The 72089-nt window shown below is 30.7% G+C and overlaps 3 protein-coding genes across 4 annotated transcripts; 1 reads left to right on the top strand and 2 right to left on the bottom strand.

Moving 5' to 3' along the window:
* Positions 1–19165: 19165 nt before the first annotated feature.
* On the top strand, positions 19166–23691 carry LOC107421276 (argininosuccinate lyase, chloroplastic). The gene is made up of 6 exons (XM_048476150.2): positions 19166–19648; positions 20214–20594; positions 20692–20840; positions 21454–21745; positions 22061–22225; positions 23094–23691. The coding sequence occupies exons 1-6, from the start codon at positions 19310–19312 to the stop codon at positions 23340–23342; spliced, it is 1575 nt and encodes a 524-aa protein (XP_048332107.1). The 5' UTR covers positions 19166–19309; the 3' UTR covers positions 23343–23691.
* A 510-nt stretch (positions 23692–24201) lies between these two features.
* LOC107421282 (kinesin-like protein KIN-4C) lies at positions 24202–30686 on the bottom strand. Its single transcript, XM_048475066.2, has 12 exons — positions 30352–30686; positions 29270–29383; positions 29079–29195; positions 28918–28998; positions 28516–28587; positions 28296–28389; positions 28166–28197; positions 27658–27731; positions 25901–25963; positions 25641–25785; positions 25016–25468; positions 24202–24743 (listed from the first exon to the last, which is right to left on the bottom strand). Exons 1-12 carry the CDS (start codon positions 30466–30468, stop codon positions 24618–24620), a joined length of 1488 nt encoding a protein of 495 aa, XP_048331023.2. The 5' UTR covers positions 30469–30686; the 3' UTR covers positions 24202–24617.
* Positions 30687–41715: 11029 nt separating this feature from the next.
* LOC107421275 (kinesin-like protein KIN-4C) lies at positions 41716–53314 on the bottom strand. Of its 2 annotated transcripts, none has more exons than XM_048476430.2 (28): positions 53129–53314; positions 52789–52965; positions 52412–52558; positions 52157–52309; positions 51814–52067; positions 51232–51410; positions 50735–50859; positions 50248–50284; positions 50047–50138; positions 49823–49939; positions 49635–49748; positions 49445–49528; positions 49154–49358; positions 48706–48806; positions 48224–48322; positions 48034–48147; positions 47813–47929; positions 47640–47720; positions 46656–46727; positions 46428–46518; positions 46318–46349; positions 45857–45942; positions 44476–44547; positions 44139–44366; positions 43761–43905; positions 43362–43457; positions 42618–43205; positions 41716–42390 (listed from the first exon to the last, which is right to left on the bottom strand). In XM_048476430.2, exons 2-28 carry the CDS (start codon positions 52921–52923, stop codon positions 41977–41979), a joined length of 3978 nt encoding a protein of 1325 aa, XP_048332387.2. In that variant the 5' UTR covers positions 52924–52965; positions 53129–53314; the 3' UTR covers positions 41716–41976. The 2 variants fall into 2 exon arrangements, with proteins under 2 accessions (XP_048332387.2, XP_048332388.2); XM_048476431.2 differs by having other exon boundaries at positions 52789–52938.
* Between the last annotated feature and the right edge of the window lie 18775 nt (positions 53315–72089).

Raw genomic sequence — 72089 nt, 5'->3', positions numbered from 1 at the left:
TGATAGTGTTTGAACAATTTTTGGTGGCAAAGTCAAGTTAGGGACCGAAGAGGCTTAACTTGTGGCATAGTCAAAATAGTAACATGGGCAAAAGGTGAAAGCAAGATTCAATGGACAAACCCATAAGGGAAACAAATCTTTCCACACTATCCTTGTAAATGGATTAGGATTTTCTTCTCTTATACATTTCATTTGGAAAAAAACAAACTGGAGCACAGCAAAAGAATAAACCAAGCAGGAAAAAAAAAAAAAAGAGTAATGATTTTTCAAACGAGATGGCTTCTATCAGGAAAATTGTTGAAGATCTCGATCCCTCGTAAACTACTAGACAATCCATAAACATCAAAACAAGTTCCAACTTTCAGAAAAGTGGCAGTGTTCTTATACCTAGTTGTACGTAGTACAATTGTAAATAATCTTTACAGCCAACAAACGGAACAATATGTCTCATATACACACATAACAGTTATTCAGTCCTCCACTTAAACCCACCCACGCCCACCCCACCCCAAAAACTAGAAAAAAAATATTTGATAATATATTAAAAATATTATTACAGCTTTACAACTATGCAGGATATGTCAATCAAACATTAGACAAAAACTATCTAAAATGACAGAAAATCCAGAAAAAAAAAATACATGAACAAAAAGACAATAGTATGCTTTAGAAACGATGAGAGTGAGATCTATTCGAACCTTTTTTTGACTCAAGAGCAAAAAATGCAGAACGGTAGATCAGGTAAGATCTGTTGCTTAACACGGTAGATCAGCATTTTTTGATACAAATTTTAAGCCAGGAGACAGAGAGGATGAGAACTGAGAGAGGAGGCGCTGAGAGAAGAAGCAAAATCAAGGGCAAGAAGTCAGAGAAGAAGCAAAACATGTGATTTGGGTTTCAACTTACAGAGAAAAGCAAAACACATGATTATTTATTTTATTAAAGCCCATGACAGAGTATAGTAAGTGAGCCCACCAAACAGCCTGTTTCTTTAAGCATAAGGCCACCACACAACGGGTTGTGTTGGATTTATCGGGTTTTTTTAATTTGTAACCCAATACCCAACCCGATGGACTCGGGTTGAAAAAAACCAACTTGCAACCCACCCAGATTATATCAGTTTTCTTTATTAGTGGATTGGGTCGGGTCGGGTTGGTCGAGTTTATCGAGTTACCGGGTTTTTTTGAACAGTCCTAGTATGCAGTGCATATATTAAGGTGGAAAGAAAGACATATCTTTTATTATAAAACCTCATAACTTTAGGTTTGATAAATCTAATTGAAAACATTTTTCAACTAGCATTGTAAAATGGAAATAGAAAAGTTCTTATTTGAAGTGACAACTTAGATTAGGAATGTCATGGAGCAAAGCAGGACTAGTTTTTAAAATCCCGTCCTCGTCCTCGTAAGGAATTTTTCATCCCATCCTAGTGGTTTTCCCTATTTCTTTAGAAGTGGGACGGGGATAGGGATTCCCCAATCGGTGATGGTGCGGGGCAGTTCCCTCCCCCCCCCCCCCCCCCCTTTTTTTTAATAATTGATATAATTTTTTTTATAAGTTTATGTAAAAAAAAATTCTTTTATGAATAAAATGTATACTAATTAGATTGTATACTAAAATGTATACTAATTTTCTTTTATGATAAATTTATACAAAAATTGAAAGACAATTAGACATTACCAAAAGAAAAAAAAAAGAAAAAAAAGAAGAAACACTATTAGATTGTATACTCATTACCATTCTCCAACGTTGGACCAAAAAATACTTCAACATAGAACTTGAAAATCAAAGTGGATGCCAAGTACAGTTAGGAAGTGAGACTGATTGGAGGCACTATATACAACTAAGTTTTTCCCTTAATACTTACTAGCTGGTTAGGTGTGATCAAATAAGTCCTTTTCTTAGGGGTTTATGAATGTGCGGTCTTATTCTTAAAGTTGGAGTAGAAGTTTGACCCTCTCATTTAAATAGGGCAATTATGATGGGTTTGATGCTTCGTACAAATGCCAAGTAGTTAATTAAGAAGCAAAACTACAAAGACGCATTGGAAGTGCTTACCATGGGAGAGGTCAGTAGTGGGGACTCTTTTAAATAGTTATTTTATTTAGAAATAGGGCTGGGGCTAGGCTTGTAAGTTTCAAGCTTCAGTTAATAGTGACAGTGGAAATATAAAAAAAAAAGAAAAAAAAAAAGAAAATTTAAGTAAATATATGTAGGTTGGGTTCAGGCCAGGGTATTTAATCCCTGGGTCCGGCTGGGTCTCTGTTTGAACCTAAAGAGTTAAGCCCGAGCCCGCCTCGCAGCCCCTTTTTTTTGGGAAAAATCGCCCCATTAGGGGTGGTGCACCGCGGTTTTTGGGGTGGACGGGGCAGATTGACATTCCTAAGTTAGATATGTCTCATTATTCCACATGAGAAAGCAGACTAGCCAATTATGTTAAAAACTCTAATAAAGGAAAGAAAGAAAAGAAAAAATTACTTACAAGTGTCTAGGATACGCAAATCCCTAAGAGGGCTCATACCATCTATACCCACAAATACATAGAGATTATCACCAACAGTTATAGCTATAACTACCCTGGGAGTAGGAGATGTATCTTCTATCAAAGGTTGGCTCCATGTTTAAGTTACTGGAATGAGTTATTCAGAATTAGAAAATGAACAATCTTAAAACTATCTTCATATGAAAATGCAACAAAATAAATAATGGGTTTTCTAATGCATTGTGGTGGCTTTGTCTAATGCATCAAAATAAATAACGGGTTTTTTTAATAAAATATGTATATGTATATATATATATATATGAAAAGTGTGTGCGTGTATGCTATTTGTTTACAAGAGAGAAAAATAAATAAATAAATAAAATTTGCTGCAAAGTACTCTTTGTTGGGAGAGACCCAGCCCCACTTTGTTATGTCAAAAAGAATAACATTTTTACTGGTATAAACAACTTCCACAGTGCTATTAAACTATTTTACATAAACCCTTAATTTTAAAGGGCTACATCATGTGCAGAATCTTTCCCTAAAGACTAGACTCTCTATCATATGTATATATATATATATATATGTATATATTTATCCTAACCTCATGCTTAAAAGAAATCAGCTTGGCTCAAATTTTGCACACTAAAGTGTTTGATGATTTTTGTTATATTGTAGTAGCATTGTAGGTGGCTATAACTACAGAAATTGTAAAGTGTGTGCATGTTGTCTACAAGGAACTTGGAACTAAGTATGTGGCAAAACTTGTTGCCTACACAGCAAGTCTATAATATTAAAAACTTTAAGTTTATACCCATGCGGGCCAATCCAAGAACCTAAATGTTCATCTTTCAAAGATGTATATGCATTTATTCAAGTATTATGCGACCAGATCCAGCCCAAAAAAAAAAATATATATATATAGGTCTGTTTATTAACACAATAAATTTCAAAATTTTCAATTTTCCATACAAGCCTAATAGGAATTTGTTAATATCCACTCAAATCACCTTAGGACCATTTACTTTTTACACCATAACAACCAAACATATAATCAGAATAGCTATTAAGCCTATCAACGTTAATGACATCATGATAGTGTTTAATCACAAATATCATTCCTAATTCAGAAAACTAATAATTTGCTTATTAACAATTATACACTACATCAGGGGATATTGGCAGTCAAGTATCCCAAACTATATCAAGGTTAATACATTGCATCCTAAACTTTTTTTTCTATCATTCTATGCCCCAAACTTCCTTTTTTGCTTGCACCACTGGTTCTTCTTTTAAAAATGCATAATGAAATGATCATGTGTCAAGCACGTGCTTATCAAGCAAGGTTAAATTAGGTGATTTTACTGTTTTGAACTTAGAAATTAGGGTTCCATTCGAGGACTTTAAGGAATTTTAGCCCCAATTTTGTGGTATAAGAGAGAAAGAGTGAAATTGTAAAAGAGAGGGAGCAAATGTGAGAAAAGGATAGTAGGGCTCGAGAAAATTGATAAAGAATTTCTTTATCGCAACTCAAGTTGCATAAGAAAGCATGTCGTGGATACATTGTAGCTCAAGTTGTAGGACATCAATAAAGAAAAACTGAAGAACATTAACGAAGAATTGATGTAGCAAATTTTCTGCCATTGTGGAATGCCAGTTGTGGAAAGAACCTCATGGACTATCATGAACCCAGGAAGGAGATTTCATAGGTGTCCAAAATATAAGACATATTATCATTCATGTTTAAGTTTAAGCATTTATTAACAATGGCTAAAAAATCTATAAACATTTTTTTAATATATATAAAAGAAAATAGAGAGAAAAACAGAGATCATATTTTCATCTTTTAAAAATATTACTTCTTTTACATTCTTGAATTTAAATGTCAGTTTTAGATTTTAGCTAAAAATAGAGTTTGGAGAATCTCAATTACAATTTTGAGATCGTTATGCAGTAGCACATTTTGTTTCTTAATTCCATCACCTAAAAACTATTTATGAAGTTTTTTTCCAGTTATGTTTGCAGAAAAATATGAGAAAAGGATGTAGATTCTTTAAGTGGCATGGTCCACTAATGTGACAGCGTTCAACAAGGGTGATACCTAGACTACTAAGAGATATTACAAAGTTGGAGCAAAATAATTATAAACTAAAGAAAATAGTTTGTGTTGGATTTGTTGTATGTGTGTTGTTGCTTACGTATATAATGATGAGAAATGGAGAATGTATTAAGGGATAGTAGATTAGTTGTACTATGTTGTGTTATATGTATTGGAGTTGATCAAGACGATAGCATATGTTAGTACCCTTGTACCAACTTGATATCAAATATATATATAATTACTAGCTTTTTATTAAAATCTTATATTTATTACAACCTTGAAAATATATTTACCAACTTCTTGTTGATATCAAATATCTTTCAACCTTGTATTTAGTATCCTTGTTAATATTTGTAGAGTTTGTCCACTTTGTAAAATATTCAGTCTGGCCAAATAATTAAAACCTATATATGCAAAAAGCAATACAAAACAATATCATAAAAGGCAATATATTTATAAATGCATCTCAAAATATATGTCTAGGTGTATAAATCCATGATAAATTTTAAAATTCCAAAATACATATATATGATATTATTGTGCCCAATCCATGCCACCATGGACATAAACTACCCTAAACAGCACATAAACAACCTTATCGTAATAAAATGTCCTAAATAGTCACAAAAGATCAACTTTACAAAATTTACAAACTACCTTATACAACCATATATACTAGCTAACTTTTATCATACAAACAAACTATAAGTTGTATTAACAAAACAAACAAATAGCCATTGGTTGTCGTAGTTGGTCTTTTAACAAAACAAACAAACATCAGGGTTCTTGTTAGAGACTATGCACTGGTAAACCAAATAACCTTGAGCCACCTTCTCATTCATTAATTTTGCCATCTCAGTAGAAGATTTGAATGCCTTGACAGCTTTCTAGGTTGCCTCGACATTTTTTGTCTCCATAGGTTCTCAAAATTAAAGCACTTTGATTGAAACCAAAGTATGTCTTCTTGAAGATGAACATACTATCTTTATTTAGAGTTAGTTTTTTTTTTGGTAATTTGATAATTGAAGCTTCACATCCTTAAGCTAAATCAATCTATCATGAGAATCAGACAATAATGAATTATAACGAGTTCTGTAGTCCAACATGGTATATGTAACCTAGCATAAGAAAAGAAAATGTGTCATAAAATGTTAAAGAATATGACATCAAAGTTAAGATGAATTATAGAAAACTCATAAATAGTTCAATCCATACCTTGAAGCAATTGATAAGGTTTTCATAGTCATTACCAATACGACCATTCCGAACTTTGACCACATGAGGTTTGATGACCTATATAACCCATGGGTCAAAAGTACCTAGAGGATCGGCTTGAGCATTAGAATGGACAAGCAGTGGCTCCATCAATGGAACACCCTTAAGGTTAATACCTATGCTATCAACCTTCTCAGATTTCTTGAGAGGATCACAAAAACCCTTACCTTTCTTTTTAAGGGACGAATCGAGGATTTTATATGAAATCTCTTCTTCACGCTTTCTTTTTGCTTCATGGATCATATGCTTGATCATTTATTGGGGAGATTCATTATCTTTGGGAATGTTAAGTTACTTTTTGGGAAGTAAATTGGTATTCATGAGAGTCTTTATTAGAAGCTAGCTTAATCTCAAGAGTTGGAACATTCTCAAGTATGAGTTCACCTTAAGAATCACAGGATTCCTTAGAATCACCTCATTTTTAAGAATCATCTCATTCTTGGAGTGATCAACTTATCCCCGAGAGTCATCTCATCTTTAAAGACCATCTCATCCTTGAGGATAACCTTGTCTTCAAAAGCATGATTGTTTCCTGAGACGTCGATAGTTAGTAAAATTGTAGATGACAGTTCAATATACAAAAAAATTAGTCAGGGATATTTGTATCATTAGTAGGCACAAAGACCTTATAGTTTGATATAAGTCAACAAATATCTCACAATACAGTAAGGTTTCACAACTTCTATCATTGGAATCCACTAAATGAATCTTCTCAATTTATGCTTGCATGATTGAAAGGTGATATAAAGTTGTTTAAGCATTTGAAATGGAGAGAGAGAGAGAGAGAGAGAGAGAGAGAGAGTTAACATCAAAACAAAAAAATTGATGTTGACATCAAAAAATTACCTCGGGATTGGAAATTAGTCAAGATACAAAAGTTAAGTTTTCCTTCTAAAGGCCAAGCCTCCCATGCACCAAATACAAAAAATCATTTGTTTCTCTAAGCATGGTTTGTTGAAGGATTAAAAATTATAATTCCCTATCCTTGCTTTAGGAATGGGCTCACAAAATACCATCTTTCAATAGAAGAATGTGATTTCACATTATATAAGTAAAGAAAAACACTTGTATTCAGAGTATAACCAAATCTACGCCATAACATGAGGCAACATGGGATAGCTTTCTTACCATTTGGATTTAACTGGGCTAAAACAATACCCAATCGAGTAAGAACTTCTCTGTAGAAAGGTAGGAATGGTAGACGAAGGTCACATTTTTAAAAAATGGAAAGAAGGGCCACCATGACTTAAGAAGGATCATTAGCTTTCTCACTCAGTTTTGGACGATGCAATCCAATGCTAGGTAGGATGTCATATATTTCTCTCAACTTATTTAAACAAGCTTTAGAAGTCAAATCAATGGTAAATGCATCAATGTCAATGGGGTTCATGGTGATAACATACGAATTACAAAATATAAAAAACATACAAAATATAAAAAAAACATACTTTAGCAAATTCTTAACATGAAAGCATGCCATCAAGAATGCTTTATAAGTTTTTAGTAACTCGATTTATCTCAAGCATTATATTATTGCTTCATGAAAGAAACTATGCAATATGCATATATGGGATGGGTTGCAAAAATTAAAATATATGTGGAAGTGATATAACATGGGTTAGAATATTTATGTACACATGAAGGTAAAGAAAAACCATTGTTTTATACATTTATGTGCACAAAAAATGACTATATACATATGTATATGGTGATGCAGCATCTAGAGGCACAATCAACATTAAAAGTGTAAGTGTGTATGTGTATATATATATATATATGCTATATATATATATGCTATATATATATATATGCATAAGCGTGCATTATGCAACAAAATATATATAAGTATATATATATTTTTTCAATTATCGATGGCCCCACAACTAGCAATATAAAGAAGATTTAATTTCTACTTCTAATTAAAATTTTTATATCTATCCAAGAAAGCAGTTTGGAATATTAGTTAAAAGTTGAGATTGACAAAAGGGACAGTATGTTTTCGTGGCACACTAGACATAAGGTTCCTATAAAGAAGAATCCAAAATATATATATATATATACATATATGAAGTCAAGGATTGGTTCATATGACTATTCGTGAGAGGCTAATAACCATTAGAACATGCTTTAATAAAGAGTTGACAAGCTTACCTCTAGTTTTTCATGAGGGATTTCTATTGTTGGGAAGAAGAAATTCTTTTTGATTGATGTGTTGCATGGAGATTAAGAGGCTTAATGGTTAATTTATAAACAAAAAAAGGAAAGAAAGAAGACCTAATTTAATAGGGAGATGCTTTCACATGGAGCGGTTTTATTTGAAGAAAAATTATTAAGGAAGTAAATGTCTTTTTGGTAAAAGACATATAATTATTCAATTATTGCTAAACCATGTGTCAATAAGGTTCAAATGATAAATATACATACATAGCAAAGAATTCACGTGAGAATTTTTAAGCATCGGAGAGGAGTATATGGAGCTGCAAGAAATAATTAAAGCTACTAATGCCCATTTTTAGATTGTGCAACGAAGTTGGAATGCTTATGTTGTTGGTAAATTTGGCTCATGCTTATATGGTAGTCCTATGTGGCACTATTTGCTTATGTTGCATTATCATCCTATATTGTCATCTTGTTTGACACCATAATCCTATGCAGCATCATCAATCAGATATTGGATTACTATTGAAATGGTCTACTACTACAGATAATGAGATAACATAAGATATAATCTTTGATATCTAATTAAATATGAGAGAATAATCTTAACTAACCTATTTATAGATATATCATGAGGTAAATCTCAAAGATAGGATGATCTTAAGGCTTGATCAACAATTATTCAATAAATATAAAAAAAAAATGATATAATCAAGTCTCATCTATAAGGCTTATTAAGTATCTTAAAGATACTATAAATACAGATGATATCAACACCTCTGGTATGACATTTGAAATGTCTTAACTAATTCTCTACTTTCATTAAAATAACCGACATTGACTTGAGCGTTAGAGTGCTTTGACCTATACCACACTGGTACCCCAAGGTTTTTCAAATGTTTTTTGCATGTTGGAGTCGAGGATCCGGGAGATTTAGTTGAGAAAGATCTTTGTATCAACAACAGGACCACTTTTGGGGCCCTTTCTGGACACCCAAGATGGCCTCATCAAGGAAAACTCCAATAAAATCGATACTAAAAGCTCAGTGGGATCTCCTCATAAATTGGATATAACTTAATTGTATAAAAAAGACAAATAACCATTTTTAATAGAAATTTTGAAATCATTGTCATATCCATCAAGGGTTCCATACATATTAAGTCAATCTACCATACCATACTAAATGAAAGCAAATGAATCCAAAGATAAATAAAACAAAATATATAATAGTCTCACGAGAAAGTAGAGATAATACATCAATCAGAAAAAAGATATCAAATGTAAAGATACGAATAATGACGAAATATACAAAGGTAATGATGATGGAACAATGCCCAGATGTTGTATGCACCAATTGTCGAGGCCTAGAGGGGCAATTTAAAATATATATATATATATATATGAGACAAGCTCAGTGAGTGAATAAAAATAAAATTTGAAAAATAATTACGCTTACTAAAACATTTCTCTCAAGACTTTCCATTCACTCATTATAAAGTCCCTTGTTTTGGAAAATGATTTTATCAAAACCTGAGTAATCTTCCAAAATCATAAAATATTTCTTTGGTTTATTAAACAACCTAAAATAATAAAATCAAACCATAATTAATAAATTAATTAATCAATTATTTCCCAAATATTAAAAACCAAGAGCAACAATACAAATCCCAATAATCATAATCCAAATAATCATTAGTCACCGTGCACCACTTCCATTACCAATACTGTCATAAACCATACTTAATGTCCTAGTATGCCGCAGAGCCATGGGAAGAAGGAAACTGTCTTATAATCCTTAGCATCCTAAGGCACAGCAAGCTAGGACCTCATATCCAATCTCAATGAAACATGTAATCAGTGGAGGATGGTAATATTCATCAAATTCAACAACTAAGGTAAAATATCGTACACAATAATTTGTAAACTCAAAATTCCTTAACCCATATCCCTTTATACAAAATATAAATTTTCTACAACTACCATCATATAATAAATTATATGTACTCATATAATCTCTACTCATAATTTTATAAACAAATATCAAAACATATTTCTACCATAATACTTTCACAATTATTCTAGAAAATAAAATAATAAAATAATAAAATAATAACTTTGTGAGGCTTTTATTGCATAAAGTAAAATAACATAAAATTTGTACTTCTAAAATGAAATTAATAAAATAAAATATATTTATAACCCCAAAACATTTTCAAAAATAAAAATTCACTTATAGATTATAGCTCAAATGAGTTTCTCTGCAATCACCTCTAATATCAATTTTGGTGCCTAAAATAATAATAAAATATTTTTTAGGCTTCAAAAATTAAACCAAAGATATTTTCTATGTATCAATGTTCCAAAATAACTTTGATAATTATAAAATTTCTAAAATTAAACACCAAATAGTCTAATTATATTGTGAGCCCTAAATATTCGATACTCAAAATTGAAGTTTTTCACTTTGAGGCTAATTTCTTAAAATTGAACCTTCTACTAAGTCTCATTAACACCTAATTACACTAATCCAATTTCATTTTTATCCAAGTTATTCAATTGTGTCCAAACACAGTTCAATTTTATTTGATAATAAACTAATTGATCTAAAAATAGAAAAATTATCAAACGATGTCCAAAATTTACAAACTTGATATTGATAGAAAGCCCGAGAGATGAGAAATACAATGCTGCACTTAACTTGGTCTAAAAACTTTGTTGGTGGGTAGAAAACCTGATGAGAATCTACCCATGCCTGCATAACCAATAATCCGCTAGGGTGCTAACCCGATACGGATGAAGATAAGGCTGATCACTAGGGCTCAATCTAAGAGATTTAAAGAAAACCTGGCTGCTTTTATCTAGTGAGTAATTAAATCTCAAAGGGGCTTGTCAATTCCTGAAGAAACAAGATCCGTTTTAAGCATCCAAGTGGTGAAGGTCGATATGGACCCGGATAGCTGTTTTATGCCAATATGGATTTTTGGTAGCAATAAATGGTTCCAATACTTCATGGATTCAATACATATCTCTAAGAGGTCATGGAATCAAGTCAAGGTAGCTTTAAAGGCAAACAAAAAGGGGTTGTGTGCATAAGGGAGAAAGATGGTCGATTTTGCTGTATTGCTTGCTAGCTTTACAGTATTTTGCTGAGTTGACATTTTCTCTTTGATCCAAGCAAGGGAAACGTGTGGGACTCTATAATAATCCTATTTGGCATTCTACAAGGCATATGCAAGTTGATTTGGAGCTTAAATTGGTCACATATTGGTCAAAGATAGCTTCGTAAAAATATAGTATTTAGTTTCCTAATTTGATTTTGACTTTTTTTTTTAGGAAATTAGTCTTTTATTTGGTTATTTGGTTTTTATTTATTTATTTGCTAGAAAAATCAACTTATAAAAGTTATTATTTTATTATTTTCATTGTAAATTAATTAATTTCTAATTCAAAATAAAGAAATTAATTAATCCAAATTAAATTAGGAAAGGAGGTGAATTTCGGCCAAGCTAGGTTTCCTATTCTTTGGTGGCCGGTTTTACCTAGATAATTAGAGTTTTATTTTATTCTTTCCTAGCCTATTTAAGGGTTTATTTCTGATGAAGAACATACCTTCAATAATATTCAGAAAAATTAATTGTGAGATAGAATTCTCTTTGTTCTCTTTGAACACCTAAAACACCATTAGAGAGTAAGTGTTTTAGCTTTGACTTATCAATAGGATATCCATCACCTATTGTGGCGTCTTCATTCTATACCAAGGTTTCTAGTCACAAGTTAATTAGGGATTAAGATTTCAATAAGAATCTGAACTTAATTGAGATCTTGGCTAATATAATACGGGTTTAGGCACGAGTCGACCTAGATTTTTATCAACTATTTGCTTTAATTGAGAGCCAAATTTTATTCAGGTTTGATCTATCTTTATTTGCTTTATTTGTTTTGTGTTAATCTGAAATTTTAGCATTAGGTTAGGATTGCTTCTATCATCATACACGTTCAGCATATATATATATATATATATAAACTCATTCCTAGTTAAATTAGGTTTTCTTAATTTTACCGTATTTCTTGTTTCCTAGTTTGTTGGTTGTTATTCATTATTGTTCTTGGTAATTTAGTTTATTGTTGATTTTTCTTTGTTGTTTTGATCTTAAATATTTGCATTCATATATTCAAAAAAAGGAAAAAAAAAAAAAAGAGAAGTGTGTTTGCGGCAACATATATAGAGTTAAAAAAAAGAAATTGCAAATTTGTATTTTGTTGTTGGAGGTCACGGCTTTGGTGGATTTTTGGTGTGGAATTGTGATTTTTGGTGTTGATCTTTGCTATTGGAGTTATTTTACATTATGTGAGTAAAGAAAAAAAAAGGAAAAAAAAAAAAGGAAGAAGAAAAGCCGAATAAAAAAAAAAAGGTTTGTTGAATTTGGTGTTTGGTGGAAATTTCTTTGAACTGCTGAATTGTTTACTATTTATTCAATATTTGGAGTTGCTTAAGATTTATTTTTGCTGCTGGATATTTGAATTTTGGGTGCTAAAAATATTGGATTAAAATTAGTTAAAGGATTTGATACAAAAACTTGAATTACAAAGGATAACAACCAACAACTATTCCTTATTTTTGTCCAAATTGATTCTTGTTCGTATTTGAATTTCTTTTCTTAAAATTTTTATCCTTGAATTCTTAATTTCTTACCATCTGGTCCAGTTCTTATTGATTTTGAAATTTGCTTTGTTAAATTGCCTTATTTTTGCGTAGAAAAGTCAAGAATTAGGTGTTTAAAATTCACTCAATATTTGATTATTTTAGTTGTTATTTTATTGATAAGTTTAAATTAGGAACACTTGTTATCTAGTTACTATTTAAGTGTGTTTAATTAGAACTTTGAGGTAGTTCTTTTAGTGGAATAAGAAAAGAGCGTGTGAGCTTAAAAGAGGGTAAAAGCCGAAACTAGTGTGCAAACACGAGTGTTGAGACCTTGTTTGAGTGAAACACGTAAAGGAGTGAATTTGGTGAGGTCCTATATTATTTTTGTGTTTTTCATACTAACATGGTAGATTCAAGGGTTAGAAGAGAAAACCCACCATTGAGAATTAATGAAGAAGTGTCTGTAGGATTCAAAGGAGATTCCCGAGCTTCGAGGAGTGGATATAAGCACACGGACACGAGGGCCACCTTAGAGCAATTACAGCGGATGAATGCTCAATTTGATCACATAAATCAAAGGATTGATAGGTTAGAAACATCACAAGGAGGGCCGCATACAAGGTTTGATGCTTATGGAGGCCAAGGTCGAGGTCGAAGAGGCTGAAGGCAACTTAAAGAAGAATTCGGGGAAGGCAATTTTGGAGATGACTTGGAAGAAGGGTATGATGAAATTTTTGAACCTCAAGGAAGGCCAATCGTGGGAGACTAGCAAGGAATGAAGATGATGATCTTGGGAACATTAGAGTCAACATACCACCTTTCATGGGAAAAAGTGACCCGGAGGCTTACTTGGAATGGAAGGAGCATATGGAGACGATCTTTGATTGTCACAACTATTCGGAGGCTAAGAAAGTTAAGTTGGTAGCAATGGAGTTTGGACATTATGCACTCCAATTGTGGACTAAAGAGCAAAATACCCAAATGAGAGTAGGTGATGAATTGATTACTATTTGGCAACAAATGAAAGGAGCCATGAGAAAGTGATTTATACTGACTCATTACTATAAGTTGCTGCATCAAAAGTTACAAATCATTATCACAAGGTAGTAGGTCCGTAGAGGATTATTACAAAGAGATGGAGATGCTTATTATGAGATTAAGCATGAATAAAGATAGAGAAGTAACCATGGCAAGGTTTCTTGGTGGGTTCAATCGAGAGATAGCTAATAAACTAGAATTGTAACAATATGTGGAATTGGAGGAGATGTTACATGTGGCTATTAAACTTGAGCATCAATTCAAGAGGAGGGGTGTAAGTTCACGGTTTGGGGGTATTTCCAACAGCGGAAGTTCAAATCCAAGTGGCTAGAGAAACAATCGTATCTATGAAAACCAGTCAAAGCAGAAAGTTGGGGAAGAAAGTTCAAATCAGCCAAAGAGAGAAGCTAGAACCGAATTTGTCCAAGCACACAAAATTGAAGATAATTCTGATCCTAAACCTTCAAAATATAGAGAAATTATTTGTTTTAAGTGCTAGGGATGAGGACACATGGCTATCCAATGCCCGAATAGAAGAATTATCGTGTTGAAGGATAATGGTGAGCTAGAATCGGAAAGTAAGGAAAATGGAGATGAAACCGAGCAAGAAGAGGAAGACTTTGAGGATGAAGCCGAGACTCTCCATGCACCCAATATCAAATTAAATTTGATTTCTAGGAGAATGCTAGCTGTATACAAGGATGAAGAGTTCAAAAGGAAAGCATCTTCCATACCTAATGTGAAATCCAAGGTAAAATTTGTAGTATGATAATTGATAGTAGAAGTTGTACAAATGTAATTATTAACATTGTGGTTAATAAATTAGGTTTAGTAACAATTAAACATCCTGAACCTTATAGATTATAATGGCTTAATGATAGTGGTGAGATGAAAGTAAATAAACAAACCAAAGTAAAATTTAGCATAGATAAATATGTCAATGTTGTTTTGTGTGATGTTGTGCCTATGCATGCCGGACATATTTTATTAGGTAGACCATGGCAATTTGATAAAGATACTATTCATTATGGTCGAGAAAATTCTATTGTTTTTAAGTTTAAGGGAAAGAAGGTCAAGTTGGAGCCATTAACTCCCAAAGAGGTATATAGAAATCAATTACAAATACAACAAATGACGGAGACCGAAAAGCTCAAAGAGAAAGCTAGTATGGCACCTATGGCTTCACCATCCATCTAAGAAGGTAAGTCCGAGCTTGCTATTCAAGGTAAGCATTCTAAGACTCAAATTGAATGGAAAAACCATGAAAAGGCCAAGAGTGGAGTGAGAGAGGAAGAGAAACCCGACAGTGTGAGTAAGGCTGAAAAAGCCAAGAGTGAGGGCCAAACCAAGAGAAAGAAAGAAAGAAAAAGAAAGAAAAGAAAGGAAAAATAAAAAATTTTATACTAGTCTTGGTGATGTATCATATTGATATGAATCTAGGTCGACTCGGGCTTAAACCCGTATTGTATTAGCCCAGATCTCAATTAAGTTCAGATTCTTATTAAAACCTAAACCCCTAATCAACCTGTGATTAGAAACTTTGGTATAGAATGAAGATGCCACAATAAGTGATGGACATCATATTGATAAGTCAAAACTAAAACACTCACTCTTTAATGGTATTTTAGGTGTTCAAAGAGAACAAATAGAATTCTATCTCACAATTAATTTTTCTGAATATTATTGAAGGTGTGTTCTTCCTTAAAAATAAGCCCTTAAATAGGCTAGGAAAGAACAAAATAAAACCCTAATTATCTAGGTAAAACCGGCCACCAAAGAACAGGAAACCTAGCTTGGCCAAAATTCACCTCATTTCCTAATCTAATTTGAATTAATTAATTTTTTTATTTTGAATTAGAAATTAATTAATTTACAATGAAAATAATAAAATAATAACTTTTATAAGTTGATTTGTCTAGCAGATAAATAAATAAAAACCAAATAACCAAATAAAAGACTAATTTCCTAAAACAAAAAGTCAAAATCAAATTAGGAAACTAAAATATTATATTTTTACTAAGCTATCTTTAACCAATCTTTGACCAATTTAAGCTCCAAATCAGCTTCCATATGCCTTGTAGGATGCCAAATATGATTATCATAGAGTCCCACATGTTTTCCTTGCTTGGATCAAAGAGAAAATGTCAACTCAGCAAAAGTCTGTAAAGCCAACAAGCAATACAGCAAAACCCGTCATCTTTCTCCCTTGCGCACACAACCCCTTTCTGTTTGCCTTTAAAGCTACCTTGACTTGATTCCATGACCTCTTAGAGATATGTATTGAATCCATAAAGTATTGGAACCATTTCTTGCTACCCAAAATCCATATTTGCATAAAACAGCTATCCGGGTCCGTATCGGCTTTCATCACTTGGATACTTAAAACGGGTCTTGTATCTTTGGGAATTGACAAGCCCCTTTGAGAATTAATTACTCCCTGGATAAAAGCAGCCAGGTTGTCCTTAAATCTTTTAGCTTGAGCCTTAGTGATTGGCCCGGTCTGCATCCGTATCGGGTCAGCACCTCAACGGGTTGTCGGTTGTGTGGGCACGAGCAGATTCTCATCAAAACCTCCTCCAAGGTTCGACCAAACTTGATATTTATGTACATCTGAAACTGTAAGAAATTTTGACAAATGGAGGCTGGATTTGAGCTTAGAGGATTCAAAAATGGTGGGCAAAAGGTATAGGGTGGGTTGAAGTAGCTGGACAATGGCCAAACTTCGGTGACTTAGTTGGAATGTCACTGCCTGCTTTGTTGACTCAATTTAGGCATGTTTGATGGAGGTTCCAATCAAAACTTTGAGGTTTTTGTTGTGGTCACTAGGCATTAATAGCTTGCTGGCCCATGTAGGTCACCAAAGCCGAAAAATGGGTCAAACCAACATAGACTTGGTTCAACATTTAAATGGGTCGAGTTGACACGATTCAAGTTCCACGAGTCTGGAGACGGTTTTTGGAACTTTCTGGGTATTTTTCAATATGTTTAATGAGGGCACAACACTTGAAGCATATATAGATTTTGGATCTATTAAAAGACAAAAACCTAAACTGGTTTGGATACATATAAAATACTAATATTTAAAAAATTTTCAAAATCGTAACTTTCTAACTGTAACTCAGAATTATGTGCGCTTCTAGTTTATGAACTTGTATTGACAAACTCTATGCCATGTTGCACAATTCAACTCAAAATTCTTAATTAGTCAATTCCAGTTAAACCAAATAAATTTTAATTCTAATTTTTAATTTTGGTCGACGTAGTTATATTGTTATGCAACATGTGTGACAATGTCTTGAACCAACCAAAGCAGATTTCTCTAGAAGAAAAATTTTATATATATATATATATATATTTACATAATCCTATTATTATAGATGATAAAGCCTCAAATATATATCTCAGGTATGGTGTGAGAAGTGTAAATTATACTTCAATGTTTTGCAATCTCTTGTGAGAAATTGTATCATCCAGGAGAATATTTCTATGCATATACAAAGTTTTTATTTATATTAGGATCATAATTCCCATCTTATATTGAGCATCCAATAACTTACCAAGTGCTATAGGTTATTACTTGCTCAAATAAGATTTTAATAGTAAGGTTTTAATAGTAAATTATTAATTGGTATGTCATCGCCGGCATTTGACACATCACCATATTTTTATCTCATATTGGAAACATGTGTCCACCATATTATTACTATATATATGTAAAGTGAGGGTGGAGCCAGGATTTGAGAGTAATATGAGCAATTTAAAAGATAGTATAAAGATTTCAAATATAACAAAACCTAAAAATACATCACTATTATTTCAATCCAATAATACACCAATAATTACATAATAAATATATATCTTAGCTTATGATATTGCACAAAAAAAAAAAAATTAGCTTATCACATTTTAAAAAAAATATATATTTTATTACAAAAATAGTATTAACTCATTAGTTGGCACATTTGCTTGTGAACCACATAAAATATGATACTTAAACTCCTTAACTATGGCAATTTGGCACTTTAGTCCCTCGAATTTTTTTAGAGAGTGATAAGCCCATATTTGCCCTTTACCATTCTTTTTTGTTTCCTCATATGACTAGATGATAATGTCGACAATTTCAGGGAAATGTCGTTGATAATATTGGATATTGGTGAGCAGCGACACCAACAAAGAGGGAAGAAATTTTGGGAGTGAACATTTTTTGACACCGAGTATCAACACCGACAGTGAAAACTTTTGACTGGGAGAGAAAATTGTGAGCGAAGAGTTTACGGGGGAAGTTGATGGGAAATTGTTACAATTTTTTGACCAGAAAAATTATAAAAACGGAGAAAGGGGAAATAATTTATGGGTTCGTGTCTTACTGCTTACACGTGCAGCTGTTTTTGTGTATAGGTTAATTGTGAATCTGCACATTCCACCGAAGATAGAAATGTTCCCGTTAATTTGTCGGTCCAATATCTATATCTCAATCTCAATCAACTCCAAGCCCAGCCCAAAGTGTTTGTTTCACGATAACTCTTTTATGAATTATCCTTATCACAAGCTGTCTTCGTTGTCTTCATCATTCCTTTTATTTTTTTATTTTGTTGAATATTTTTTTCACAAATATTTTTGCTTGTGATAGAATTATAATAAAAGAATTAAAATATTAAATCACCTTAATTATTTTAAAATTATGTTAATTTGTTTTTAATCAATAAAATATTATATAAGAATAGATGATCCAAATACTATGTCATTTTCTTTCCCAACAAAAGATAGAAAGGTGTCAATCTTTGCAGGATAGTAGGGAATATTTCTCTAATATATTTTTTTTGCTAACAAATATTTCTCTAATATAATTGAAAAATATACATTTTTTGTTTTAATTAAAAAAATATATACTTGTTGTATAATCCAATTAGCATAATTAAGATATAATATTTATATAGTTGGCCTTTATTGTCTATGTTTGAATTTATCAAATAATTTTCTATATTTTGGAGCTCAATATTTTTTTTATTTAAAATAATTTTTAATATTTATAGATTAATTATTATATTTTTTATAATATTTTACTATATTAATTATCTCATATGTATTATAAATTAAATATTTACAATCCGTAATTTTATTAATATTTTTATCTATATTTTTATAAAATTATAATTTTAATATTTTCATCGATATTGATATTTTTATCACTGCATATAACATGCAAGTGGAATTATCAAGACAATTGATGAAAATATGTTTAGAGGGCCATTGTTGCCAATGATAGCCAGCTCAAGGATCCAAATACCAAAAAATAAAAAACAAAAATGGTCCAAGGGAAAAATATGCCAATTATCCTAATAATAATAATAATAAAAATATAATAATAAAAATGTTTTCATATTCTTTTCTCCAAGTTTTCATTAATATTTGCACCAACATTTCCGTAAAATTAGATGTCCACCTTCTTAGCAACAACAGCCTATTATTAAAAAGAAAGTTATCCAGTAAATTGTGGATTAACCGGGATACGGGTCATGTAAGCACCCGAAAACAAACAATATCTCAAAACCTGCGAGTCGGAAACAGCCAGCCGCAGTCAAAAGCTCCAAAAATATAGCCGTCATCAACAATGGACTGCATTCTCCATTTCTCTCCGAAAACCACTTCACTACTGTCTTCCTTGTCCTACTCCTCCAACTCCTACTTGGCCCCAGGTCCTCGGTCCTTTCTGGGCTTGGTTTGCAGAAATATGCTCGGGCGAGAGGTGGTTTGCGCTGCCAAAACCCAGGTTGGTGATGTCTCGGCCATGGAGCCCAAACCCAAGGAGAACAAACTCTGGGGTGGCCGTTTCCAGGAAAGCGTCACCGACGCCGTCGAGAGGTTCACGGAGTCCATCTCCTTTGATAAGGCCTTGTATAAGCATGATATCATGGGGAGTAGGGCCCACGCTTCTATGCTCGCCAAACAGGTATTCGGGTCTTTGATGTTGTTGTTATTTTCGGGAATGTTTGGTTTCCGGGAAAATGTAGGTGAACGGCTGGAAACGAGTAGCTCGATTGAGTGTCTTAAGACTGGTTTTTTATTTGGTTGCGGGAGAAATGTGCGGAGAATTTGGGCACCAGGGACTCAATTTTAGTTTTGAATTGGTTCTTGGTTCAGTCAAGTTCAGATTTTTATGTTAATTTGCATGGTTAGTAACTTTGTAGTTTGGTTGTTTATTTGTCCTTCTGAGAATTAGTTCCACAAATGAGACATTTTCCATATTAACATGTGTACACATACGGCGAGAGAGAGAGAGAGGCACATATAAATGCATGATCGTTCACATTTTTTTGGGAAATATATCAATGAAGCTGTAGGAACATGAATATTTTATATATATATATATGTATATATATATATATATATTTATGTATAATGTTGTTGGTTTTTAAGAAAGAAGCATTGCTTGTTTTGAATTAGTAGTTTTGGAATTGTTAAGATAATCTTCTACCATCTAAAAGCACATAAAACACTATTTCATTTTGTTGTAGGGATTGATGAGCATCAGTGATAAGGACAGTATTCTTGAAGGGCTTGATGAGATAGAGAGGCGCATTGAAAATGGTGAGTTTGTGTGGAGAACTGATAGAGAGGATGTGCACATGAACATTGAAGCAGCCCTTACTGATATGATTGGTGAACCTGCAAAGAAACTTCACACTGCTCGAAGTCGAAACGATCAAGTCTTAACTGATTTCCGCCTGTGGTGTCGAGATGCAATTGATTCGATTATTAAACGAATCAAGTATCTTCAGGTTGCACTGGTGACTTTGGCTTTGGAGAATAAAGGCCTTATTGTTCCTGGTTATACACATTTACAAAGGGCACAGCCTGTTCTTTTGCAACATCTCCTCTTAGCATATGTTGAGCAGGTAAATTGATTTAATCTAACATTAATCTATACTTAATCTCCTAGTTTGTTTGATTCCCAGAGTAATTAATAGTGTGCTCATTATGTTTATCTTGTAGCTTGAACGTGATGCTGGTCGTTTACTAGATTGCAGAGCCAGGTTGAATTTCTGCCCTTTAGGTGCTTGTGCATTAGCTGGCACTGGCCTGCCAATTGATCGGTTTATGACTTCCGAGGCTTTAGGATTCACTGCTCCTATGAGTAACAGGCATGTTTCTTGCTTTACATTCTGGAGGAGTCAGAAAATTCATATTTTTAGCTTGTATTAAGATTCATGAGTGTTTCTTGGCATTGTCTTTGCACTGTGTGCTGTAACTTCTTATCTTTCGTGCTTCATTGACCATATGGGTTAATTATCCAGTTGGTTGTCCATGAGTCTATAATGATACTCCTGAGAATTTGCTTTCTTCTCATTACACACACTTAGACCTATTTTCCATGGTTATTCCCTAGTTTTATAATTATGATAAACAAAATGGTGCTAAAACACAAAAAGGCAGAGGACAAATTCTCCAAAACAACAAAAGGCTCAGCATGTGTAGCCAGAGTCCCATCCTATTAATCTTAAAGCGCCATGCTATCTTAAATATCAATAAAAGACTAAAGACTAAAGATGACTCCCCATAGAGTTGTATATGGTGTTGACATTGACCTTGGCATTTCAAGAGCCTAAAGATATATACTTGTTAATTGGCAAAAAGACTTTCATGGTCAATTGGCACATGCATCAATCTAACAAGTGACATGTGATATATTTTGTCTTTACATGCGTTGGGATATGTGGCTTCCTTGATTAGCTGGTTAATTTCATTATTTGGCAGTATTGATGCGGTGTCAGACCGAGATTTTGTTTTGGAGTTTCTTTCTGCTAATTCTATCACGGCAATTCATCTTTCTCGACTTGGGGAAGAATGGGTTTTGTGGGCTTCAGAAGAGTTCGGATTTATTACACCAAGTGACTCTGTTTCTACTGGAAGTAGTATCATGCCTCAGAAGAAAAACCCAGATCCTATGGAGCTTGTTCGTGGAAAGTCTGCTAGAGTAGTAGGAGACCTTGTTACACTTCTCACACTATGCAAAGGACTACCTCTTGCTTACAATCGTGATTTGCAGGTATAATATTTCATTTTACTATTCTTCATTTGTTCGGTCAAGATACATTGAAGAAAGCTATGTAAGGGTCTGGGGGATATTTGTTTTACCTGTCTGCTTTTAACTTGACATAATGATATTTTGGTCTGAGCTGCATATATCACATGCAATCTTCGTTATCCCACTCCTAAACATAATACATGCATGCCAAATTCAATTTTGATTAAATGTACAAAATCATGCTATGTCTATCTAACTTAAATTATGTTTTGGTTCTTTCTTCCTGTAGTCTTAAGGTTGTTTGCTTTTGATTAAGAACCTGATTTTTTGAGGCAGGAAGATAAGGAACCTGTGTTTGACAGCGTAAAGACAATATTGGGGATGCTTGAAGTGTCAGCTGAGTTTGCACAGAACATTACTTTTAATCAGGAGAGAATAAAAAATGCTTTACCAGCTGGTCATCTTGATGCTACAACACTTGCTGATTATCTTGTGAAGAAGGTAATTGATATATGCGAATCAACCTTTTTCTCACCAATTTTAAGAGCTTAAAATTTCTTAATTTTAGAAGCCCAGCTTTTAAACATTACTTGAATTAATGATTTCAACCAACAAACTGAAGCAGCACTTCTATAGTCAGATGTCTGTCTTTTGATCAATCTGTTCTAATTAATAGCCTACTTTTCATTGTTTTTCAAAAGGAAATTGCTAATAATGAAGTTAGGGTCTTTGCATTTGCTATTAATCTAGTTTTTGCATTTCTTTGTTTCCAACTAGGTGAAATAGTAGTAAACTGACTTCAATAAAATGGAGATGAAATTTTGTATTCATAGAACTGTTACCAGAGAGGACATGTTATAAGTAGAGACAAGTCATGTAAGAGAAGTTGAGAAAGATAGGGATGAATACTCTTAACCATTAAATTTTCTTGATTAGAGAGATATAAGACATAGGAAAGAAATACTCTTTTTGTAGATTTGTAAATTATGTTTTAGGCAGTTGAAAAGATATGCTGTAGAAGCAAGGAATAATAATGTAATGATTTAGGATGAGTGGATGAGCTGCAGAGAAACTGGCATGTTTGCCTAGATTTTGTCTCTTGTTTAAGGTTTATGATACAGTCAGTAGACTCAATATGTTATTCCAATTGATCGAGTCCATAAGGGAGTGATTCTGTTCCATAATTGTATCTATGGTTTTAAGTTGAAACCATAGTGATTTGTTGTTTACCCTGTTTTCTTCTTTTAACCTGTATGCTGTTGATTTAGTTGTAAATTAATTTTTGTCATTTATTCGAATTCTTCTTGTTTTTGTAAAGAATTTTATTCATTTTTTCAGTTGTCACACATTCTAATACGGTTTTATACAGGGAGTGCCCTTCAGAACTTCTCATGATATAGTTGGAAGGTCTGTTGCCTTGTGTGTCTCAAAGAATTGCCAGCTTAAGGACTTGAGTATGGATGAGATGAGAAGTATAGATCCAGTGTTTGATACAGATGTATATGAATTTCTTGGAGTCGAAAATGCCGTAGAGAAATTCTGCTCATATGGTTCAACTGGATCAGCATGTGTCGCAGATCAACTTAGCTACTGGATGGCTAAACTTGAAATCAGCTAAAGCCTAATTAACGAATATCCCAGCAATATTCATTGCTGATTGTGGTAACAATTGAAAACACCTATGTTAAAGACCTTGAAATGGTGCTGCAATAGCATCGATGGATCTTAAAAACACAAGCACTAGAACTTAGCTAAAGATCTGAAAAGGAGCAATTTTTTTTCGTCCGGAAGTGCTTCTGATTTTTAAGTTTCTGTCAACATTAGACTGATTTTGATTCAGTTTAAATTAGTTTGAAAATTCAAAATTTTAATGAGCATTGCTGTAGAATAGCAGAGTGGTAGTGTATGTATTTTGTAGAACTACTGGGGACAGTTACTTTTTGAATCAATATAAGGTGTTTATGAAATGTCTCTTTACCACTCTTTCCCTTGGGCTAGGGCTTGGAATGTTGGATCAGAACGAAAAATCTATCTACTGTTTTGGGAAAATGATTGCTGTGGGATGACTGCAAGATGGGCGTTCTTGGTCTGACCTTGTTACTTTTGAGTTTAATCCATGCATGCAGGACTCAGTTTGAAAAATGATTCTTTTTTTCTCTTTGAGTTGAGAGGAACTTGGGAGGCTACAAGTACTTATACTAGTTGCCAAAGTCTTTTAAAGAAACTGACAATCTGACCTCAATTTCAAAAATTGACTATTTGAGTAGTTGAGTATTTTAAATCCCTTTGTTGGACATATGGAAAGGAAAACCTTTGATTGCAATTATTTTCCTACTTAAAAAAGAAAAAGAAAAAGAAAATCCTTTATATATATCACCCGAATAAGATTTCATTCAATTTGTAACTTAAAATGATAAAATCTCAAATATCCACAGAAAAAAACTTTAAAAAAAAAAAAATCAAACAAACAAACAAAAAGTAGAACGAAAATTTATTGTTTGGTTGTCAAACTGCAATTATACAAGTGATTTACCATAACAATCTGAAAAACCAACTCTATCCAAAACCTGAAAAACCATTTCTCGTAGAAGCCTCCCTCTTCAGTAATCACATACTGTAACAAACTGTTACTACGGCAAATTACATGTCCAAATTTTCAGTATAGGTCAATTTTTCCAACAGGGACCAAACTCATGAATACCATGCTAAAGAATATAGCTCTGTCGCATTAGCACCTAGTCAGCAGGATTAGAATTCTTGATGCAGGATCATATAACACATTAGTAGCAAAGAAATTAATGTGGCAGACCAGAATTTCCGTTCAATCTACTGCTATTTGAGACAGCCTGATTTCAAAATACTTGGTAACTTCAAAGGAAGATCTGCTTGCACTTCACTTTGCTTCTTTTGTGGCTTTGACGTTCTCTGCAAGCGAGGAAGGTGCATCCACAGTAACAAGCTGAATTACTGGCTTCTGCCTTTTCTTTCTCCCCTCAGGTCTTACACCATTTGGATTGGCCTGTAGCAGTGTTTTTTGGTCAGCAATCAGGAAGAAATTGATAATAGTAAAATGAAATTGTGGATTCAGGACAATGAAATGCTATCAGAATAGAACCTAGCAAGCACAGAGTAAGATTTTGGTTAATTGCAACCAGAAGATAACAATCACTAGCTAAAAGCATTTTAAAAATATTTATTGCATAGAAAAGCAGAGTAAGCGCATTTGAGAGTAAGCAGACTGCTCTTTTTACACACAACGAGTTCACTTCTTTTAGGGTTAAGGAAGATTACCAATATGTTACCAATGTTAGATAAAGGTTTCTTGCTTGGCTCATGATTGACATTCTTCTCAACGGGTTTATCAACTAGAGCACTCTGAAGTAGCATTGCACCTTGAGAAGCATCTGTGGCGATCTTCTCTGTTTCAATAATCTTTAGAGAATTAGCTTTGCTTTCAGCAATCTGTGATTCTGGTGAGTCATTCAAATGGATCAGCACTGCTTCTCTGTTGCTGCACTTAGAGGCTGCACAACCACATGATGTCCCACAGCTGCCACCCCTGTGGCGACATCTGCATTTTGTTGTTTTGCACAAAGACTTCTTGCTACATGAGCAGCATACACCTGATCCAAGTTTGTTCCTAACAACATTACTTTGTTCAGAAGGTTCTGATTCGGTTGTATTTGCACCCTCTATTAACCGATTACCACTTGTGACACAAAATGAGAGTTTACTCGAAACATCCTGATAATAAGAATAATTAACTGACAATTTTGAGTCGAGTTATCTTTAAAATTGTAAATGCATAATTATCCTATAATGGATTTCTGAGTTCTGACCCACACAACAATATCCAGATATATATTTAAATGGATGTTCAATTAATTAAGTATAGCATCATGTCCAGTGCACTAACCTGTGACTTGTTTCCTTGATCAAGTTTAGACTTTTGCACTCTTAACTGCCCAAGCAAACTGCCTAGACAAACTAAATGTTCCTTCAGCTCTTTTATGTCTAGATTCTCCCCCAAGGAGTCAGCTTCTTTTTCCTGCAATATGCATCTTAAAAGAGAGGGAAAATAATTCAATAAAGTATGTTGAAGGCCATGTACACATTGCCCTAAAAAAAAAAAACACAACAATGTTGCTGGATGGTTATCAGCACCAAACTTCTCACCTAGACTGTTCTTGCTTCAGCATATCCACTTCTTCCTTAAGCTTAGCAATCTCCTCAGCCATTCTAACCAAGCCAAAACATGAAAATCAATACATGAATTGCTTCATGTGTTACAGAAGATTTTCCCCACATGCATTGGTAAATTAGCAATTACTGAGGCACTTTTAAATTTGGTAAAAATCCAGCAAACAAGATCCAAGAATCAAATACCAAACAGACAAAGTTTTGAGTTCTCATGTGAACTTAGACCACCTACGACTTCTCTTCTTCCCTATACAAGTAATTTAACCATTTAACATGGTACACCACCACCTTTAGAATGCAGCAACACTAAGTACTCTTCCATCCTGAGTAAATGCCAAAGATAAATCTGGTCACAAAATAAAAATCAAGTCTGTGGTCCCAAAATAAAAATCCAAGTCTAGTAAGCCAGAGACGCGATTCTTCTCTATACTCTAACTTCAGTAAACATGTCAAATGTCACATGATCTGTCAACCCTATTAAATACACCTAAAAAAGCATGTTCAATTCAACAAAATTTGAAGTGGGGAGGGGCAGAAAAAGGATCATTACAGGCAACCTAGTAAATTCCTGCATTCACACGTTGAATGGTGGAAAGCTATCGAGAATAGAGTGTTAATAGAAAGGATAAAGTATCTATAATGACAAAGCAATAGCAATTAATTTACCCTCTACAACAAAATGTAAGCTTGGCTTGAAATTTCATATAAGCAAAAAAGTTTTGTTACTTCTAGAAAATGCTGTTTGCCTGAAACAGCATCATTTTGATAATTTGATAACGACACCATGAGAGGTCAAAACATAACTTTCTAGTACCAACTCTAGCAAGTAGCAATGTCAAATCCCACTACATGTTCTTTACTAAAGAAATTATAACTCCAACTACCAATGATAATTTTACTAATATACACTTCATGAAAGGCAATTAATATTCTAACTATAGATATAGAATTACATCTAAGCTTACACGATTGCAGGAAGAGAAATAAATTGTCAAGAAAACAAATGGATGTCTGTCATCAAATCTACAGGTAGGATATTACTAGTATCCAATCATTATATTGAAGTGAAATTACAACTCAAACATGTAAAAATTAATATAAACTTAAGAATTTTAATATACTTTTACTAATATCCACTTCATGAAAGGCAATTAATATTCTAACTATAGATATAGAATTACATCTAAGCTTACACAATTGCAGGAAGAGAAATAAATTGTCAAGAAAACAAATGGATGTCGGTCATCAAACCTACAGGTAGGATATTGTAGTATCCAATCATTACATTGAAGGGAAATTACAACTCAAACATGTAAAAATTAATATAAATTTAAGAATTTTAATTAAACAAATTCCAATCAAGTTTAAAATGAAATAAGCGATTACAGGAAGAGAAATAAATTGTCAACAAAACAAATGGATGTCTGTCATCAAACCTACAGGCAGGATATTACTAGTATCCAATCATTATATTGAAAGGAAATTACAACCTAAACATGTAAAAATTAATATAAACTTAAGAATTTTAATTGGACAAATTCCAATCAGCCTTAAAATGAAATAAACTTGTTTCATCTGATAGATATGTGTGTTTTAATCACTGAAATTTTTAACTCATTCAAACCCATGAATCAACCTTATAGATAATTGCAGAAATTCACAAACATTTTATCCAATTACTTTAGTAAAGATGAAAAGAATAAATAGATTAAAATTATATCAGTTGGACTCACACTTCCATTTGACTTTCATATTCCGAACATAGTTCATGTATCTGTGTTGTTACTTCAAGCTCATGCTCCATGCCCTGCATCAGTTATTTGAAACAATAAGGGATAACAGAAAGTTTGGGAGGAAAAAGAATATATTATTCTTAATTTATCAAATAACATAAAAATCTATCTGATCTTCAAAAATGCTAGTCCATGAAATCAAATGATAGTGCCCTAAGAAAATAGCGAATGTGACAGTTCCATGCCACAAATAACACTTTGGCTACTAGATTTTCATTGGTTATATAGTAACTAGTATGAAGAAATGCTTAGCAAGGAATTCTTTCCAATTAGACAGATAAGTAATTATTATGCTAACAGTAGACAACATCCTTTAAAAAAAATAAAAATAAATAAAAAAATAAAAAATAAAAAAATGATGAACATGTAATCCCAATCTTGACAGATTAGAAATTTACATGCACACAGCATACCAGTAGAAAATGTATCCAGTTTGATCATTAAATACCTGAGTTGCTGGTTTATTCCCATTTCTGGCACCTATATGCAGTTGATCCAAGAATAGGAGGAAAAGTGAGGCAAATCATGATCATGTGTTTAAAGAAAATAAGAGATAAATGAAGAGGTATGCTCCTAACCAGCAGTCTTTTGCAACAAATCCTTTCGAGATTCTAAAAGCTCTCTTAACCGCTTTGTTGCCACAAAAGCTTCTATAGTCTTTCGTTGCAAAACCTACAATTAAAGACCAGAGAGTGAGAGGGATAGTTTTTCAGAAGTTCATATAAATTATAAATGAAAATAATGAAAAGGTTCAATAACTAGCCATTATATACAATCTTCAAAAACATATAAATATACCATCTTTAGTCTCTGGTTAGAATCTTGTAGTTTATGCATCTCAAATTGATTCCTCCTACCCTCTTTCTTGAGCTGTTAGTTCATAGAAAAACAGTAAAAAATAAATAAATCGGATTCCTTGATTTAATAAAAGCTCATATTATGATAGCCTAAAATTTTCTAAATGTACTAAAAATTGATCAAGCATTGCAAGCAACTACCTTAAATTTCAATCTTAAAAGACATAACCCAAGGACCTGACTTTTAACATACCACAGTCAAAATTGAAATATCAAAGAATAATTACAGGAAAACTGAAGGATCAAGCTGTTAGTAATTTTGAAAATCAAGCAACCAATCTGACTTATTTCCAATCCTTGCATTTTAAACCATTAGTAAATCAAAATGTTGAACTCTGTATACCTGAAGGATTTCTTTTTCCATTGAAGCCTTGCTTAACCTGAACTGCAGAGAGTCTATCTTGACTTTACATTGCAGTTGAACCTAAATAGCATAAAGTTGTGTTGGTGGTAGAAGTAAACAAATATGAATTTCAAATAGACATGTCACATCTAAAGTTGCACCTTCTGAGCTTTTAAACTCTGAATCTCGAGATGTAACTGTTCTGTTGCTTTGTCACCTTTTGGTCTTTGTATTGAGAGTTGAGACTTAGCATCTAGCTTTCTTTTTAATTCCTCAACCTGGAAGAAAGACTATGTAAGCTTATCATTTGAAAATCTATTTGGTGCATTAAAACAAATACAAATAAATTCACCTGATCTTCAAGGACAATCAGCTTTTTGAGATAATCTTCTTTAACCTTTTCAGCGCTATAAGTGGGAGTGGATGAAACATTTGATAGCCTGTACTTTAGTTCTTCAATCTCCTTCTGCAAATTGTATCCAGAACAACAGTATGAAACTATTGTTTGAAGAATCAAGATATACTAACACGACCAGAAGGAACTAAATACCCAATTTGGTTTGGGAGGGCATTGAAAAAGATTCTAGAGAAAAAGGTTTAAAGTTATATCTTGCATGTTACTTCTTTTAAACTGGTTTTATCAAACTAAAGAGATGCAGTAACATATGTATTTTTCCTTTGTTGCTTATTTTTGCCTACTTTTGCAAAGCGATAACGATTTTTGTACTTAAGATATGTCAACTCCATAATTATCTCACTACAAAATCCAGATTCAGGACATCACTATAATAACCTTCTGCTATTTCTCTTTTCTAAATACAGATTAAAAAGTGATAATCGAGATATTCTAACGCAATCAGAACGAAATTTCTCCATTTTGATTTTGAGACTGCAGGACTGCATTGTCAAAAATGAAAAAGGAAGGCAATAAGCTCAAGTTCAATGGACGATGACAAAAATTAGCAGATTTGCCTCCAAAACATGAAAAAAGCATTATTTCAAATTTCAATCTGAAATTTTGCTTTCTAAGATACTCCGAAGCTCAATAGAATCATTTCAGACTCGTCTCCCTCAAACCCCTCCACATTTTCCTGAGTAAGAAAAAAAACAATTAACAATATCCATAATGGTACACATGCATTTCGAATTCTTTCAACTTCTCAACACTAATTGGAATTTTCCGATTCTCTCCAGCTCTCAAAGACGGAAAAAATACACCTAGGATCCAAGTAACGCCGCATTCATTTATTAACGTCATCCAAACAAACACTATCGCCGCCACTTCTTCAGAATCCTACATCTACTCAGTAAAAACAGACTCCACACACACACAAACACAAATTAAACCAAAAACAAAGAATAAATCAATCAATCAAACATACAAACAAAAATCAGAGAAGTGTTTGAAGTATAAAACAGGAAAGGATCGGAGACCTGAAAGGCCTTGTTTTCTTGTTCCAGCTCGCGAACTCTGCTCGAGCAATCTTTCATGTCAGCATCGGCGTGGGACGCATCGATCAGCTGCTTTGAGCGCCGGTTCGTCTTCTTCATCTTCTGACACTGGGACGAATAAAGCCCCTTCCTTGATGGACTTGGGAAATGGAAACGAGAAAGGAAACCCTAGCAGATCGGATCGAGAAAGGGGCTGCTTAAAGGTCTTCTAGCCAAGCACCTACTTACATTCAGTGGGTGGGTTTTTATTGCTCTACCTTTGCTCGGAGAACAGGCTGACCGGACACCACCGGATGTGCCACGTCAGCACTGTGTAATAACGAATGAATTCAAATTTTCGCCACGTTGGATCAAGCGACCGTTGAAAAACCATGCCGCCATTTATATTTTAAAATTTTCTGATATTTCTTTTTTGCAAAAGTTAGAAAGTTTTTAACATTTTAATTTTAATAATTTTATACAATAATATCAAGATTATCAAATTTATTTATCAATAATGTGCTAATATTTAAATGGTCCTCTCTTAATTTTTTTAAAAAAATATTTTTTCTATTAAAGTTGAAATGTAAAATTATGTTTCGAGTTTATTTTATTATTTATAGATTTAGTACATCACTCATTCATTTAAATTATTAAAATATTTTTAAATTTTAGTTTTTGAAAAAATCTAAAGGTTGATAAGAAAAATTCTAATGAGATAAAAGATTGATTGTCCATTAAAAGGTTTATTTATTTTTTTTATAAGAAAAGAGTACCCTTATTCATGTTTATATTATATATAATTATGTCAACCAATAATATAAAAGCATGCATCATTTTTAATTTATAATAATACCCTTTACAATTACGATAAATCCTTCCATTACAATATTTTAAATCTATAATTTTTCAAATATAAATATTAATAGTTTATTTATTAAATGTATCTTCCTTGATATAAATATATCTCATTTGATAAATATTTTAGTGTCTATAATATTACTAAATTTTATGTACGTTTTATCCAGTTTATCATCCAAAACCAAGAATAATATTTATCTCCTTTTATTTTTTGAGATAATATTCTATCATTTTTTTTTTTTTTTTTGAGAATGATGATGTTTAAAAATATAAACAGTTAAGATGCATGATGAACAACAAAAACAAAAAGTATACACATATACAAGTATTAACTTAATCTTTCTGGTGAAGAACTAATCTATATCTTATTATTATGATATATGGATGCCACTGTTATTCTCATATTAAGCAAGGTTTGTGAAACTTATGTAACTCCTATAGTTGTTTTTTTTTTTTTTTTTTTTTTTTTGTTTGCCTGACAACTCCCATAGTTGTTGATTGTAGCATTATTGACCATTTATGTATTGTATCCTATGACTACATGTCAGCCTATATATAATGCCATTGTAATGAATGAAAGATCTACATCTGATTCTCTCCATATTTAGAGTAATTTTGGATTAAAATATTGTTTACCAATTTTTAAGATTACTCTTTATCTAGAATAATAAATAAAGAGATTGAATTGTACAGCAGAATCAAAATATTTAAAATGGTGAAACAAATTGCATCACACCAAAATAATAATAATAATAATAATCATAGTAATAATAATCCTTCTTGTATTATAGAAAATTCAATGATACCATTACTTGAATAAAATCAAATCTATGGCATGAAAATTATAAAGGTTTCTCGCTTTAGTTCCTAAATTTCTTTTCTTTTTTCTTCTCCTTTTGATCTTTAAACACATGGAAAACTCAATTATTAGTCCTTATCTTATTTTTTGTCCAATCAATTGTTAACAGTAAAGGGTAGAATAATCAAATGATAGTATGGTTATAAATAAACTCAAACAGTTCAAGATTGGCTTGTAATATATCTAGATTTAGCTCACTCGAACTCAACTTGCAAAAAGTATGAGTCGATTTTGAATAGCTCATGAATAGTTTAAATTTATATACTTATATACATATTTATATATTATATTATCAATTTGATCATGTAGGATATTTATAATAGTAATTTAATAATGTTAAATGCTTATGATATTATATAAAACAAATGGAATATATTAATAGTTTAACGATGAAAAAAATTAATAAATTAAATGTTTAATTTTTTCTAAACTTTTATCTTAAAACAAATTGAATTGAGTAAAGCTCAAACTTTTTGTAACAAGTCAAGTCAATCTTAAAAAATGAATCTCAAAATTTTATAAGTTTAAGCCGAATTTCATCGCTCCAAAAAATGTGCGAGCCAAGTTTACAAATTGTCATGCTTGACTAAGCTTGTCTCATCTACACACTAAATGATAGAAACCAAATTAAGATTTTGCATTATTTAAGTACCATAATGAAACATTTCGCATAGTTCAGGAACCATGAAATTTTAAAAGTTTATTTTTTTAAAAAAATTTAAATCTATATAAATATTAAAAAATTAAAACAATAGAAAGTTTAAAAATCTATATATTATAAAAAAAATAATAAAAAATTGAAATTTGTTCTACGAAACGAATCAAAGAACTAGAAAAAAATATATATATGTATCAATATATATTTTATTTATCACTGCATAAATATATATTTAAAAAAAAACATATTTATGGAAGATAATTTATTTCTTAAGTTAATGTAAACATTATTCCTTTAAAAGACTTTAAGAAGAACATTTTAATGGAATAATTTTAAAAAAATTAGAAAAAAAATATTTTAAAAATTGAAATAATAATTATTTAAATAAAAAAAGTTGACAAAAAATAGTACATGTATCATTTTAGGCATACAAGTAGTTTTATTTAGTGTCTATTTGGTAGAGTTTCTTTTCAGGTCAAAAGCTCTACTTGAAAGTCAAAAGCTTTTTTGTTAAAAAATAAAAGTGTTTAACAAAAATCAATAAGTACTTATTGACAAAAAAAACAACTTTTTTAAACTGTTTTAGAGAAGTCCAAATTTTATGCTTCTTTAAAAGAGTTTTTTTTTTTTTTAAATTTATATAGAAACTCAATGAGCATTTAATGTGGTTTTTTTAACTTATATGAAAATTCATTGAGCATTTAATACAACCTTATTACTTATAACTAAACACTTATTAATTTTTTAATAAAAACTCTTTTTAAAAAATATCTATTATACAAAATTCTACTTATATCAGCTATATCAAACGGAACTTAGAATATGATAAATTTTTCAGCCCATTTTGTAATAAACCAAAAGGAAATATATTCTGTCAATTCAATAATCATATTTCAAAAGCTTAAAAAATAGGAAAAAAAAAAAAGAATAACAAAAATGTATAGGTGTTCTACTAGCTTATTCATTTATTATTTGTACCAATTTTCAAATTATTTTAGCAATTTCAAAAACTGAAATTTGTAGAAGTCTAAAATGTTTATGAGTTTTAAACTTTTTTATTTCTAGTAACTTTTATTCATCAGATGTAACAATTTTTATTTTTAAATATATTTTATAAGAAAATATCTCTTTCATATATGCATTGCTTTTTCAAATTTTTATTTGAAAAAAAAAACTTACATTCTAAAATTCTAAAATTAGTTATTTAGAAGCACAAATTTTTAAATATGGAGTATAATACAAAAAATGGGTATAATTTTAGCCTTCATGACCAAACCCTATGTCATTATATGAGTTTTACACTAATGTATTTGGATGGTAAAATTGAAAAATATTGGATCTAAATTTAAAATCTATTAAGATACAACTCCACAGCATATTTCTTTTTAAACCAATCAATGTCATTTTGCTCAATTAAAAGAGCTTCATCATTGCTTTTCTACTTAATATGCTTCAAAGCAAACACCCCACATCACCCCTGTAGTTTTCAAAACACATATAAGATCAAAGAAGTTGATAAAGTAATGTCTAAAAATTACAAAACGAATACAATATATGAGAGGATGAAGAGCCTTTAGATGAAACCAAATCTCTATGAAAAGCATCCTTTTTCTTATTTTTTTTCTTTCTGATAAGATAATATTATCAACAAACTAAAATTTCAAAGTAGAACATATTCATATCTATTGTCTTGGCAGGTATGTCGTTGATGATTGTCATGGTAAATAGATCTAAACTCGAAGGCACCTCTAGTTTGTTGTCATAATATTCCTCATCATTCAACAAGTAAGGCAGCATATACTTGATGGATTCACCATTTTAGAGCTCTTTGTTTTTGCAAATATTTGTTTTCAATATTTAAATCATATAAATCAATGTGGTGTGCTTTCAAATCAACACATGCAACAATGAAATCCATATTTTTCAAAATATATGTAGTTATATAATCACAAATCAACCACGATATCTTGTATCTTAATGAGGTCCCATGTACATAGCTTAGTTGTATCAAATCACACGTATATGTGTTTGAAAATTTCTTGAATGTAGGGTAATGCCTTTTTATTGATGCCTGACAACGAATCAAATAGATACAATAAACTTTTAAACCTAATAAAGCATGTTTTCAATAATAAATACAAACTATGTAGGTTTACATAATATTACCCAAAATAAAATGTCCATTATGGCATATCGTTGTGTGAATATACCACGATGGTCAAACTTTTTTTTTTTTTGTATGTAAAATAAAATAGTGTCCATAGGCTGCAAACAATACAAAATGATATTATGTGCAAATATTGGTGATAATACAACAAATAAAATGGTGCATATGAAATTGTATGATTATAAGCTATATAACTTACATCGGAAGTCAACCATCCAGTATGGGTAAGTAAAACGTCAAAAAACTGTTTGTCTAACTGCATATAATCGACAATAACATTTGATCCACTTGGTGCTGCTCTATACCATTCATCACACGACCTCTCTTTGGCGAAATCAATGGGTCGTTTGAGATTTTACTTCACTTTCTTTTTGCATAGGTTAGTGTATGGTGAGGTGACATGTTGTGATTATTGATAAACTCTACCAAAGTAGCTTTTATCTTGAAAATCATACATCACAATCTCCACACTTATGAACCATCAGTCACATCACTATCCCATTCCACATGCAAAGTCCCATGTTGTAAACTATCTGTTAAATCAATAATCTCTTTTTCCTCATACAGAACCTGATATCTACGAATATATAGCACCAATAACCATGAATAATCTGCATTAGAACTATCAAGTATGACTGGATCGAATGGTGTTTGACATTTATCATCTATCTTTGTACCATAGGCATCATCTGTGCGAGCATCATTTATTTTTTCTTTATCACAATATATTCTTTTTTTCTTGTAATCGAAAGGTGCCAACAAGGATAATTGTTGGACCGAAAAGGGGGGTGACTATGTCAAAACGTTTTGTTAGGCTTGCATAACATAATGGTTAATTTGTAATTTCAAAAAATAAAAAAGGCATTGTTAAATAAGTATACAATTTAATAATAATATAACCTTCAAATATTATGTATGAATATATGCAATCATAGGTGGCTAAACAATCTCATTCATGGGTTAGTGTAAATATGGTACATGATAATTAAGTTTGTCTATGAGGGAACCAAACGTTGTCCTCAAAGCAGCCATCTCCTATTCTGCTTCATTAAATTTGGCAGCCATATATTGCTTTAATTTATCAAATCTTGCCTTCATGCAATTAATCTATTCAATATCAATATCCAAAAACAAGTAAATAATATTAGTACAACACAAATAAATCTTATGTAGTATATATTTTGAATATAGTTGCTACATAAACTTACATTATCATACGTCGCCCATGTGGGAGAGCTGGATTGTGATGGAGCATTTGCATGCTTTTTATTTTCGATTGCATATCAAGCATCAACATTTACCTTGGGTGCAATCGGTTCCACAAGTGGTCGTTTTGTATATTGAATCTCATGTACTTCAATTGTTGAAATTCTCCAATAATCCATAGTTGTTTCATCTTCAATGGCATATAATTTCCAATGCACGTCATACTGCATGAAACAAAAAACAAAACAAAAACAAAAAATTATGTATGTCTATATTTCATGATAACTAATTTTGGTACAGTGTGTGAAAAAATCACATATCAAAATCAATGAAATAGCATTCAAGTTAAATTTGATATGACTTGAATAAAATGGTATAAACTTAAATTTCATACAGTATGTGGTAAAACTAAATTTATCTTATGTCGCTAGTTGAGGTAAACCAAGAATTCATAGTTTTATGTTCCAGTAGAGTTATAGCATTCCATCCGACATTCCGATGACAAGTAGTGCTATGTCATTCGGCAAATTCTTTGCCAAGATCAGAAATGGTTTTATAATCCCACACCTACAAATGATAGAATATTGGTGACCAAATTTAATTTTTAAATTACAATTAAATTTATATGTGATAATAAAATGTACCTAAAATGCCAAAAGTAATCCTTTTAGATCGTACGAGCTAGATTTGTTTTTAACCTCTTCTCCTCTATGACAAAATGCATTGTGCAAAGACTTCATTATCTCCTTATAGCTCATAGTGTTCCAAGGGTAAAAATTGAATATATTAATGTCATCAACAATATCAGCATACTTCTTATTAATCTGAACACTTGTGTCCATTCCAAGTATATCATAAATTAAGAAATACAGCAATGCAATTTTGACTGCATCCTAATCATCCTCAAAATGTGCATATTTGAACATTTATTCTAAATCAAGTGGTTTAAGGTCATATGTATCTTCTAACAATCTCTCACATAATTTGGTGGATTTAATATTTCACACCTCAAGTTCAGTTGGAACCGACAAAATTTTAAGCCAATAATAAGCGCAAATTCCCACTTAGTAAATCGAACTCCTAATCTGCCAAAGTTAGACTCGAAAACCTTAGGATCATTACATATAGCTCTTTTCCATGACAGATTATCCACTAAGTGACCAAAGAATTTAAGGTTCTTTAGTTCAAGCAAAGGTCCAAAATAAATCGTTCTGTACAGATTCAATTGATCAAGTGTAAGTACACTTCTGATTATTATGTTTGCTTCCATTGAATTTGCAAAAGAATGCATCCTAGCTTTGAATATATTGGCATCTTTAAAAATGCATTCCTTCCATCTAGGAGCTTCAGTGGCCTACAAAATAACATACCATAAATTGAATGGAAGTCAATAATTTACTTACATACTATTTTCGTACCCCAACTTGATATTAATATGTTCAAACCAATCTAAACACATACGTGTTAACATTATTATACAAGTGGTATTTCTGATGAAGTCTTTGGTAATCAAGCTACAAAAAACTAAAAAAAAAAAAATTCCAATGGCCTATTGGCAATTACGGAAGACCATCAGGAACTTTACCATGGATATCCACATTCAAGAATAAATAATTAAGGACATATTACCAATAAAACTGATATAACTCTCATCGAATTCATAAATGCATATCAAAATCTCATAATTTTTCATATTATAATAAGTATAGTAAAACATGCAAGAGCAAAGCTTTGAACCAAACCACATATTCAATACGTTAAAAAGTATCAAACTTACCAACTTAAATAAGGGATAGGACATTGGGACATTGGCTAGAAGCTTGGTTGGAGGAATAAGCTTAGTGCTTTCCTTTTTAAATTGGGATAACTTAGTACTTTCTTTCTTCAATTGGGATTGTAGCCTAGAAGTTCGCTGATGTTTCGAGGAAGGTGGTGATGTGCTTCCATTACACTTCTTGGGTTGCAACTTCATGCTTTCCTTCTTCAAATGAGATCGTAGGTTTTTTTATGGTATCATTCTAAAGTATAGTCTATAAATATAAATTGACGACACTAATAAATTTTTATCCATATTTAAGTACACAGTCATATATGTATATATATATATATAACTACAACCCTAAACTAAAAATAAAATATATATAAATGAAACCAACCCAAAAAAAAAAAACTAAATATAAATTGACAACACTAATAATTTTTATCCACATTTTAAGTTCATAAATATATTTATATATATAACTACTTCTAAATCAATCAAATAACATAAAAAAAAAAAATTGATCAAACACATTTATTAATAACTATATTCATCAAAACTATTCCAACTTTTTGATCACATATATAAATCTTATAAAACAAATGAAAAAGTATCAAAATAATGCATATTAGTTTACCATATTCATTAAGAGAGATCATAATAGACAAAAAAAAAAAAAAACATATAACTATTCAGCCTTAAAAAGCAATATTTTCAAAAAAAATATAATTTTTTGAAAAATAAAAATTATAAATTTTTTAATTGAAAAAATATTTTTTTAAAAATAATGACAGCATTAGTGACGCCATCAAAATGACAAGTCATCCTAGCCAAACGACACATTGTACGATCTGTCTTCAACCTCAGTCGGGTCGGCAGATAGACCTGTTAACAAAAAATTGAGTTTCGAACTCATTTTCTAGCCCACTTGGATCTCTCACCTCCAGCCAAATCGGACCTTTTTTTTTTCATATCTTCCTTTCCAAATGATATCCGATATCAATTTCTCCTAAAAGTTGGTTTATAATGATTTCCATTAAAAAAAAAAACTTAATTCAATATATATTTACCAAATTTTCAATTTTTTACTAGTTTCCAAGCCAAATTAATTGATTCAAAGTCCTAAATTTATCATAAAATATTCAAAAAATGTTTTATAATCATAATCGATCCATGTATTATGAATATTTTTCTCTTAGAAGGAAAAATTTTCAAAAAATACACAGCAGACTTTAAAATTATACATAGAACATGTTAAAAATATAAACATTACACAACTAAAATCAAAATCACTCAATAACAAACACCCACAGTCAGTACAGTCAGTAAGTATCGATTTTTTTATGTTGTTGGAAAGAACCCAATCTAAAATAAATAAATACATAGATCCTTATCTCAAATTTTTTCTCAATCTTTCAAAGAGAGGTGAGGGATGCTTTTTCACCGAGAAGGAAGAAAGTAGAGGTGGAGATGGTTTTTTGTTTTCAATGGGATTGTCCGTGGGGAGAAGGAAGAAACAAAAGCATGCAGGGATTGTGGTGTGGGCTTCTCGAAGGAGAAAGGGAAACTAAGGTCATTTTTAATTTTTGTTAAGGGTAAAATAAGAATAGTTGGGTAGATAAAAAAATTTTGAGAAAAAATAGGCATATTACGTTGAGCCCTCATTTAGATGAGCAATGGACCAAATTCTCCAATTAAAATTTTCATCCTAAGCACCATTAGAATTGCTTATTGTTTAACAAATAAGGAGTTTAAAATTTTTGGGGTGTTAAAAAATTGGTTTAAAATAATATATCAATTGCAAATAATTTTTTTAACTAAATAAATCAATATAAATAACAAATAAAATGAAACAATGATAATTCATTATATTTTTTAAATATATATTGTAAACTATTTATATTTTAATCATTTTAGTCAATCAGTTTCATTGATTTTTATCTTTTAAAATTAATTCAAACTAAAATGACTATTGATTTTTAATTTTTAAAACCGATCTAAACTAATTGTACTATTAAATAATCGATCCAAATAAATTGGATTGAATTGATTGGTTTTATTGATTAATTGGTTTTTTTGCATGCCCCTCAGCGTGCAGAGAATGAGATCTTTGAAATTTATTTTGCATATGTGTATCGAACAAATTTTAGGAAGTGGGCTTATATGGGCATCTCTAAAAATGACTTTATATGGTTGTGAAACAAGAACTTTTTTTATATGATTTTATATGGGGTTTCAATAAAAATGACAGGATTTTAGGAAGTTGGTTGGTTTTGGTCCATTTTTCTGTTATATATTTATAAAAGGTTGATCCCCAACACACCTTGAACATGTTAAAATGGTTTTTAGTTGGGTTCGAGGGTGCTGTAATGCTCCCCAACCAATCGAAATGGCTATCATTCATATTCATATCAAATGCCATATAAACACTTTAAAAATATAAAAATATATTTTTCAAAAAAAATTAAGAAAAAAGATTTAAAAAAATTGTTAGTGTACAAATAATAATAAAAAGTTTAAAGGTTTACAAATAAATATATAACTACTTGTTCACAAGGAAGGGGGAAAAAAATTGAAACAATAATGAAAAATATGAAAAAAAAAATTGTTTGAGAAGAAATTTTATAAAAAGCCATATAAAGAAATTAAAATATATTTTACTAAAAAATAAAAAGAAAGACTAAAAATTGTTATTTTGAGAGAGTATAGTATTCAAATTTTAGAAAATTTATATTGTTATGTAAAACTTAAATTTAAAAATTTATTGTTACCAATAAAATACAAAGTAATATATAATTTTTCTCTCAGCTAGGAAAATAAATTTGTAATTGGTCCATGACAATGCCTCCTGATGAATTCCAAAATGAGTATCTCATATGAGAGGAAAAAAACAAAAAACAAAAAAAAAAAACAAAAAAAAAAGAACCTATACATATTTATATATATATACACAAAAATAGAAGAAATTTTTTTATGTTTCTATTAATCAGAAATATAACTAGTGTTATATAACAAAATAAAATAAACATCAAGATGAAAAAATTCTCTCCATTTTTATGGTATTTTGAGGGAATGGCTTTAAAAAATGTAATTAGATGATAAGAAAAAGGCAAATTTGAAAATATTATAACATACATACATACATATATATATATATATGGAGGAGAATACAGTGCAATCCATCCTCATGTGGATCTCCACCAAAATTTATGTTTTAAAAAAAAAAAATGACAATTTTATTGTATATGCTTACACGGCTGTACATAATAAAGTTAACGTTTTGTTTTTAAAAATATCGATTTTTATACGAATCCGCATGAAACAGACTCCACTATAACCTTTTTCATATATATATATATATATATATATATCATTTTTTATAGTGCAGGTATTTACACAATAAAAGGATTATATATATATATATACATTTTTTATGTAATATTTTATTCCTCTATTTATATTGACATTTTAAATATTCAAGCACAGGTATAATGTTTTCTAGTTACATGGTTTTATTTATTTTATTTTATTTTTTTGTTATTTTTGGAAAGAGGTATATGTGCCATGTTTCTTAAATATAACTTTTTATAAGAAATGTAATCTTTTTTTTTTCAATTAAAAAATTATAATTTCTATGTATTTTTCAATACTAGTTTAATCATATTCTTTTCTTGATTTATCATAAAAACAATATTTTTTATATTTTTTATTATTGACAAATATTTTAAAAAATTTTAAACAAATATTTTTGCAGGTTTTTTAAAGTATCAGTAGTCAATGTTTTAAATTTTTATTTTCTCAGACAAAAAAATAAGCGAATATATAAATATTTTTGAAAAAATTGACGTTATGACAAATATCCCCTCAATGGCAGCCAACAATTAATAAATCTACATGTAGACTATGAAATTCACAATATGGTTGTCTTTCTATTCACCAAAAAAGGACACAGACAAATTTAGAAAGAAAAAAGATGAATCCAGGTGCTGTATTGTTCTCTACGCGAGAGATGTATTCAAATTTCTTGTTTTGCTCAGCAGCAGACAAAATCAACCAAAATGCAAACATGGCTGTTGTGCACAATGAGTGAGCAACTCACTTAAACCAATCTACCATAATTATAGGCCAAAGTTCTCCTTCTCGTCGGATGTTCTTTTATTCTGGGCAGGACTTCTAGAGGCAATAAACCCAGCATCCTTGTCTACACTTAATTCATCTGGTTTTTCGGCATTTCTATCTCTGAATGGATTGCCTCCATTTGATGTGGCAGATCTCATGGCCCTGGGTAATTTCACTGGTATATGAGCTTCGTTTACTATACTGTCTGGCTCCTGAGCAGCTTGATTTGGGGTGACAGATCGCGTGGTCCTCAATGGTATTACTGGAATTTCAGCATCATTTGCCCTATTATCTGGCTCCTTCGGGATTTCATTGTTTTCTAGCTGCAAAGATGGTGGGGGATTTGTAACTAGCTGAACAGTAGTTTTTCGCCATTTCTTTCTCTGATTAGGCTTTGGTGCATTTGGTTTGGTCTGTATTATCAAGATCAACCATAGAAAGTGTAAACTAAAAATAGATATTGCAGTATAAGAAATTTCAATCAAGTAAATCGGAAAAAATGGAAAGGAACTATATCAAAAGTTTCTCAACTTAGCTATAGATTTACGTAGGGTAAGTTAATTATAATTAAAAGAAAAAAGGTATTCGAAAAAAGATATTGAACCAAATAGATACCAAACATGGCAAAAATGCAACTCACCACTGTGTTACCAATGTCAGAAAGAGGCTTTCTTTTTGTTCCACCATCATCATTTGTCTCCACAGGCTTATCAACCAAAGCACTGTGAAGTAACATTGCACCATGAGAAACAAGAAGCCCATCCTTTGTTTCATCACTCGCTGAACCATTAACAATTCCTTCAGCACCCTGTGGTTGCAGTGATTCATCCAACTCCCTGTTGGCACACTTTGTAGGCACACAACCACAAGATGCCCCACAAAACCCCCCAGCTGATCGACATTGACATTTAGTTGTTTTGCATGAGGAGTATTTGCTGCAAGAGCAGCAGATACTTGCTGGAGTCTCCCCACTAACAGCAACTGTTTCATCACCTGAATCGTCAATTTTTAAGCCTCCAATATCAATAGTGTTGGATGGATCTGATCCCACACTAGATCCAGATTTGGAAACTCTTTTCCTCATTCTCCGTTTTCCTTTCACTACCGAGTCATCGTCAGCTGCATCCAATTCATCAGCTACCCAATCGTCATCAGCTGCATCCACATCTGAATTTTCTGAGTCAGATGTATCCATGTCCTCCAATAGGATGAATGAGCTCCGATGGTCCTAGAGGCATGCACAGTATCGGTCACCAGTAGAATAAATGGATAAAATTATTGGCTAATGAAAATAAATTTACTGGTATGAAGAGTTACGTTGATGTGTAACCTTGTGATGAACATACTTGTAGAAAGTAGTAAAAATAATCTGTAGAGCACCTACCTGCTTGCGCAAGTCATACTTGTGTCCTCCAATATTTAGACTAGAATCCTTGGAATCTGTTGCACTTGCCATGGAGTATTTTTTCAACGCTGAATTCTGTTACAAATTACAAATGTCTATATTACTACGAGAATGTTGAAGACTAAGTTTACTACATTACAAAAAAATCATTTAAAAGGAATGTAGATACTAAAATGAACATTTTCATCAAGGGATTGTCCAGTTTTAGTCTCTCTTTAAACTTGAATATTGAAAATGAAAAAGCCCCAAAATTTAGCAACTAGGTTCTTAACCAATTTATTCATTAAGACAGAGACAGCAAACTCAGATCCAACATGTACTGAAAAGGAAATTCCATCCTTAACAAATTGCATTTATATGGTAAGCAAACACACTAACCTGAGATTTCATCTGATGAATAAGCTCTCCCTTCTGCATTTCTGATTTTCTAAGCAAACTACTTAGACTCACTACTTTTTCTTTCAAATCTCTAATTTCTGAATCCTTCTCTCTGCAGAGTACTTCCTTATCTCGTAACAAGCACCTTCAAAAAGAAGGGAAATATTAATCAAGTCAGTTGACAAAAAAACAAAAAACAAAAAACAAAAAACAAAAAAACAAAAACAAAGAAAAAAAAAAAAACAAAAAAGTTAATTAGAGACATTTTATTTGCTCAAGGCATAAATATACAATGCAGTTAGAACCAATGACATCATTGCATGATTGTTGGTTATTCTTTGCCTCATATCAAAAAGCTGACTACGAAGTGATAATTACCTGGAGGTAGATGCTAAATTGAACAGATAATTCATCAAATTCTTTGCATCAGCAAGAGAACGAACTTGGTTCCAACGTCCCCTGCCACTAAAACCCCGTTCACGCTCTTCTGCTTCTGATAATTGTGATGCCATAGAAACTAGGGTGCTAGATGAAGTGGCAAGCATGTTTTCAAGTGCAAAAACCCGGGAATTTCTTGCTCCAGGAGACATTGTTTGGGGACAGTCACTATAATTTACACCATTTAGAAACAGATATATATGCATCAGTTTCCATAAATTAATAAGGAAAAGATTTTACAACCTCATTGCTTAACATCCAAAGAAACATTCTTCACCTTGATTTAATTTGTTTTAACATTTCTGTTTCTTCCTTAAGCTTGGAAACCTCCTTGGCCATCCTAGCTCGTCTGAAATACCAAGAAGAGTAATGATTACACAAATTTGCAACATCACACAAAGTTCCAATAGAAAATTTGTAAAGTCCATTTAGAAACTTAAATAGTACAAGCCAGAAACTAAAAATAAAATATACGCAGCTACAAGTTCAAGAAAAAAGAAATAAATTGACAAGATAAAAGAAACTAAAATAGTCTAATAAAAAATACTAGATGCAAATTATAGACACTAAACATTGCAGATGGTCGAATGTGAAGTGGACCAAGTGGTAAACTCATAATAGAGCATTTAAGAGCTGCAATAGTATCTCCAACCACTTGAACTCCCAAAATTTATCACTGGAGGCATAAGCCATCTTGCCTCTTTGCAATTCTCATTCTGACCATTGATTATTTTCTTTATCAAGCAGATTTTCACTTTTTTTATAACTTAAATCCTCCTACATATACATGTGGATCCCGCTTCTATTTCTTCATAATCTTCTCCTTCCTTTCATTTGCTTTGCTTTATTGATTAGTTGTTCAATTTTTCTTTAGCACTTGCTTTTTTATGAGAAAATAATGGTGATTGGTGGAAGAAATTTGGTTAAAGGAAAAAAATGGTAATACATAATGGATAATGGTCATTAAAAATGATTAGGAACTTGAGCATTTAGAGTACAGTATTAAAAACTTAAAATTTCACATTGTTCTTTTGAGGTTTGCATCGGGGATCTATTAGCAAATTGAAAATATAGAAACAATTTTACGTTACAGTTGCTCCATATGCATCTATATAATTTCTCTATTTGTCATATGTACACACATGCTCTCAAGCATAACACATGCAGATATATATATACATATATATATATATATATGTAAATATGTACATATGAAACTTTGCTAAAATGGGAGCCTGCTCCCCACCATGATATGTGCACCCCACTTGAGGCAACGTGTTGTGGTCCCCCAACATTGTTGCCTCATGTGAAGCGCCCATATTAGGGTGGGGGGCAGGCACCCACTGTAGCAAATCTGAGTATATATATGTATAGACACATAAAACTAGCTGCTTCAATCAAATCAGTTCTAAGGATGTATAAGATTTTAAGTCTTGGGTAGTTTTATGAATTAAATTATCCTTGGAATGGAATAGTATTCCAATTCATTCAGTCACTTGGCCATACTATGACTCCACAATTCAGCCAAACAATAAAATTGATGTAATATATTTTATTCCATACCTAAAATGATCATTCCTTTGTTACTTTTATTCTAAACATTCGTTTCATCCTATTACTAACTGCACCCTATGTGTAAAGGTATGATGAAGTCTTACTCTTCCATCTGACGCTCATACTCAGAGCGCACTTCATGTACACGTACAGTGACTTCGAGTTCATGCTCAATCACCTGCATCAAAGCCTTCTCAAAACAATGTATATCTGTTAGTATTTTTAACACATCCAAAACCAGCAAGTAACCAAATCACAAGGTAATTATTAGGATTTTAACAAATTCAACATGACTAACTAAATATATTCTTATTTTACTTGAAATGCGATAATAAAATCATAATAACCGTTACAGGCACTCAAAAAACGAAGTTACAAAAAGCCACAGGATTTTTTTTTTTTTTCAACCCCTTGTAGACTTTTGGTAAGAATTTATAGGACGAAAACCTGGTTTGGACTCCATTGGGTCAAGGAATGTAGTACCAAAATAGCACAAAACAACAAATATTCTTGATACATCTTTTCTTTTTGTTCCCCTTATGAAAAGACACTCTGTTTTAAGTACCTGAATTCCAGCACCGTTGCCATTTCCAGTACCTACATAAAGTGGTAGAGCATAGAGCATTACAATGACAGAAAGTGTAAAGAAACATCCTGATGCAGTACATGCCTTACCAGAAGTTTCACGTGAAGCCTTTCGAGATTCCAGAAGCTCTTTCAGCCTTTTTGTAGCCATAGAAGCTTCTTCTGTCTTTCGTTGTAAAACCTGTCATTAAATAATAAATATATATATACATATATAAGAAAAATTAAAAATTAAAAAAAAGAAAAAGAAAAAAAGATAGGGTTAGAAATCTATCTCATGCTAGATAACCCAAGAACTCTAAGCAAGCATTTACCAACCATTTTTTGCCTCTGATTTAAAGCTAATAGCTTATGCATCTCATACTCATTTCTTCTTCCCTCTTTCTTAAGCTGGTAATTGACAGAACAAAAATAATAATAATAATGAGAGTACTGTTGCATAATCTATATTGTAGAACAACGACATAAAAATAAAGCTAAAGTAGGCGTAGCATCTTAAAATTGTAGACAAATAAAGCAAAAGCAGACATAACCTAAAGATGATGACTTCTTTTTTTTTTTTTTGGCTGAGATAAAGATGATGACTGTTATGCATATACTTGCTCTTCCAAAAATCATTGGGAAAAACTAATAGAAAATTTTCTGCAGCAAAAACCACAACTTCACAAGCAAAGTTTCTATCATCCAGTAAAGTTTGCGACATTTAAAGCTTAAGCAGATATTTGAGTTAATGTCTTCGATGTAAAATAAGAAAATAGTAATTAAATTTTTGTTTGCTATTCCAGTGAACATATGAAATCCTACAAGTTCAAACAGCTGATACGTTGACAATCAAGTAGCAATTCCAAAATTACAACAAGTACTTAGAATAATGCAAAAATAAAGTTTCCTTTCACTTTATGATTTAGTTTTCTCTCTAGTTTGTCTTATTCCACGGAAAGATTTACTACCAAATTAATAAATAAATGTTTTATTGTTTTATTTGTGGACTAAAAGTTCCAATCCACACTATATGAATAAACATATCCATATATGGATTAAAAAAATTATATCATAGAGGACCCCTTTATTGCCCACTGAAATAGGTCAAAGCCTTCACAAAATAATGGTTCTCTAGTATGCATCCAATTTTCATCATCATAATTGACACAATAGGAATGAAGAAAATCTCTCCAAGATGAATTTCCAAATTACTCTATCAACCTTCTTCATTAACATTGTAAGTATTGCACATAATAAATTTTCATGAAAATTAAAGCCATGATAAACATGCATGAAGGAATTCTCCAGTTTCGAATATACCTGCAGGACTTCTTTTTCCCTTGATGCTTTCCATAACCTAAATTGCTCAGACTCTTGCTTAATCTTGTGTTGCAATTGAACCTAAGTAACATGACATTGCATGGACAATAAAAGTTAAAAAACAATTAAAAAAAAAAAAAAAACTGCATAAACCATTCTACAAAAATAATTACCTTCTGGGACTTTATTCTCTGAATCTCATCTTGTAGTCGTCTTGATGCCTCATCACTTTTTTGTTTTTGTCTCAAAAGTTGAGCTTGAGCATCTTGTTTCTTCTTCAACTCGGAAACCTGTAAGAAAATTTATGAAGCCAATATATGCAATAGATAGCCAACATTCTATCTGAAAAACAAACACAAAAAGACATGCAGAGATAAGGCAACTCTAGATTCACCTGTGCTTCGAGGACATTCAACTTTTGTAGATAATCTTCCTTCAATTTTTGAGCACCATCATCAGAAGTAGATGAGATATTTGCAAGATTTTGTCGCAGCTCATCAATTTCTTTCTATAAAATGACAAGAAGGAGATTATGATTTATTTCACCTTAAAACTACAGCACAAGTAAAATAGTAAGATACTACCTGTAGAGCTCTCTTCTCTAGTTCCAAATCCTGAAGTTTCTTCTCATAATGTTGTTTCAGAACTGAAGTATCAACATTTGTAAATCGTTTCATTTCCGCCTTAAAAAAGTAAAAAGAAAGAAAATTAAGTAATCAAAGAACCACAAAAACATAAAATGGAAGAGAAGGAAAATATATATAAGACAGCAAATGGTGAAAACTATGTTGTTCTTTATCTATGCATATGTTGATGGTAACTCTTAAATATTTAAGCAAAAGATATGAGAACTTTTATTGCAAAAACTAAGCACATCCAAAAAAAAACAAAAAACATCCTAGTAAAAAGATTTCTTCAATTTTATGAACTAAACACCTCCATCTGAAGAAGACCCAAAAGCTCCAGTTGAGAGCTGCTTTAGCATCTTTATGCATTTATGGATATTTGAGTAAAAATGGGAACCAAAACAGATGTGTTGTTATAATCAAATGTAAGTAATCCTTACCTCCTTCTGTTCAAGTCTTTTGTCCAATTCCTTGAGCTCCCTATCCAACTTTTCTTGAACAGAAGAATGCTCTTGCTCCTTTTCATCATCAGCTATCTCATCTACATATAATTTAAAAACAATTAATTTCATTCTACTTATGGTTTCTCTGAATGTTTAAATAAAGTGCCAATACCAGTGAAATGAAAAAATTTAAAGAAGCAATTACAATAATATTTTGCATCAATTTTTACAAAAAGCAAAATGCCCTTAGATTGCATGGCTTCTACCTACGAGAACCGAAATATATAGGTCACATTAGATATTTGCACAAAAATCAACTTCCTATAACAGATAGATACCTTCATGAAAAGCTAAGCCTGATGTAGAGGAAACTTTAATAAACAACACAATCAAACAATAGCGATGCATCATAAATAACATCATCCACAGAATTTCCATATCTTACCTGATATGTCACCGGCTTTCAAATCGTAATCAGATGAATACTCACTGGTACATGGAAACAATGTGCTCTTTGGGCGAAAGTCATCATCATCTGAGTCAAGGCAATCAACAACTCGACTACGTTTTGAACTCAAATTTTTCAAGCGTAATACTTCTCCTTCTAAATCATGAATTTTTGCTACATAAGTTTTTAACAAATCACAGTCCTGGAAAAAAAATAACACATAAGTAACAAACCAATGCCTTCAAAACATCTTTAAATAAAAAAGATAACAAAAGAACATATTTGAACCTGGTCTAGATTGGAGTCAACCTCATCCCAAGATTTTCCATTTCGGGCTAATTCTATTTTCATAACCAGCTTGTCTTTTTCAACCTAAAATATTCAAGTTTAAGAAAAGTCTTCTAGTTTCATAGAAAATTAAATCAGTGAAATATTTTCATTTCTATTAAGATTAAACCGGAAAAGGAAAAAGAAAAACCTGTGCGTCAAGAGCACGTTGTGTTAAATGCTTGCAAGTGACTTGACGTTCTTGGAGTTCCCGCTGCAACTCTGAATTGCTTGCTTCAAGTAGACTAACTTTGTGTTTAAGGATCTGGAAAGTGCAAAGATAATCAAATATCTAAACCAAATAGCATAAAAAATCATATAATTGAGCAAGTGATATACCTGAAGTTCCTCATATGGTGCACTGGCATCACCACGATAAAAGAGAAGCTCAGCTTGCAACTGCTCAATTTGGCTCCGCATCCTTTGCAATTGGGCTGCCACTGGGTCACGATTGATCTAAAATTAAGAAAATATGACAAGGTTAAGAGGAAATTTATTGAGATCATAAGAAAACAAAGTAATAAACCTCAAAAATAATAATTATGTTTAACAAGAATACTTACTACTGCTTTGTTTTGGATGTTGCGAGCACGGTTTGCATACTTCAAAGTATTTAAGGTCTCCTCAGCATTTGTGTCAGCAGGACTAACACAAGCTACAACAAGGACAATGAAACTTTACCCCAAAAACGAAAAATGAATTACATAAAAACAATCTGAATTGCCCACAAAAGTTAGATGTTGTAACACATGTAAGTGGCATACCAATCATCACAGTTTTGCTGTTGCCTCCAAGAGAATCCTAGAAATTTAAAATTCCAATAATCAGTCAAAATAGAAAATTCCAGACAATTTTCTTCTATTTCTTTTAAAAAAAAAAAAAATTACTGAAGATTGTTTAACTGCAAACATTCAAGTCAAATTTTCATTATCAGATTTTTCATTAACTTTCTAAATTCCAAAAACTTTATGGATTTTAGTATTATATACAATTCAAACTTTCTGAACTTAAGCTAAGAATAATATTGAGATATCTACAAGCATCTTATCAAAAGAACACTAAAGAGCATCGTTTGCTAATATTCTCAAAGAGGTTAGAATTCATTATATTATTTATTTATTTGTTTCCTTCTTAAAAATAATCCAAACTAAACATGTTGAAAGCAGTTGTACCCACTAGTAAATAAGCTAATTCAACTGGCCAACAAGTAGAATATAACAGAAAATATATAACAAAATATTAATGTCATGCCTGTAACAAGCGTGTTAACTTGCTATCACGATAGGGAACATGGCCACCTTCTTTTCGTTTTTTCTCATCTCCCAAAGCACTTATTACATTGCCAAGGGCCAGTAAACCCTTATTGATATGGATGCCTAAGCCACATGAACCATAAATGAGTATACAAATCAAACAAATAAATAAAGAATAAATAGCCATATCGAGACCAGTTAGTAGAAGAGAGACAGAGAGAGAGAGAGAGAGAGAGAGAGAGAGAGAGAGAAAATAAAAAATAAAAAAAGGCTGCCTCCTCATAGTTGTGACGAGCAACATGTAAGAGGACAATATCTATGAAATTACACAGTTACGGCCAAGGCAAAAACGTTATAAAGATTTCCATTTTGCCACAATCCAATCATGGGTCTGTTGCATCACTATGAAAAATTTACTTTCCAGTGGAAAATGTTCACATTAAAACTTATTTATTTAAGAAACAAAAGAAGTTTTTGAATCATAAACCTAGTTACCTTCCTTAAAACGCATCCCATCAGCCCCTGTTCGTTTTGCTCGCTCTGAACCTGCTAAGTCCACTAAGTGAAGTTTTGCACAAAGGATATCATCACCAATATCATCATTAGCTGCTCCATTCCAGGAATGAGCAATCTTTTTTTGTTCCATGGTTATTGTGAAAATAGCATGAGAACGACTGGAAAAAGAAAATGGAACGAAATTAGATATAAACACTACTTTCACAGAGTGAAAAGATATTTTAAAAGCTATATGCTTGAAGATAAGAAAGTATCAATGTTATACAGAGTACATGCAACATGATCAAATAAACACATTTTGTATTAGTTGATATTCTTGATGTTTATTAGACTCACCATTTTGCTTTTATCTAGATAAAAAACAATTGGAGTTTCTATGAAGGCAAGAGTAAGAATATGTTCTCCAAATCAGCACACAAAATCACAATCAGAAGCAGAAGCAAAATCTAATAATTAACAACCCTCATTAAAGGACTGGACTCTAAGCAGAGAGCCTAAATATCTAATGATGTTAAGACCTACAAAAACTGACAACGCTATATTAAATTTAAATGACAGCACCTTGATTGACTATTCATGTTCGTACTCCCAGTTGCACGAGACAAAGAACCACGAGTTAGATACGATGCCATCTCTTCTTTCGTCCTAATCTCTGCCTCAGTCACACCAGCTAGTGTTATCCCTCCGTTTACTGTTTCTCTAATTTGTATAGGAACTCTTGCAGGCACAGCAGGCTTCACATTAGTTGCCCCTTCATTTTTTGAGGAAGCGGTTGAATTTGAATCCAGTAAATCAAATACCTCTTCCTTGAATATCTATTATTTAACGCAGATCACATATAAGCACATAAACACATAGTATTTAGAAAAGAAAAAATAATGAACCAATAAGTATCATCATTTACCTCGATAAATGATACCCTAATCAGGAATTCGGTATTGTCTTTCATGGTCTCAACTTTTCGGAAGATATTTTCCATTACTTTGGGTATGATTCCACCATTACTTCCTTCACCACTATAATTGGTCCCCATTGTATACGTTTTTCCAGAACCAGTCTTCAATTTAAATAAAACAAACTCATAAATCTCTAATTTAAAAACAAAATAACACCGACCAAAAAAATACAAGAATAACAATAATATAAACGAAAATTAAACCTGGCCGTATGCAAGTACTGTGGCATTGTACCCATGAAACAGAGCATCAACAAGTGGCGCAACACAGTCATTGTAAATCGCAGAAGAAGGCGAACCCGTATTACCATACACATAATCATAAGTAAATGCATGCGAGCCAATTTGCACCTGTTCATCAATATCATTTTAATTGCCGAAATGTATATTCCGAAAGAAGATCATTTCTAAGCCTTAAAACCACAAAACTACTAGCAATTTAATGGCAAATTTGTGTTCGAAATCATGTCATTCAATATAAATGGTAGCTAGTTCATACATATTTCCCATCTAGAAATGCAAAATAATTATTAGAATTGTAATTGAAAAAACGAAAACAATAATAATTAGGAGTCATGTACCTGAGGTTCACCCGGAACAACAGAGATACAATCTGTACATCCTAGTAAAAGCTCAGATGTAATCAACGGCCGAATATTAACGGCTACACGGACGCATTGAGATGAATCTAAGCTCTTGGTCTCCAAATTCTCCATCCCCACCTCCGATCCCTTCAAAATCAAATTAGAGCCCTAATCCTTCTTCCCCAAATGATTTGAACCCAAAAAAAAAAAAAAAAAAAAAAAAAAAAAAAAAAGAAACTTCTTCCTCAAATGATTCGAATCAAATATAAACAAAATAAGAAACTTTGAGCTAATAAATTTTCGATCTGTTGAAAGGGGAAGACAGCAATGGATTTACCTCAACGCAATGGAATAGAAGAGATTTTTTGCAAGAAGGCAATGTAGAGAGAGAGAGAGAGAGAGAGAGAGAGAGGGTTTTTGTTTATTGTCTGTGATTTTCCCAACGGAATGGAAAAATGTGTTTGAAAGACTCAGATAATTTGAAATCGGACGAATTGAGTTTTCATAAAAGTGGAATGGAGAAAAGGCGCTGAGGTCTGAATTCAAATATAGTGAGGTCACCTGCTTGTCACGTGCTTCGGCGAACGGTATGAATTTGAAGGTTTTATATTTGTAAAAAAATAGATTATCTGGCCAGCCTGGCCCACTTTAGAATGGATGGTCATAGATTAGGATTCTATCCTCTGTGGTTGTCTCACGAAATGGTGGGTGTGGGCTCACAGGGTTTGGGTCTGGGTTTGGATGGATTGAAAATTGATAAGACTCCACGGTCCAATAACCAATAGTAGGGCCCTTTACACCACTGTTTTCTTTCTTTACATATATATATATATATATATTTTTTTTTTTTATTCAGGGTTTCTAAAATTTGCTTATTTTTTATGACTGAACAATGTTGTTTTTTATTCAGGGTTTCTAAAATTTGCTTCTTTTTTTTTTTTTTTTAATTGTAGTAAATATAAGATAGAGAAGTTTTATTCCCTCATTCTTAAAATATGTTTTCTTTCTGGCGATTGAGAGCCAAGGACCGCCACTAGTCCACTTGGAGTTATACCTTCCAATGGTTCTTGCCCGAGTTGCAAAACTGGTAGAAAATTTATATAAAAAGGTGTAAGAGCAAAAAAACTGACGGTGCAGAAAAGAGCACTCCAAATTTCAACCTCTCCTTTTTATTATTATCATTTGGAAAGAAGGATATTTTAGATTCAAATTTTTTGTTAAAAAAACAAGAAAAAAAAAATCGTGGCAGTTTATAATTCTAAACTAGTAGGAGAACATTACACTGGTTTTAATTCTGCATAATTCGAGTAACATATATATATATATATATATAAAACTATTGGCCACATAAATAGTTGAAGAATAAACACTAGTTTTAATTCTTTAATGCAACTTGACTTTTAAGTTATAACAATAGCAAGCTTCACCAAAAGCTTTACCTTTTTTCCTTTTTTTTTTTTTTTTTGATGAAATAAATATCAAAAGCTTCACTTGGTAAAGAGGTGGGAGAATGGAAATGGGAGAGAGGTTAAAAAGATGTTAGGAAATTTACAGACAATCAATAAATCTCAATGAGAATCAAACAAAATAGAATCACAAAATGCTAATTATATAGAGTTCTATAGAAGATGAAGAAGTAGTTATATGGTGCGGACCGTCCATATGAAGACTGCACCAAAAGCCAATGTTTTTTGAAAAAAAAAAAAAAAAACATCGATTTTGCTGTGTATGTGTACACAGCAAAGCCAATGCTTTTTTTTAAAAAACATTGGTTTTTGGTGTGGTCTCCATACGGATGGTGCGCATTATAAAATATCTCTATATATATAAAAAGTAGATATATAACTTATACTACAAATAATTAGAAAACTGACTTAATTTATACATAATTAAAATAGAGTAAAAATAGTGGCAGTTTATAATTCTAACATAGTTGGAGAACATTACACTAGTTTCAATTTTACATAATTGGAGAAGACATATATATATAAAATAAATAAAACTATTGCCACATCCATAGTTTGAAGAATGAACACTAGTTATAATTCTATAAGTTATAACAATAGCAAGCTTCAGCAAAAGCTTTAATTCTTTTTTTTTTTTTTACAGAAATAAATATCAAAAGCTTTACTTGGTAGAAAGAAGTGGAAGAATAGAAATGAGAGGAGAGAAACGAAAAAAAAGGCGTTAGGAAATTCATAGACAATAGTAAATCTCTGAGAGAATTAAGCAAAATAGAAATATAAAATGCTAATTGTACAGAATGATTTAGAAGATAAAGAAGATAGATATGTAACTTATATTACAAGTAATTAGAAAACTAACTTGATTTATACAGAATTGAAACAGAGTTTTCCTTTAGCAATGTCCTAAAGATAGTATTTCTCATCTTCTCTTATGCTTGAAGTTTTATAGGAGACCGTCTTCACGATGAAACTATCTTATATTTAGAAAATTTTCACGAAATTACTAAATCCTTTTTGAATGAGTATTCTTTCCTCTCTTGTTTGTATGTATGCACATTTGTTTTTCAAAAACCAGTGTTTAAAACAAAAATTGTTTTCTGTACAGATAAAAATTGAAAACATCCTTTGATGGAGTTCCATCTCTCTATAAAATATGGTGACTTTCCATAAATTTAAACAAACACATCTTTCTGATAATAAAACATCATTCATTTAGGGTTTAAGTTAAATTCAAGAAAAACTTAAAAACATAAGAAAAAATATTATATTTTTTTCTCAAACTAGCCCAGAACCAAGTCGAAGGTCATCTTTGATATTTAATTAATATAATATATATATATATATATAGGGGAGGATTCACTGTACAAAGGGATTTGAAAATGCTTTTAACAAATAATCATAGCATTTGATTTTTCTTATCCAATGATTAATGAATGTTTATCGTTATTAAATTAGTTATTAAAAAAATTAGATTTTAGGAGTTATTAATTCATTTAGTATGAAAAAATTTTCAACCATTGAATGAACCTCATCTGATGGTTAAGATTATTTGTTAAAAATATTTGTCAAATACATTTACTAATCCCTATTTATGTATATGTTCATATACATGTGTGTATATATTTAATTATGGAACCTAGCTAGGCAAGGCCCACATCACTTTAGGGCCTCTAAGCTATTAAAAGCCGCCTTAAAAAAAAAAAAAAAAAAAAAAAAAAAAAAAAAAAAGCGGCTTTCAAAAACCTTATTTTGATATCTTTCATTAAACCACTTGAAAGACTATATAATCTAGGCAATGTGAGATTTTTTTCATCAAATATCTACAACCAAAGGAAAGTCCATTCCTTTGTTTTTATTGGTGCTAAAGGAAAGTCCATTCCTTATTTTTGTAGGATGGTGAGGAGAGAAGAAAAAAGTGAAATGTGAAAAAATTGAGTATAGACATATTAAAATAAATAAAATTACCATCAAGTCTCATCTAAAATTTTAGTAAATTGCAGCAATTCATAATTGATATTAATGGTTAAAATAATAGATTAGCAATTAAAAAAATAATTTATTTCACTTTTTCATCTTATTGTAAATAAAATATACGAATGAAAACCTCTTTACTTTTTACTACACCAAATAAGAGCATGGATAAAGAAGATTTATACATATACACACTTTTCATCTTTTATCCAATGTATCCTTTCCTACTTGCAAATAATGGCTTATGGGTTAGTACTAACTTTAGGGTGTATTTAGTAGAAAGGAGACAAGAAAGAAATGGAAGGAAAGAAGGGAGAATGAAAAGTGAATTCTTCATTTGATTGGAGAAATATGAGAAAGGACATGATTTATAAGGGAAGAAAACAATTTTTTTTTTCTTTGAAACAAAATTAAACTTGATAATTTTAATTTGACTTAATTTATATGTCAGGACCCATCCAAGATTCTTCACAGAATCCTAGAAAAATCCTGATCCCAGGAAAACCCTATCGGACCTTTCAATGGAAAATCCATCAGAACTTCCTCTAAGGGTTGGACTTACCACAAATTCCCTGCACTAAAAACACACTTCTATATATATACCGCCTATTCCTCCATTTTACTACAATTTAATTCCACAATAATCAACACTTTCATAAATTAAACACGGAACTAATGCAGTATTTAATAAAATATATCCAATACAGTATAAAGAGCATCATAGGATACAATTAAGTATGGAAGTTATACAACAAAGGATGGAAAGAAATATTCCAATAGAAATAAATGAAAAGAAAGAGAACTCCTCGAAATACAACAACAACGAAGGTCAAGCTCGCTCCGAACGAACGTCTAATAATCCTTGTACCTAGGGGAACGGATTTAAAAATATAAGATGCTAATCATCTCAGTGAGTGATCCTATCTACTATACAATTATAATAGCAATAATAGTCATAGTACACTTGAATAATTAAGAATAAATAAGTAAATAATTAATAATTAATTGAAAATAATATTTTCTCTCAAAATCCTCACCATTCACTCCGTTGGAAAAGTTCCCCTTTTAAAACATTTTCGCAAAATCCAATATTTTATGCCCCAAAAATAAAGGAATAATTAATTTAATAAAAATTTAAATAATCCAAATATAAATAAAATATAATAAAATAAATTTAGAATACCTGCATTAAAGAAATATAAAATAAAAGTGAAATTCAATATATAATTCGTAAAATTTGATTTAATAAATCAAAATAAACAGTATCGAAAATATAATTTAAATAATCACAAACAATCATGTAAAATAAGTAGTAAAATATTATAATATTCATTTTGAAATATTCAACCAATCTATATAATATTTTTTATGGCAAGATGCATTTTAAAAACATTAATTTAAAATAAGTGACATAAAATATGAATAAATACATTTTAGAAAATACTAATTGAAAATAGGTAAATAAACAAATTAAATACAGTAATTTAAATACGATTTTAAAACTTTAGGATTTGAAATTTATATCAGAAAAATAATACTTGACGCACTACACTATATACCAATGATGCCCTACGATACCTAGCATCCCGAGCACCGTCCGGTGGAAGGTTAAAGAGAGAAACTTGCATACGGTCGTTTCGGCGTTCCGACAGCGCCGCTGCTTAAACCGTCATCTCGGCCATGGAGGGGGGCGGCTTATGACCAATATCAAACTTGCCTGCCCTCGGTCCGATGGTAACTCATGGGAGACATTATAACTTGCGCGCTAATCATATCCACATATATAGTACAAAACACCAGTACTGTATGAGTGCGTCTAAAATTAATTACTAAATTTATTAAAATACCAAGTTTTTCCAAAATTCACCGTGGGAATTATACCATTTTTCGAATTCACAATCCTTCCTCCTTGGGGCCCAGCATTCTCACTGGCACACCTATCCGGCTCCGGCTCTGATATCATCTGTGACAACCTAGACCATCCGCATGAGATATTGTCCTCTTTGGGCCTGGAGAATCCTCTTACAACCCAACCCTCAAAGTTTTAAAAGGTCTCTCAAGAGAAAAGTATCCACACCCACTTATATGGAATGTTTCGTTCCCCTTTCCAACCGATGTAAGATTTCACATTATATCCTTGTTTACATAATAATTTAGTAAAATTACAATTTATAAGCATTGATAAATAGTGGTTCATAAAAAACCAATCCAACCAATCAAACCTACTGATTCAATCTAATCTAATATACTTGGTTTGGCTATTTAACTTTAAATTGGACCGATTGTTAAAAATGAAAACCGATAATTGAATTGGTTCAAGAGTGTTGCTATTTACATGACCAAAAAACCTTCCCATACATCCTTATTATCTAAAATTACAAAAAGCCCTTTAATTTTTTCTTTCTTTTTCAATTTTTTATTCTATACTCTTTTTTTCTCATTCTAAGTCTAGGGTTTAATCTTTTTCTTCAACATACAGCAGCCAAAGCCATAAGCAAGACTGTGGATAAGAAGACCATTAGTGATAACAATAGTTGACCTACCATCATTTTAACTGATAGATATTGAAAAAAAATCTAAATACAGGCTAATTTTGGCTGTAGTTTCAATTTTATTTTGTTTAAACATTTTTTTTTTTTTTTTTACTTATTCTAAGGGGTTTAACGCTTCACTGTATGCTGCAACTACTGGTGATGAGTGTTTATCAGCAGCCTACCATGAAGGACAATGATAAGGCATGGGGTTTCTCCATTTTACCGAAGGCTAATGCATTTCAATGAAGATATCTGTTGACAAAAAAATAATTAAGAAATATAAAAGAAAAAGTCAAAAGGATTATAAAACCTATATTAAGTCCAAAGCAAAACATAAAATGTAATGTATATTAGATAAAACAGAATATAAAACCTAAATTAAGTCCATAGCAAAACGAAAAAACATAATGTAGGTTAAATCAAGCAAAATATTATTACCAAAAAAAAAAAAAAAAAAGCAAAACATAAAACTTAAATCCAAAGCAATACAAACAAAAGATAAAAAAAAATAAAAAACATAATTTATATTAACTATATGTATGGATTTTGCATCTAATTCATACAGTCTAATTAATCTTAATTATAACAAACAAAAGCTATAATAAATCCAAACCAAAACAGGAAAATAATCGATATTAAATAAAAGCAAAAACATATAAAAGCTACACTAAACCCAAAGCAAAACAACTAGCAAAAGGTACATTAAATCCAAAGCAAAATCAATAAAACATAAAAACATATAAAATGTCGCTATATATATCCAGTATCATAAATCTAGAAAGCACATGTCTAACTTGGACTATACTATCTTTTAATTAAATTAAATAAGCTTTAATTTAATTGTAAATAACACAATCTAGAATATACTATCTTTTACTTAAATTAAATTAGCTTTCAAATGAGATATTATTTAATTAAATTAACTTTTCATTTTCTTCCAGTGACATAGATATGTAGCTAACATTGACCAAAATATTATCTTATTACTATAATTCTCATAGTTTAGAGGGTATTTAACTAATATTGTGAATATTGTCTCACACCTACAATTAATTAACTATCTCAGCTATCAATTTAGGAATATTATCTTATTCAGTTAGAATTTAAAGTATTTTAATGATTAATTCAGGTGTAGTATACATACATCAACTACAATGAACTTAACAACATTTTTATATTCAATTTACATGCATACAAACACAAAAACTAATAACCCAAATATGGGACTACACCACAACCAGCAACTCGGAAACTCAAAACTTTAATAACATAGATTTGAGACCACATTTCACCTGCCAAACCAACAACAAATCAATTTAATATAATATTGTGTGTCGTCGAGAAAAAGCTTTTATAATAAATGGAATATGGGATCCAGAACCAAGACCAAACTCCTAGGAATTGGTCATTTTCAATTTGCAAACCATATAAAAACAACCCATTAACACCCCAAGTTAGAGATAGCTATATTAAAGTTTCAGAGTAGACAACCTACAACCTAGACAAAGATGTAAAAAGTTGCAGAACCACTTTCGATATTTGGGGATCTTATTCTCCACACTCTTCATCATCTTTAAACTTCGTGATTCAAGCCCATCCAATTTTTGTTCAAGTCATACAAATTTCCCCTCCAAGTTTTGTTCCAGTTGTGCAAATTTCCTTCACCAACTCTAATCAAGCTTTGCAAAGTTTCTATTCAACGAGATTAAGATCAATCTGTAATCCCTAAGTCATAATCCCTCTTGTTCTTTTTTGCACTCATAATCTCAATCTTAGTTCACACACATATGAGCCCTAATTTTTGAATGATAAAGAATGTTGAGCGTTCCATAATAGTGAAGGAGAGGCATGTGAGTCACGTGATAGAGATCGAGGCTTTTGAAATACGACTTAACCTTGTATGACAAGCACGTGCACACCATGTGATCAGTCCATTAGGCATTTAATAGAGAGACCAATGGTGCAAATAAAATGAAAATTTGGAGTGCAAATTACCAGAATTCGAGGTGCATTCTTGGTAACATCCTTTTTTTTTTTTTTTTTTAAATATTGTGTAAAGTAATAAGTAAGGCAACAAATTTTCTACATTTACTTCTATTTTATCTTTAGTACCATATGATAATCTCCTAATCATCATTCATTTTGTATTTTGCCTCCGAAATGGTTAAAAAGAAAAAAAAAATCATTAAATAAACATTTATTATGTTTTGAACATTTTTTTTTTGGGGTCAAATCTGTCAGTTTAGCATTATCACAAATAAAATTAGTAAAATTAGTTAAACATATACATCTCAAGTAAGTAGCTCTATTATAAATATTATGCTATTTATTTCAACTTGTAGAGTGTGTGAGACTAATTTTGTTAAATTCATTAAACAAAATAGAATATATGTACTTTATCATAGTTTTATGTTTTATATATTTTTTATTTTCCTTATAATTTTTAAAATAAAATAATGAAAACTGATATCTTAATTTTATATATTTTTCTTGACAAATTTTACCTAATAACCCTCCTTTATCCATAAAATTTGAAAATAAAATTTATTTCCAAAACTTATTCTAATACTATTTTTACAAAAACAATCCTGGTCTTTAGATTTTTCTAGGTGGTTCGAAATTTTTAACACCTTTAAAAGTATATCAAATTGTATTCTCTACCTCATTTTTTCAAGTTCAATTTTACTTTCTTATCTCTTTTCTCACCTTCCGAAAAACAAAAAAAATTAAATTCTTTGAAAGTATAGTCTGTTTCAAATGATATTTTGGATGAAAGATGGTTAAATTATAAGGTTTTAAAACGAAGGTCATTTTTCAATTTTGGTTATTTGATGGGAATTTTTTTTCTCTCTTTCTCTCTCTCTCTCATGGTTATAAATTTAAATTCTAAACTTTTGCACATGCTATAATGAAATGTAAAATTTCTAGAATACGTACAGTTTTCTTCTTTCTTTATTTCTTTTTTGTTTGTTTGTTTGTTACTACCAATAACCAATAACAATTTCTTATTTTAATTAAATATAAAAACAAAAATGATCAATAAATTTTTTCTTTCAAATTTTACAACCAACTAAATCCACTTGACCAAATTTCTTATGATGGTTTGCTTTAACAGGTGTTTCTTTCTTTCTTTCTTTATTATTATTATTATTATTATTATTTTTCATTTGAATGATAAAAAAACATAAGTCAATCCCACTTAGTGTCCCCTAGTCTTATCCTAACTTACACTTGTTCTTTCTTTTATTTGTTTGAATGCAAATTGTAATGATGGTCGTGAAAAAAGGAGGAACTAGAAATAAGCAGGGTTAACCGTTGTAATGAATTAGATTAAGAAAAGGGCATAAAGAAAGTGAAAAAGAGAAAGAAGCAAAGAAAATGTTGTAGTAGTTCAATTTTAAAACTCCACCCCGCCAATAATGCGGTTGAATTGGCCACGGTGTCGTTTTGTTTTGAGCCAAGGATAGTGGGCAATGCTTTTGACTTATTTTATTTTATTTTATTTTTTGGGGTGAATATGCAATGCTTTTGGTTGATTCGGTGGGGCAAAAAGAGGTAGGGCCTCATTTTTTATTTTATTTTATTTTTTCTGTTGCTGGTAGTTTAAAAAGATATATCTCTATTTTTTAGAAAGTTACGATTTACTATTTTATAATAATTCTCATATTAAAACTGTTTTGATAGAAAAAAAAAAAAATCATCAGGATTTCTTTTATATTAACATTTGGATTTACTTAATGGTTAAAATTAAAAGTGTGCATTTGGGATTTTATATGAATCCTCACATAATTTACTTTGCCCTCATAAGTTTTAATATTTTAAACAAATCATATAAACCTAAAACATATCTTTTAATCTCAACCCTTAATTGAGTAAATCAAAAGCTAACAATAAAATGTTTAATGCATTTTTCATTAAAACATTCTGAAAGGAGAGACTGATTGTAGTCTTTTATATATATCATATATATATATATATATATATATATATATAGAGAGAGAGAGAGAGAGAGAGAGAGAGAGAGAGAGAGAGAGGGAGAAAGAGTCAAGCTTACATCAAATTGCCCTAACAATTTTAGTATTAGGTTCCTTTTTAGACATTGGATTGCTTCAATAATAGGATTTAAAAATAAATTAATAACCTAATATATATTTATTAACGTACTTCAATTCTACTTAGGAAATGAGGGTCTATAAAGATTCGGTGAATTATAAATATATTTTTAATTTTTAGCCATTAAAATATCCAATGGTTGATAAATAAATTTCTAGTGGTTTTTATTTGGGCCATAATATTTATTGTCCAAGTTAATATTTTTGATTTATTAAAATATTATTTTTGAAGATTAATTAATTGACATAGTCTTACATTGATTGGAGATGATAAAGGCACATGACTTGCACATGTATAAATTGAATTATTGAAGTTGAAATTTGCAAAATGTTCCATGTTGAAAGCGTATGAAGCAATTTAAAGTTTTCTGCATATATAAATTAAAGCTCCATTGGGTTTGAGGACATATATCTCTACATACAACTATAAGATTTTAGACTATTAAGTTTATTCTTATTAAAATTTACTCTAATTAGTCAATTATTCTTAGTTCGTAATTGAAATTTCATTTTTAAAGTCTTTTAATCATTAAGGCATTTGAACTTTATAGATTGTTTTGTTCTCTAATAATTAATACAATCATCTTAAGTAGAAATTATTTTTATTTGATTTCTAATGAGTTCATAAAACAAGGAGATTGGAAGGAATCCGTTGGAATGTTTTAAATGGAGTCCTTGGAGAATGAACTCTGGGAAGTTAGAGTAGAAATTAGTATGATAAAATATTATCCTGTGAGAAAGTTATCAAATTCTTCAAACTATTACAGGTTTAAAGTGATACACTTATATATTCAACAAATGACAGATTATTGAAAATTTTCTCAACATATTCCAACAGTTTGACATTAGATCAATCTGATATAAGTCTAGTTATATTATGACAACTTTATTGTAAACTGAATGTATATGAGTCATATCATGTAATATAATGATGAGTGAGTATCATTTTTACGATGATTGCAAACTTGTTTAAGCGGTAAGTACCATAATAATCATGACTCAACTTTATTAAAACAACAAAATACAAAGAATTTTAAAGTAGCAACTAAATACTAATTTAATTCTAACCTAGTTAGAGACAATAAAAAAGAAATAACATACACAACAATGACCTGGAAAGAAAGCAATCTATGAAAAGATCCTAGAACTTTGACATCCTCTTTACCTTCCCTATATTGATTTGGGTGATGAATTATTTAAATTCTAAACAAATGCTAACCAAGGGTCATTAATACTCTAATTGACTTTCTTAAGGTCAATTAGAACCTATGGGTAACAAATTAATTAGAATCCCTTCCTTATGAATACAATCACTGATGCATTATAAAAACCCTTTTTAGAAACCCAAGGTTTAATTAGTCTCCCAACTCAATTAAGCCTTAAATTTTGATTACTTAAGACTAAATGGCTCTCCCAAGCTCAAGTATAGGTTGTGCTTTCCTAGTGACAAATCCACTAAATAACTTTCTCACAGGATGAAATTTGTAGACCTACCCAATACCCTATCAGTTTTCCCAAATTAATTAGGCATATTATAACAATTAATGTAAAGAAAGATAAGCAATTGATAAAAGAAACCAAACAACCATCACCCGTTCAATCATTCAACAATCATAGTAAATATTCTATTAAAGTTCTTGATGTGAAATCTAAAGCATAATCATAGATGAAACAATTTCCAAAATCAAATAAGATTTTGTTAACAAAAGCATAATTTATGCAATATTCCCAAAATGAATCGTTAAATGCAAAATTAGAACGAATAAAAAGCGAAGAGAAAACTTAATAACGATGAATCTTGATGCTCAATCCCTTGAATCCTCCAAATATCTTCAATTCCCAAGCTTTCTCTGTGTGTGTGTGTTGTTCTTCTGAAAGCCTCCTTCGTTCTTGTGTATTTAGGATATATATATTTATATATATATATAGACCACCGATTATATAAGCCTTCTCTCATCACAAGATTAAAACCCTATCAAAAGGGAATAATCAAGTCATTTATTCTTGGTCATGGGACTCATAACACTCACTTGCCTTTTATATGACTTTTTAAAATAAAGCCAGATGCACATCATATGTTTTTCTCTACACCAAGTCATATGGCTCTCACATTTCTTCATTAAAATCTAATCACACGACTTAAACATGATTTCATTAAAAAACAAAGTCACATGACTAACACATAATTTTCTCTACACTTAATTTTGATCAATAGGACATGGAAAATCAACATTTTGAAAATCATGAATAATCGATGGCATAATTGACTTGGTTTAGGTATGGTGAACATTCTTCCTCTTCAAGATGATCTCCAAAGCTTTAAAATTCATATAATTTAATCTTAAATTCACATTAGAGCTCACCTACATAAGTATGCAAAAACATATCAAAATAATTATAAATACTTGAGTCTTTTACAAATAATCAAACTATAGATGATTAAATAAGTGAACTAAAACTCACTTATCATCATAGATATATATATATATATATATAAAGAGAGAAAGAGAGAGAGAGAGAGAGAGAGAGAGAGAGAGAGAGTTTTGCTATAATTTACTTCTTATTGTAAGCTTGAAATGCTTATAATAAGCATCACTTATAAATTAATCTAAAAAAAATTATGATTTCTATAAATGCTTTTCATCTATATTTCTTAATCTTTGCTCTAATATTCCTGTTCGTTTTTCATTCAATATGAAAACAACTTTCAACATTAGAGATTTTTATATTTGGTTTTATAGGTTGATCTGTATATTTTTTTCATATTGGATGTTGATTTTCATTATTATGAAAGATGAACAAGAATATTAACCAAAATAAATAAAATGAAAGAAAATACATATATAAAATTCTGATACACTAGTGTTGAGAGATGTCACTTGCTCAGCTATAATTTTTAGTTTTAAATTATTAATTGGAGGGCCACTCTTAATATTTAATATATCAACATATTCTCATTTTGTGTTGAAACATATTTCCAATAGATCATAATTCTATATATATATATATATATATATATTATATAATTGAATCTCATTCCAGCCAAATAAAAAAAAAAAAAAAAAAACAACGCGCCTTTATTTTGAGTGAAAATTTTATTCAGACCCCTTTGATTTATCATAATGATATTTAGACCCTTACACTTTTGAAAAATCATTACTTAAATTAATTTGTTAGTTAATTTTAACAATTTAAGACCATAATTTTATTTTAACAATATTATTTAATTATAGAATACTGATGTTTTTAAAAAAATACTGATGTTTTTAACTTTTTTAATCTTTAACTGTTAAAATTAATTAATAAAAATTAACATATGAATCTATTTTGATAGATTTATAAAACTAAAAAGGTGTTAATGATGATTCTTAAAAAATATAGAATCTAAGTGTAATTACGATAAAACTAAATAAATCTAAATGAAATTTGTCGATTTTTATAAAGCTACAATATAACTTTTTCACATTTTATTTTGTATTTTAATTTAACTCTAATATACTTTTTATTTTAAAAAATCAAACTAAATAACTTATGGGATGGTGCTGCAGTAAAATCTATCGTTTTCGTAGAAAACGATCCAAGTTCGAATTTAGTCATTCTCAATTAAAAAAAAAAAAAAAAAAAAAAACAGTTGGTTTGACTTTTCAATTGTTGAAAATCAAACTTAGAGCATTCTAAATAATTTAGAAATCCATTAATTTTTTTTTTCATTTTATTTATGTTTGTTTTTCAATTCTATGATTTATCAATCTAGTGTTGATATAAAATCATTTTATCAAAAAAAAAAAATTAAAAATATTATTAAATTTCAATTAAATATGCATCACTATATATTTCATGGGTTAAAAAAATTATACACAAGTATACAACAAAAATAATTGGAAGATCTGAATCCATCCCAAATACATTTTTAAAAACTAAAGAACATATTTTTTCAAAATAGAAAACATCTTTTAATATAAAAAGTAAAATGCTGTAGATACTCTAATAACATTATTTATTTGCTTTTTTAGTAAACATTTATTATTGTGCATGTACTGTGCATTTTTTGACAGATTTGAAACAAAATTAAATTAATAATATAACAATGCAACAAACACACAACTTAGGCTCTATTTTTTTTTTAAATAATTTATTTAATTTATAAATTATTCAAAATTTTTATTTTTTATTATTCGAACTCGTATTTTTATAGACATAAATAAAATATTTTATATTAGAGCTACTCGTTTCATCTGTTTAAGCTGCATTTGGTAGGCATAATTAGAACAGAACAGGAAAAAAAAAGGTCCAAAACTGGGCTTTTTTGTAAAAAAGGATCGGCTTATAAAAGCTGAAATTTTTATATGGTCATGAACACAACGAACTATTGGAACCTATGTGAATACATGGGCTTCACTAGTCCCAATTCCGAAAAACCCATCATTGCTTCTCTGTCTTCCAACAACTATCTACATATTTTAAGCAACTATTCTTCTTGAAGCATCTCCAATCTAATGCCCTTCTCCATCTCCGGCATTCTTCTCGTCTCCGACACTCTTATCATTTTTTTTTAAACTTGATTTAAATCGACAAATCTCCAATTTTCAAGTTTTAATTAATTTTCATTACTTTATTAATTCTTTTTTAGGTATTTCTTATGATTTTGAAATGTAGATATACCATATTTTCATGGTTAATTTTCTGGGCAATTTTTTTTTCCCCCTTTGTATGCATGATTGGATTCGACCATTCCTATTATGATTCCATCTCTTAATAATGTTCCTTTTGGTACAAAATTATAATATATATATTTTTTATCTTCACAATAATTTTTCCTTAGAAAAATCAATTTCAATCTTAATTTATGGATAAAATATTATATTTGTTTATGAGTGATAAAATTGATGGATATATGAAGAAAAATCAATCTCATTTTTATTGTTTAACTCATTTGATAAAATATGTGTTTATATATATATATATATATATATGAAGAAAATTCCAATTTATTATTAAGTTTACCATTTTTTAAATATTTTAAATAAATAAAAAAATTATAGCCTACTCCAATTTGTACCGCGAGATAACATTAAAAATAATCTTATTCCACACCAATCCATCTCATTGTAAATAATAGTTCAATTCCATTTTGTATACTAAATAAATCATTTAAGGGATAAAAATGCTAAAAGTAAAATAAAAATAGAAAATTATGTTTTTCAAAAAGCCATTTTATATCCCTTGCGACATTCATAATACGAATTTTTTTGTTTTTTTGTTATTTATTTATTTTTTTTTGACAAATCTGAAACAAAATTGAATTAGGGAAAAAAGGTTAAACAAACTCTACAATTAAGGGATAAATAAGAAAAAAGGTTCCAAGCATTTTAAAATTAAAGGAGTAAAAGTGAAAACAACTTAAATCATATTTATTTCCTAATATTGACAAATGGCTCCCATGGTTAAAATTGACCACAATTTTGGCAGTGCCATAGACGTGTTCAATGACTCATCAATACTATTCTTGAAAAATGATAAGAGACGCTGCCTTGTCTGGCGGCCTTTTTTTTTTTTTTTTTTTTTTTTTTTCTTCGTTTTATTGTTATTATTATTTATTGGGAAAATTTTCATTTAGGATCTCTTCCACGTATGTCCTATATTTTTTAAAAAATATTATTTATGTTTTTTTTTTATATTTATTAAAATAAAATTATCTATCAATTTTTTTAGTCTTTATATATTAATTTTAATAGTTAAAATTTTGAAATTATATTTTTATAATATTATTTAATTATAAAATATTAATTTTTAAATTTTTTTTTTGTTTTTAATTATTAAAATTATCTAGTAAAAGTGGGTCTGTGTTGATAGATTTAAGGAGCTTAATGATAAATTTTAAAAAATATTAGTTGTAAATGTAATTATTAAATTAAAAAAGTATAAATGAAAATTACCCTTCTTATTATTATTGTTATTGGCAAATTTTGCATGGGCAAATTCTAATAGATGAGAATCATCTTGTGGGTTCATCATGCTTTCATGCTACAACTTATGCTTTATCATGCTGAAAATTTGACTCATTTATTTCTAACATATGCTTATTCCAAAATGTATTTGGGAAAGCGATGGGACTTTGTTTAAGATGGTATTGGATACCTGAGATATGCTATTGATTTTCTGAATATTTTTATTCTAGTTGCTGGCTGTATATTGGCTTATTGAAGTTATTTTTCCCCCTCCATGCAAGCCCTATCTTTTGATCTGCCAATGTTTGGGCATAGAACTTCTGAATCAATTATTTGGCTCATTAACTCTACATGTTAAATTCTACCTATATTACTGTAAATCAAAGCTCAATCAATTTAATTCGTGATGTATGTACTCGTCATTGATTTGTATGCCATAACAGTTGGATCAGAATTAGTTGTCTTATTCCAACACCCACCAAAGCACATTATGAATATATTTGATGGAAAATCTATTGAAATGAACAATCTCAAATATAAACTATATATATATATATATATATATTTGTTATTTATTTATTTATTTATTTATTTTTTTTTTGGGGGCTAGTTAAGAAACTAAGCGGTAAACCAACTAGCCCGCACTCCAAGAAAAAACCTTAGCCAATACAGATTTTAAAACAATAGGCAACTCATTAACATTAATTTGACCAAAATGATAATCTAGGGAAAGACCCCATTTACACAAGTTATAAGTTGCATGATTAGTCTCTTTAGGTACCCTGCTGAACCAAACAATATTGGAAAAAGTGTGAAGACTTCTAGCCTCTTCAATGTAGCCCATATTCTACCAACAAACAGCAAAATCACCGGAAACAATAGCAGAAATAATATTCAAAGCATCACCTTCAATGTAAATATTTTTCCATTTGTGATCCCCTGCAATTCTAAAAGCCCAGTAAATAGCACAAGCTTCTGCAGCAGAGGGATTAATAACTATTTGATGTGTTGACATGGGAGGAACCACCAACAGCAGCTAATAACATTGTGGATTCCAAAAATCTAGACTCAACATAAAAAAGCTCTCGAGTAATATCAATGGAATAATTAGAATGAGCCACTGCATTACGAAGATGCCATATATGATCAAACAAAATGGCTGCCCAACATGTAAAATCCAACTTAGACCAACCTCTATCCTCCACCACCTTTGCAAGATCAGGAACAAAATAAACAATTTCATAAGCATTTTGACAAGATAAAGCATTTGATCGCAACCTTCATTGTCCTCCACACCATAAAGCTCTGGAAACATCGCAAAACATCAATAAATGACCTCATCCTTCCTTTCCCACATAAAATACAAGAAATATCATTACTTGGAATTTTATGAGAAATATTTTGCGTCGTGAGGAGAGCATTAGAAGCCACTGACCACAACATCAACTTCAATCTTTCGTAAATTCTGAACTTCCAAATGGCTTTAAACATTTTTGAATTATCAAAAATATTAGGAAGTTGTTGATCTGCAAGGAACGCAGATTTAACTGAGAACCGAATGTCCTCTCTACCAAGCCAAACATAAGAATCTGGAAGATTTGCATTTTGCCAATGAATTCTTAAAATATTAGAAGCAATCTCTTGGCTCCAAAAGTCTAAATAATAAAGCATCATCACACTCCATTATTCCTATTCTAAATAAGGAGTTCACCATCAATGGATAAGCATCAGTACCTTCATCTTTAAGAACTACTCTAAAATTTTTATTCAATGGAATCCAAATTTCCTTCCAAATATCAACAGACAAACCATTGCCAACTTTATAGCAAAGACATCTTTTAAAACATCTCTAGCAGAAAGCAAACTTTTCCAACCTCATGAGTCTTTAGCTTAAGGAGAAATGTTAAAAAAAATCTTTACCCAAACAATATACAATATCTAGCCTTAAAGTATTTAACCCACATTTTCTCAGTTCAGTAAGAAACAGCCATGTCAATTTAGTTAGAAAAGCTTTATTAATATGCTCAGGTTTCCCGAAACCCAAACCACCATAACACTTAGGTAAGCCAAAAAAAAAAAGTTCCATCCTTTCAAGCTATACTTTTTTCTAAATTGTCCTTTCCACCAAAATGATCTCACAATTTTATCAAGATCATTGCACACCTGAGATGGGGCATTGAACAAAGATTTATGGTAAAATGAAATTGCATTTAAAACAGGCTCAATGCTAGTGGCTTTAGCTGCTTTAGACAACAATTTGCATTTCCAAATATCAAGCTTTTTTAGAACCTTGCTCTTCACATCATCAAACATTTCAACTTTATTTCTGCCAATACGCAATTTAAGTCTCAGATATTTAGCCTCAATGCTCAACCTTTTGAATCCCCAAGTCTTTTTAAATTGCTTGATAACCTTAGAATCTGTGTTTGGAGAAAACAGAAAGCCAGATTTCTTCTGATTTATCCTCTGCCTGGACCGTGAAAAAAAAAGTCCAAAATGGATTTTAGATTTTAGCAATTTTGTCGATTGGCATGCACAAAAGAAATAGATCATCTGCATATAAAAGATGAGAAATTGAAGGAGCAGTTCTGGCTATTTCAACTCCATGCATTTTTCCATCTTCTTCACCTTTAATGAGAAGTCTGGATAACACTGAGAATTGGGTCTCCTTGCTTTAGGCCTCTTAAGGCTAATTCTTCCATAAGGACTACCATTTAAAAGAACGGAATGAGATACAACAGCAACACATTGATAAAGCAGATTGCGAAAATTCTCATTAAAACCAAAACATTTTAATATAGCCAAAGGAAAATTCTATTCAACACAATCATAAGCCTTCCCCATATCTACTTTAATAGCAACCAAACCATTCCCCATATCTACTTTAATAGCAACCAAACCATTCTTGCCTTTCTTTTTCTTCATAAAATTCACAATTTCATGCACCAAAATAGAATTTTCTGCAAACCATCTGCTAGGGACAAATGCTGATTGACAATGAGAGATAATTTACTTAAAAAAGGCCTTAGCCTATTAACAAAAACTTTAGAAATAATTTTAAAACCACATTGCAAAAGCTGATAGGTTTCAACTCATTAAAAGTAGAAGCCTGAACAACTTTTAGAATGAAAACCACAAAGATAGAATTAAATTCTTTCAATAGTTTTTCTATGTGGAAATAAATCTTGTAAATAATTAAGCACTAGATCACCCACAATATCCCGGCAAGCTTGGAAAAAACAAGCAGACATTCCATCTGGTCTTGGT

Source organism: Ziziphus jujuba, chromosome 5 (genome assembly GCF_031755915.1).
Source record: "Ziziphus jujuba cultivar Dongzao chromosome 5, ASM3175591v1".
NCBI classification, from domain to species: domain Eukaryota; kingdom Viridiplantae; phylum Streptophyta; class Magnoliopsida; order Rosales; family Rhamnaceae; genus Ziziphus; species Ziziphus jujuba.
The sequence above is the reverse complement of the archived record's forward strand: the minus strand, read 5'-3'. Positions and strand labels throughout refer to the sequence as shown.

Coding starts and splice junctions, on each gene's coding strand:
- LOC107421276 (XM_048476150.2), top strand. CDS start 19,310: ATGGACTGCATTCTCCATTTCTCTCCGAAAACCACTTCACTACTGTCT. Junction 19,649..20,213: donor CTTCTATGCTCGCCAAACAG/GTATTCGGGTCT, acceptor ATTTTGTTGTAG/GGATTGATGAGCATCAGTGA. Junction 20,595..20,691: donor TCTTAGCATATGTTGAGCAG/GTAAATTGATTT, acceptor TTTATCTTGTAG/CTTGAACGTGATGCTGGTCG.
- LOC107421275 (XM_048476430.2), bottom strand. CDS start 52,923: ATGGAGAATTTGGAGACCAAGAGCTTAGATTCATCTCAATGCGTCCGT. Junction 50,860..51,231: donor TGGGATGCGTTTTAAGGAAG/GTAACTAGGTTT, acceptor CATGTGGCTTAG/GCATCCATATCAATAAGGGT. Junction 42,391..42,617: donor CTGACATTGGTAACACAGTG/GTGAGTTGCATT, acceptor TTGATAATACAG/ACCAAACCAAATGCACCAAA.
- LOC107421282 (XM_048475066.2), bottom strand. CDS start 30,468: ATGAAGAAGACGAACCGGCGCTCAAAGCAGCTGATCGATGCGTCCCAC. Junction 28,198..28,295: donor TTTGTTGCAAAAGACTGCTG/GTTAGGAGCATA, acceptor AACTGCATATAG/GTGCCAGAAATGGGAATAAA. Junction 25,469..25,640: donor ATCAAGGAAACAAGTCACAG/GTTAGTGCACTG, acceptor TCTTATTATCAG/GATGTTTCGAGTAAACTCTC.